Source organism: Lampetra fluviatilis, chromosome 56 (genome assembly GCF_964198595.1).
Source record: "Lampetra fluviatilis chromosome 56, kcLamFluv1.1, whole genome shotgun sequence".
NCBI lineage: Eukaryota > Metazoa > Chordata > Hyperoartia > Petromyzontiformes > Petromyzontidae > Lampetra > Lampetra fluviatilis.
The window spans coordinates 8,394,978-8,466,165 of NC_136330.1; the positions used below are offsets into that span (position 1 = coordinate 8,394,978).

At 51.2% G+C, this 71,188-nt stretch overlaps 2 protein-coding genes across 3 annotated transcripts in view; one reads left to right on the plus strand and one right to left on the minus strand.

The window, feature by feature from the left end:
• Positions 1-9,810: 9,810 nt before the first annotated feature.
• On the minus strand, positions 9,811-54,742 carry LOC144950173 (calpain-5-like). The gene is made up of 13 exons (XM_078880247.1): positions 54,524-54,742; positions 35,603-35,734; positions 34,997-35,205; positions 34,534-34,729; positions 33,318-33,511; positions 33,092-33,169; positions 23,323-23,373; positions 22,066-22,210; positions 19,171-19,296; positions 18,440-18,639; positions 17,265-17,371; positions 10,593-10,729; positions 9,811-10,154 (listed from the first exon to the last, which is right to left on the minus strand). The coding sequence occupies exons 1-13, from the start codon at positions 54,698-54,700 to the stop codon at positions 9,975-9,977; spliced, it is 1,932 nt and encodes a 643-aa protein (XP_078736373.1). The 5' UTR covers positions 54,701-54,742; the 3' UTR covers positions 9,811-9,974.
• A 2,036-nt stretch (positions 54,743-56,778) lies between these two features.
• Positions 56,779-71,188, plus strand: part of RAB6A (RAB6A, member RAS oncogene family) — an 18,074-nt gene continuing 3,664 nt past the window's right edge. Inside the window, exons 1-6 of one of the 2 annotated variants that reach the window (XM_078880241.1) lie at positions 56,779-56,895; positions 58,806-58,880; positions 61,365-61,423; positions 63,799-63,852; positions 65,786-65,891; positions 70,908-71,019. In XM_078880241.1, the coding sequence (XP_078736367.1) occupies positions 58,811-58,880; positions 61,365-61,423; positions 63,799-63,852; positions 65,786-65,891; positions 70,908-71,019 (401 nt within the window). In that variant the 5' untranslated portion in view covers positions 56,779-56,895; positions 58,806-58,810. Of the gene's footprint in view, positions 56,896-58,805; positions 58,881-61,364; positions 61,424-63,798; positions 63,853-65,785; positions 65,892-67,794; positions 67,901-70,907; positions 71,020-71,188 lie in introns of both variants that reach the window. The other variant, XM_078880240.1, reaches the window with a different exon arrangement.

The window sequence follows — 71,188 nt, forward strand, 5'->3', positions numbered from 1 at the left end:
ATCCTTCACCCACATTAATTGCCCTATCCAACGGATTATAAGACGCATTATATTCCTCGTAAAAGCGACACATATATACTGTCGACAGGGATGCGTCTTATAATCCGGTAGTTCATAACAAAATGGGGTTTACTGTTTTTGAAGTGTCATCTATTTGGGAGAATACGGTAACAGAGGTAAAACCTCCACGAATTGAATGTGAAAACCTCGCATCTGGCAAGGCGTCTAGAGGTGGGGGTGGGCCACACCCCCACGCCACTCTCTCTGGAGAGGGGCGGGGCTACACGTGGCCAGGTGCCTCCAGAGGAGATTCACTCCACAACACAAACACAGCAGCCCACGTGGTCTATTCACTGCTGGATGAAGGTAGCAACAGCACGTGGTCTATTCACTGCTGGATGAAGCAGCAGCCCACGTGGTCTATTCACTGCTGGATGAAGCAGCAGCCCACGTGGTCTATTCACTGTTGGATGAAGCAGCAGCACGTGGTCTATTCACTGCTGGATGAAGGCAGCAGTCCACGTGGTCTATTCACTGCTGGATGAAGCAGCAGCACGTGGTCTATTCACTGCTGGATGAAGCAGCAGCACGTGGTCTATTCACTGCTGGATGAAGCAGCACCACGTGGTCTATTCACTGCTGGATGAAGCAGCAGCACGTGGTCTATTCACTGCTGGATGAAGCAGCACCACGTGGTCTATTCACTGCTGGATGAAGCAGCAGCACGTGGTCTATTCACTGCTGGATGAAGCAGCAGCACGTGGTCTATTCACTGCTGGATGAAGCAGCACCACGTGGTCTATTCACTGCTGGATGAAGCAGCAGCACGTGGTCTATTCACTGCTGGATGAAGCAGCAGCACGTGGTCTATTCACTGCTGGATGAAGGCAGCAGTCCACGTGGTCTATTCACTGCTGGATGAAGCAGCACGTGGTCTATTCACTGCTGGATGAAGCAGCAGCACGTGGTCTATTCACTGTTGGATGAAGCAGCAGCACGTGGTCTATTCACTGTTGGATGAAGCAGCAGCACGTGGTCTATTCACTGTTGGATGAAGCAACAGCACGTGGTCTATTCACTGTTGGATGAAGCAGCAGCACGTGGTCTATTCACTGTTGGATGAAGCAGCAGCACGTGGTCTATTCACTGTTGGATGAAGCAACAGCACGTGGTCTATTCACTGCTGGATGAAGCAGCAGCACGTGGTCTATTCACTGTTGGATGAAGCAACAGCACGTGGTCTATTCACTGTTGGATGAAGCAGCAGCACGTGGTCTATTCACTGCTGGATGAAGGCAGCAGTCCACGTGGTCTATTCACTGCTGGATGAAGCAGCACGTGGTCTATTCACTGCTGGATGAAGCAGCAGCACGTGGTCTATTCACTGTTGGATGAAGCAGCAGCACGTGGTCTATTCACTGTTGGATGAAGCAACAGCACGTGGTCTATTCACTGTTGGATGAAGCAGCAGCACGTGGTCTATTCACTGCTGGATGAAGGCAGCAGTCCACGTGGTCTATTCACTGCTGGATGAAGCAGCACGTGGTCTATTCACTGCTGGATGAAGGCAGCAGCCCACGTGGTCTATTCACTGCTGGATGAAGCAGCAGCCCACGTGGTCTATTCACTGCTGGATGAAGCAGCCCACGTGGTCTATTCACTACTGGATGAAGCAGCCCACGTGGTCTATTCACTGCTGGATGAAGCAGCAGCCCACGTGGTCTATTCACTGCTGGATGAAGCAGCCCACGTGGTCTATTCACTGCTGGATGAAGCAGCAGCCCACGTGGTCTATTCACTGCTGGATGAAGCAGCACCACGTGGTCTATTCACTGCTGGATGGAGCAGCAGCCCACGTGGTCTATTCACTGCTGGATGAAGCAGCAGCCCACGTGGTCTATTCACTGCTGGATGAAGCAGCAGCACGTGGTCTATTCACTGCTGGATGAAGTAGCAGCACGTGGTCTATTCACTGCTGGATGAAGCAGCAGCCCACGTGGTCTATTCACTGCTGGATGAAGCAGCAGCCCACGTGGTCTATTCACTGCTGGATGAAGGCAGCAGCCCACGTGGTCTATTCACTGCTGGATGAAGCAGCAGCCCACGTGGTCTATTCACTGCTGGATGAAGCAGCAGCCCACGTGGTCTATTCACTGCTGGATGAAGTAGCAGCCCACGTGGTCTATTCACTGCTGGATGAAGTAGCAGCCCACGTGGTCTATTCACTGCTGGATGAAGCAGCAGCCCACGTGGTCTATTCACTGCTGGATGAAGCAGCAGCCCACGTGGTCTATTCACTGCTGGATGAAGCAGCAGCACGTGGTCTATTCACTGCTGGATGAAGCAGCAGCCCACGTGGTCTATTCACTGCTGGATGGAGCAGCAGCCCACGTGGTCTATTCACTGCTGGATGAAGCAGCAGCCCACGTGGTCTATTCACTGCTGGATGAAGCAGCAGCACGTGGTCTATTCACTGCTGGATGAAGTAGCAGCACGTGGTCTATTCACTGCTGGATGAAGCAGCAGCCCACGTGGTCTATTCACTGCTGGATGAAGCAGCAGCCCACGTGGTCTATTCACTGCTGGATGAAGGCAGCAGCCCACGTGGTCTATTCACTGCTGGATGAAGCAGCAGCCAAGCCGCCGACCCCTCTCACGATCTCACGATCCCACCCGGCGCCGGCAGATGAACAGATTTAATCGCTCCATCTCCTTCCTGGGCGTGCGACCTCTCAGACGCACGCCCAGGGTCTCGTCCCTTGGCTCCCGCTCCGTTAAGATGGCGAGATGTTAACTACCTCGCCTGGTGTGCAGGAGGTCGTGGGTTCCATCCCGACCCTGACGCCTGCTGCTGCTGTATATTTGGAGTTTGCGTCTCTCCCCGTGGTCGCGTGGATTTTTCTCCGGTCCCTCCCCCTCCACATTTAGAATCGACATCACCACGCGTTTAGAACATTTGCTGCCACAATGTCCTCACGATGATGAATCCACTCTCGTTGAGAGATCATTTGTGACGGGCAGGTCGCGTCTGACAATGAGTTACATGGCTCAGTTGGACCTTACCTCATAATAAGTCATATTTAAAAAAAAAACTAGTTTTAAATGTACCGTACTAGCAATGGAAGAAGTCCACGACTCCAGGAGGTGGCCCCGAAGCTTGCCATAACGTCAGTTGACCGTGGACAATTAGACCCAAGCCGAAACTTAACATATAAAAAATAATGTTTTAAAATGTTTATTTATTTTGATATAATATAGTATTGTCATCATTATGACATAAGTATAACAAGTTTGCAGTCGATACCACATTGGGAAGTGGGTAAAAATTAGTTAAGATTTGAGGATACAACGACAACAAAAGACAGTGAGTTAACAAAAAGCGTGTAATAATAAAATAAAATAATACAACAATATAGTTTTAGATGCGATTCCCATACAAATGTGCTCATCGTGCATGGAGCACTGCAGGAGGCGAACACCCAGAGACACACACCACGATCCAATTACCCTTTATTCAAGTTACACTCTTTCGAAGGTTTAGAAACAAAGTGAGATATTTTGAATACAATTTTTGCTTAAAATCGGATACAAAAAAAAGTTAAGCAGCCGGAAGTAAAAACCGATTAGCCGGTGGGCGACGTCGCGAGTTTAATGCGTGACGAAATAGAACTCAGAATAATACAACTCAGAATATGACCGAGAATAATGACTCAGAATAATGATTCAGAATAACACTGGTCAACAAACAAAAACATTTTTTCTGGCCTGGACTTTTGCAGCTGGTTTTAAACTAATTTCAGGGTGCCGATTCCAAATCTGATCTCAGATTTGCTCCATCACATCTCATTTTTATGCTATCGGCATACTCCATTTTCATTGATTTTACCCGAAATTAACTCTGTCACTTATGATTGCAAGTTGCGAGTCAGTGACTGCTTTAGTGTTAAAATATGGTGCTGTATTTTTAGGATAGTGTGTTTATAATATCATTTTATGTAGATATCCACATTTATTTAATATTTTTCTTCTGCAGTTTTTATTGAAAATGCTATATTTGAGATCTCAAAAACCTGATGTGATAGACAAAAACTGATGCCAGATTTGGAATTAGCACCCCAACATTACCTTAAAACCCTTGGAATACCTTATGCCAGAAAAAGTGTGTTGACCAGTGTAATTTAACTCAGAATAAAAGGGTTGTGTTTTGGGGGTTTAGATCGCAAGCGCAGTAGCCGCCAGTTGCACACTTTATCCTGAACAGCGGATTTAGAGTTCCATTCTACCGAGGGTCTGTGTTGCCTTATCTTGGGACTGTTTTTGCTGTTGCTTTACTGCCTTTCCCAAGCTTCGGAATTGACGATGCAATTTGAACTTGGATTATTTGAGGGACGCCACGGTGGTTGACATGTTATCTTCCTGGCCTGGAGGTCGGGGGTTCGATCCTGATCGACACCTTCTGCTGCTGCTGTATATTTGCAGTCTGCGTCTCTCTCATCAAGGTGGTGAGATGTTAACTACCTCGCCTGGTATACAGGAGGTCCGGGGTTCGATCCTGACACTGACGCCTGCTGCTGCTGTGTATTTGCAGTCTGCGTCTCTCTCATCAAGGTGGTGAGATGTTGACTACCTCGCCTGGTGTGCAGGAGGTCGTGGGTTCGATCCCGACCCTGACGCCTGCTGCTGCTGTATATTTGGAGTTGGCGTCTCTCTCTCCCCGTGGTCGCGTGGATGTTTCTTCCTGCGGGTCCTCCGGTTTCCCCTCGTAACACATTTAGAAACGTGCACGGAGATTATTTCGATGACTTTGCTGCTACAAATGTCCAAATGATGGTGTCACTTTTTTGAGCTGTCATTTGTGATTGCCAGGTCGCTTGTGAAAAATAAGTGAACACCTCATTGGTAGGATGGGGATAGTTTAGTTTGTATTTGTTTGTGTTTGTGTGATTTGTTGACCTTTCTTGAACTTTGTATTGTTGTTGTAACCTTCTTACCTGCCGCCCGTAGTGGACATCTGTGAAAAAGAGCTTTATAGCTCATCGGATTCCTCCAGGATAAATATTCTCAATTGGCACGTTTCTATTCTGACGTGACAAATCCTTGACAAAATTGGCTGCCGAGCGTTAGTGGCGAGTTTAACGGACACATGTTTATGTTTATGCGATCGAACCCCAACAACAACCCAACAACAACCCAACAACAACCCCAACGACAACCCCAACAAACAACCCAACAAACAACCCCAACGACAACCCCCTTTATTATGAAGGGGTCATGAAATTCCGCGACCTCCCGGATTCACGATCCAACACCGCGTGCCGCCCACAGCCCGCCGGACCAGGCCGATGGATTCCTGGGGGACACCAGCGGCTCGCGCTATCGGAAGGTCGAATCCTGGTTGGGGTGGAGGTGGTGGGGGGTGGGGTTTGGCTCAGCCCATCATCATCATCCCTCCCGGAATCGATTAAATAACTACTGGTTTGTAGGTAAAAGTTAAGTGGTTGTCACCAGGAGAGACGAGATTCTTCCCCCCAACCATATGGATGTGGGATTTCCTCCACTTGGCTCGGTGGCTGTAAACAAGAGATGAGCCTTGAGCAGCAGGCTGCTTTAAGACAAGTTGATGATGATGGTGATGGCACAGTGGCACCCAATCTGTGGTCTGCAGACCAGCGGCGTCCCGCAAGGCCACGTGGAGTGGTCCGCAGACCGGCGGTGTCCCACAATGGATATCAAGACCAAGCAGAGGTCACCGTGGCCCAAGCCACCGATGACATGGCGCGTGCTCGCCATCAACGGTCCCCACCTTCCGCAGCGCCCGCCCAGGGCACGTGCGGGGACCTCCCAGACCGGACCTCAGAGTCTCATCCCAGCAACTCTCCACTGAGACAGACTCACAGAGACACCTCCACAGACTCACAGAGTGCCCCACGGACTCAGAGACCCATAGACACATAGAGAACCACAGACAGAGATACATAGACTCACAGAGAGATCCACAGATTTACACAGAGAACCACGGATGTGCCCGAACAATCTCCCACCATCTCCTCTTAGATTCACAGAGAAACCTCGACAGACTTCGTACAGAGATTCACAGATATATAAAGACCAATAATCACACAGATACCCATACATTAGCCCTGACAGTATCCCCCTATCTCTTAGACACACAGAGACCCAGACTCGCACGTGGAGTCATAGACTCACAGAGAGATGCATAGACTCACAGCGACTCATAGACCCACAGACTCACACAGATATCCATAGACTCACAGGGAGGTCCACAGACTTGCACAGAGACTCAGAGACTCAGAGAGACCCACAGAGGTCTACGTTCACCCCGTTCCGTGTGGATTGTCTCCGGTTTCTCTGGGTTTCTCGCACACGAACAAACACTTTTCAATGATTGGCTAAAGGCATCTGGAACTGCACGCTACGCGATATAGTTTGTATAAATGACGCTAAATGCTAAAACTCAGTTCATCATGGTGGGCTACGTACGGCGCGAAAGAAGTTTAACATACGTACGACATATTAAGAAGCCAAACTCTCCTTGTTGGAACTGGCCAAACGACCAAATAATATGGCAGCGCCCTCCCTAAAACTGTCTTCGGACTGTTCAGTCTGGCTTCACTGGGTAAATAAGCAATTGTTATCAAGGCAAAATAATTCCATTTGTTTTAATATGAAGTGGGAAATTCCTCGTTTCGAATAAAACATTGCTTCTCCTGCCACTGCTCAGTGGCAATCCAGCGGCAGAGACCCACTCTGGTCCTCACCTCACCGATCCACACTCCATTCCTCACCGCACCGATCCACACTCCGTTCCTCACCGCACCGATCCACACTCCATTCCTCACCTCACCGATCCACACTCCGTTCCTCACCGCACCGATCCACACTCCGTTCCTCACCGCACCGATCCACACTCCATTCCTCACCTCACCGATCCACACTCCGTTCCTCACCGCACCGATCCACACTCCATTCCTCACCGCACCGATCCACACTCCGTTCCTCACCGCACCGATCCACACTCCATTCCTCACCTCACCGATCCACACTCCGTTCCTCACCGCACCGATCCACACTCCGTTCCTCACCGCACCGATCCACACTCCTTTCCTCACCGCACCGATCCACACTCCGATCCTCAGGGCCCCGATCCACACTCCGTTCCTCAGCGCACCTATCCACACTCCGTTCCTCACCGCACCGATCCACACTCCGTTCCTCACCGCACCGATCCACACTCCGTTCCTCACCGCACCGATCCACACTCCGTTCCTCACCGCACCGATCCACACTCCGTTCCTCACCGCACCGATCCACACTCCGTTCCTCACCGCACCGATCCACACTCCGTTCCTCACCGCACCGATCCACACTCCGTTCCTCAGCGCACCGATCCACACTCCGTTCCTCAGCGCACCGATCCACACTCCGTTCCTCAGGACACCGATCCACACTCACGTCATAACATGGTGCATGTGCCTGATGATTGGTAAACATGTCCCAAGGTGACGCAGAGGGAACTTAAAGTTGAATGAGTGCACAAAAAACAAACCAAAACAAAGATCCCCCGTGTAGCCTGAACAGACTGTAGAGGCAAGTGCTGTTAGCGAGCACCTATGAAGGCCGGAACGGCATACGAAGGAGTGGGTCACCGGCACCACGCCCGGCCGCCTTTGTCTCCCCAGTGGCGATGTTTACACACCGCACCGGGTACTCATTTGAGGCCGAGTCGACCTAGGGGGGAGGCCCAGGACTGATTTAGACATTCATCGCCGGTGGTGGCCGCAAGCGGGATCGAACTCGGGTCGCCAGGTTTCGTAGCGTAGCGCGCTAACCGCTGCGCCACCACTCCCCAAACATGTAAACAAAGACAAAGATTCCCCGTATAGCCTCAACAGACTGTTGAGGCAAGTGCTGTTAGCGAGCACCTATGAAGGCCGGCACGGCACACGAGGGGGTGGGTGGCCAACACCACGCCCGGCTGCCTTTGTCTCCCCAGTGGCGATGTTTACACACCGCATCAGGTACTCATTTGAGGCTGAGTCGACCTAGGGGAGGCCCACGACCGGTTCAAATAATCGTCACTGGGTGTTGGCCGTGAGCGGGAATCGAACTCGGGTCGCCAGGTTCGTAGCGCAGCGCTAACCACGACACTACCGCTCCCCACATTAACGTAAACAGGCACACGGACACACGCACACACGACATTGATCTCATTTTGATTACAGGGTAGGCTTGCATGCACCTACCTTGGAAAACGGCCACGCCACTTAGCTCGGAGGCACAGAGAGTAAAGGCCACGGTTAGATTCCCATACTGGGCCACATAGCGGACGCGTGCGGCTTCCACAGCGCACCTCGCGGAGCCGTGTTTGGCAAAGCTGAACGGAAGTGCAAAGTGAGCGAGTGCCCTCTTGCCGTGCCCAGTGGTGGACACGAGCTGCCACGCCACGCCGGGACGCCACGCCACACTGGCAAGCCACGCTACACCGGGACGGCACACCACACTGGCAAGCCACGCTACACCGGGACGCCACACCACACTGGCAAGCCACGCTACACCGGGACGGCACACCACAACGCCACAGTGATAGGCCACCAGGGCATGCCACGCCGGCACTTGTCACCACAGCATCCTCGCGTAGCGGGAACTCTGAGAGGGGTCCGAAAGAGGGGACGCGGTGGCGAGTGTCGGAGTGTGAGAGGAGTGTGAGCGAGAGTGTGAGCAAGCGGGTGAGAGTGTGATCGGAGTAAGTGTGAGTGAGAGTGTGAGAGTATGATCGGAGTGCGAGTGAGAGTGCGAGCGAGAGTGTGAGAGGTTGAGTGTGTCAGCCTGAGTGTCAGTGAACGTGTGAGAGTGTGAGAGTATCAAAGAGAATGTCAGTGAACATGGGCTGCTGCTGCTGCTGCAGGAGGAGGAACGGGTTCCACAGGGCCACCTCCACGTTCCCGTTCCCACCGCTGCTCATGCCAACTTCACCGCCATCGTGACCACACTCAAGCAAGAGGGGGGAAGAGTTCACGGTGGCTAGGAGATGTTAACTACCTCGCCTGGTATACAGGAGGTCGTGGGTTCGATCCCGCCCCTGACGCCTGCCTGCTGTATATTTGGAGCTTGCGCGTCTCTCTCCCCGTGGTCGCGTGGATTTTTCCTCCGGGACCTCCGGGTTCTCCCTCCACGTTGAGAGTTGACGTCGCGTATTTGGGCTGCTGCTGTAAATTTCCCACACGGCGAAAGATGCGCCGCTACGTTCGAGCAGCCATCATTTGCGACGGCCGCCTCGATTACGAAACAGTGAGCTGAGCGTAGCTCGCTGGAGCCTTACCAGATAGAATAAAAACGAGTTGGTCGTGACAACAAATCTAGCGGTAATGTAACAAACAAAAGAACTCGCAGGGGAAAGCCGCGGTGTTGACGATGCGGCCCAAAGAGGGCAGCGCGTCGGCCTTCCCCGCACGGACGCCGACCTCGGCGGCCCAACAACACGGCCGCTGCGGGCGACCGCGGCCGGCCAGGAAGGTGCCTCGCTGACACTCACCACTGGCGCGACGCCGAGCACGCTGGCACAGGCGACGCGCTGCCCCACAGCGAGGGCCTGTCGGGTACGGCCGGCGGGATGTTGTGGTAACAAGAAGAGAAGATGTAAAAAACATTACAAAAATATGCTGGAGGCTTTGTTCACACGGAGCACAAAACGAGGGGGGCGTCCGGCTCCCCTCGTTTGTGATTGGACATTGCGGGGAAGGGGGTGCAGGTGAGGAAGGGGGGCATGATGGGGAAGGGGGGGGGTGGTGGGGAAGGGGGGGGTGAGTAAGGGGGGCGGTGGGGAAGGGAAAGGGGGCGGTGGGAAAGGGGGAGGAATGGGGGCAGTTAGTGGTGGTGGTGGGGGGGGGACTCCCGTGTCTTGGGTGACAGTGGGGGGGGGGGGCTCTACGTGACCCTTCGTGACCCCACGCGGCTCAGATGGCCACGAGGTCGTCGCTGGAGTTGACGCTGATGAGGACGCTGCCGCGGTCGCTGCTGCCGCCGCCGTCGCTGCCCTGCAGCCTCATGCTGTGGCTGCTCTTGAGGTCGCCCAGCGTGGCCGGCACGGACACCTTGCCGATGAACTCGGAGCACACGCAGCTCTTGTTCCACAGCTGTGAGCACCCACACACAAGACAAACGTCCCCCGTGTAGCCTCAACAGGCTGTTGGGGCAAGTGCTGCGAGTGGCGGCGCCTACGAAGGCCGGCACCGCGCAACGAGGGGGCGGGTGGCCAGCACCACGCCCGGCCGCCTTTGTCTCCCCAGTGGCGATGTTTACACGCCGCACCGGGTACTCGTTCGAGGCCGAGTCGACCTATGGGAGTGGGCCCGAGGACCGGTTGAGAGAATCGTCACTGGCGTTGCCCGCGAGCGGAAATCGAACCCGGGTCGCCGGTGTCCATCGCGTGCGAAACCGCTACGCCGCCGCTCCCCACAAACAGCACCGCGATTCTCACGCTCGCGAGAGCCACCGACAGCGATTCTCACGGCGATTCTCACTCGCGAGAGCGACCGACGGCGATTCTCACGGCGATTCTCAGCCCGGCGCACCTCGATCACGATGGGCTGGTCGGGCTTGCGCCGGTAGAACAGCGCCTTGGTGTCCAGGGCGGGCTCCTGCGTGTCGGCGTGGGGCCGGCTCCGCACCTTGCTGCCTTCGCTCCGGATCACGGCGTAGGGGCTGGAGCCTGCGGCGAGGCGGAGGGGGCCGTGGCCCCGTGAGCGCGGCGGAGCAACCGCGGCCGCACGGTGAACGCTCGTGACGCGCGGCAACACAGGGCCCTGGATTTGTGTGCTTCCTCTCTCACCCACCCCCCCCCCGTTCTACAGTGAGTGGAGTTTATATCATCTCCCCCTGTACAAAAGAGTGTGTGAGTGGAGTTAATATGATCTCCCCCTGTTCTACAGAGTGAGAGTGAGTGAGTGGAGTTTGTATGACCTCCCCCTGTTCTAGAGTGAGAGAGTGGAGTTTGTATGATCTCCCCCTGTTCTACAGTGAGAGAGTGGAGTTTGTATGACTATCCCCCTGTTATACAGAGTGAGAGTGAGTGGAGTTTATATGATCTCCCCCTGTTCTACAGAGTGAGTGAGTGTAGTTTGTATGATCTCCCCCTGTTCTGCAGTGAGAGTGAGTGAGTAGAGTTTGTGTGATCTCCCGCTGTTCTAGAGTGAGAGTGAGTGGAGTTTGTATGATCTCCCCCTGTTCTGCAGAGTGAGTGAGTGGAGTTTGTATGATCTCCCCCTGTTCAGCAGTGAGTGAGTGTAGTTTGTATGATCTCCCCCTGTTCTGCAGAGTGAGTGAGTGGAGTTTGTATGATCTCCCCCTGTTCTGCAGAGTGAGTGAGTGGAGTTTGTATGATCTCCCCCTGTTCTGCAGAGTGAGTGAGTGGAGTTTGTATGATCTCCCCCTGTTCAGCAGTGAGTGAGTGTAGTTTGTATGATCTCCCCCTGTTCTGCAGAGTGAGTGAGTGGAGTTTGTATGATCTCCCCCTGTTCTGCAGAGTGAGTGAGTGGAGTTTGTATGATCTCCCCCTGTTCAGCAGTGAGTGAGTGTAGTTTGTATGATCTCCCCCTGTTCAGCAGTGAGAGTGAGTGAGTGGAGTTTGTATGATCTCCCCCTGTTCTGCAGTGAGTGAGTGTAGTTTGTATGATCTCCCCCTGTTCAGCAGTGAGAGTGAGTGAGTGGAGTTTGTATGATCTCCCCCTGTTCTGCAGAGTGAGTGGAGTTTGTATGATCTCCCCCTGTTCAGCAGTGAGAGTGAGTGAGTAGAGTTTGTATGATCTCCCCCTGTTCAGCAGTGAGTGAGTGTAGTTTGTGTGATCTCCCCCTGTTCTGCAGAGTGAGTGAGTGTAGTTTGTATGATCTCCCCCTGTTCTGCAGTGAGAGTGAGTGAGTGGAGTTTGTATGATCTCCCCCTGTTCTGCAGAGTGAGTGGAGTTTGTATGATCTCCCCCTGTTCAGCAGTGAGAGTGAGTGAGTAGAGTTTGTATGATCTCCCCCTGTTCAGCAGTGAGTGAGTGTAGTTTGTGTGATCTCCCCCTGTTCTGCAGAGTGAGTGAGTATAGTTTGTATGATCTCCCCTTGTTCTGCAGAGTGAGTGAGTGGAGTTTGTGTGATCTCCCCCTGTTCTGCAGAGTGAGTGAGTATAGTTTGTATGATCTCCCCTTGTTGTGCAGAGTGAGTGAGTATAGTTTGTATGATCTCCCCCTGTTCTAAAGAGTGAGTGAGTGGAGTTTGTGTGATCTCCCCCTGTTCTGCAGTGAGTGAGTAGAGTTTGTATGATCTCCCCCTGTTCTGCAGAGTGAGTGAGTAGAGTTTGTATGATCTCCCCCTGTTCTGCAGTGAGTGAGTAGAGTTTGTATGATCTCCCCCTGTTCTGCAGTGAGTGAGTAGAGTTTGTATGATCTCCCCCTGTTCTGCAGTGAGTGAGTAGAGTTTGTATGATCTCCCCCTGTTCTGCAGTGAGTGAGTGTAGTTTGTATGATCCCCCCCTGTTCTGCAGTGAGAGTGAGTGAGTGTAGTTTGTATGATCTCCCCCTGTTCTGCAGTGAGTGAGTGTAGTTTGTATGATCCCCCCCTGTTCTGCAGTGAGAGTGAGTGAGTGTAGTTTGTGTGATCTCCCCCTGTTCTGCAGTGAGTGAGTGTAGTTTGTATGATCTCCCCCTGTTCTGCAGTGAGTGAGTGTAGTTTGTATGATCTCCCCCTGTTCTGCAGTGAGAGTGAGTGAGTGTAGTTTGTATGATCTCCCCCTGTTCTGCAGTGAGTGAGTGTAGTTTGTATGATCTCCCCCTGTTCTGCAGTGAGTGAGTAGAGTTTGTGTGATCTCCCCCTGTTCTGCAGTGAGTGAGTGTAGTTTGTATGATCTCCCCCTGTTCTACAGAGTGAGTGAGTGAGTAGAGTTTGTGTGATCTCCCCCTGTTCTGCAGTGAGTGAGTGTAGTTTGTATGATCTCCCCCTGTTCTGCAGTGAGTGAGTGTAGTTTGTGTGATCTCCCCCTGTTCTGCAGAGTGAGTGAGTAGAGTTTGTATGATCTCCCCCTGTTCTGCAGTGAGTGAGTAGAGTTTGTGTGATCTCCCCCTGTTCAGCAGTGAGTGAGTGTAGTTTGTATGATCTCCCCCTGTTCTACAGAGTGAGTGAGTGTAGTTTGTGTGATCTCCCCCTGTTCTGCAGAGTGAGTGAGTAGAGTTTGTATGATCTCCCCCTGTTCTGCAGTGAGTGAGTGTAGTTTGTATGATCTCCCCCTGTTCTGCAGTGAGTGAGTAGAGTTTGTATGATCTCCCCCTGTTCTGCAGTGAGTGAGTAGAGTTTGTATGATCTCCCCCTGTTCAGCAGTGAGTGAGTGTAGTTTGTATGATCTCCCCCTGTTCTGCAGTGAGAGTGAGTGAGTGGAGTTTGTGTGATCTCCCCCTGTTCAGCAGTGAGTGAGTGTAGTTTGTATGATCTCCCCCTGTTCTGCAGTGAGAGTGAGTGAGTGGAGTTTGTGTGATCTCCCCCTGTTCAGCAGTGAGTGAGTGTAGTTTGTATGATCTCCCCCTGTTCTGCAGAGTGAGTGAGTGGAGTTTGTATGATCTCCCCCTGTTCAGCAGTGAGAGTGAGTGAGTAGAGTTTGTATGATCTCCCCCTGTTCAGCAGTGAGTGAGTATAGTTTGTATGATCTCCCCTTGTTCTGCAGAGTGAGTGAGTGGAGTTTGTGTGATCTCCCGCTGTTCTGCAGAGTGAGTGAGTATAGTTTGTATGATCTCCCCTTGTTGTGCAGAGTGAGTGAGTATAGTTTGTATGATCTCCCCCTGTTCTAAAGAGTGAGTGAGTGGAGTTTGTGTGATCTCCCCCTGTTCTGCAGAGTGAGAGAGTAGAGTTTGTATGATCTCCCCCTGTTCTGCAGTGAGTGAGTAGAGTTTGTATGATCTCCCCCTGTTCTGCAGAGTGAGTGAGTAGAGTTTGTATGATCTCCCCCTGTTCTGCAGTGAGTGAGTAGAGTTTGTATGATCTCCCCCTGTTCTGCAGTGAGTGAGTAGAGTTTGTATGATCTCCCCCTGTTCTGCAGTGAGTGAGTAGAGTTTGTATGATCTCCCCCTGTTCTGCAGTGAGTGAGTAGAGTTTGTATGATCTCCCCCTGTTCTGCAGTGAGTGAGTGTAGTTTGTATGATCTCCCCCTGTTCTGCAGTGAGTGAGTGTAGTTTGTGTGATCTCCCCCTGTTCTGCAGTGAGTGAGTGTAGTTTGTATGATCTCCCCCTGTTCTGCAGTGAGAGTGAGTGAGTGTAGTTTGTATGATCTCCCCCTGTTCTGCAGTGAGTGAGTGTAGTTTGTATGATCTCCCCCTGTTCTGCAGTGAGAGTGAGTGAGTGTAGTTTGTATGATCTCCCCCTGTTCTGCAGTGAGTGAGTGTAGTTTGTATGATCTCCCCCTGTTCTGCAGTGAGTGAGTAGAGTTTGTGTGATCTCCCCCTGTTCTGCAGTGAGTGAGTGTAGTTTGTATGATCTCCCCCTGTTCTGCAGTGAGTGAGTAGAGTTTGTGTGATCTCCCCCTGTCGTGCAGTGAGTGAGTGTAGTTTGTATGATCTCCCCCTGTACTACAGTGAGTGAGTAGAGTTTGTGTGATCTCCCCCTGTCGTGCAGTGAGTGAGTGTAGTTTGTATGATCTCCCCCTGTTCTGCAGAGTGAGTGAGTGGAGTTTGTATGATCTCCCCCTATTCTGCAATGAGTGAGTAGAGTTTGTATGATCTCCCCCTGTTCTACAGTGAGTGAGTGTAGTTTGTGTGATCTCCCCCTGTTCTGCAGTGAGTGAGTGTAGTTTGTGTGATCTCCCCCGGTTCTGCAGTGAGTGAGTGTAGTTTGTATGATCTCCCCCTGTTCTGCAGTGAGTGAGTAGAGTTTGTATGATCTCCCCCTGTTCTGCAGTGAGTGAGTGTAGTTTGTATGATCTCCCCCTGTTCTGCAGTGAGTGAGTGTAGTTTGTGTGATCTCCCCCTGTTCTGCAGTGAGTGAGTGTAGTTTGTATGATCTCCCCCTGTTCTGCAGTGAGTGAGTAGAGTTTGTATGATCTCCCCCTGTTCTGCAGTGAGTGAGTGTAGTTTGTATGATCTCCCCCTGTTCTGCAGTGAGTGAGTGTAGTTTGTGTGATCTCCCCCTGTTCTGCAGTGAGTGAGTATAGTTTGTGTGATCTCCCCCTGTTCTGCAGTGAGTGAGTGTAGTTTGTATGATCTCCCCCTGTTCTGCAGTGAGTGAGTAGAGTTTGTATGATCTCCCCCTGTTCTGCAGTGAGTGAGTGTAGTTTGTATGATCTCCCCCTGTTCTGCAGTGAGTGAGTGTAGTTTGTGTGATCTCCCCCTGTTCTGCAGTGAGTGAGTGTAGTTTGTATGATCTCCCCCTGTTCTGCAGTGAGTGAGTAGAGTTTGTATGATCTCCCCCTGTTCTGCAGTGAGTGAGTGTAGTTTGTATGATCTCCCCCTGTTCTGCAGTGAGTGAGTGTAGTTTGTGTGATCTCCCCCTGTTCTGCAGTGAGTGAGTGTAGTTTGTATGATCTCTCCCTGTTCTGCAGTGAGTGAGTAGAGTTTGTATGATCTCCCCCTGTTCTGCAGTGAGTGAGTGTAGTTTGTATGATCTCCCCCTGTTCTGCAGTGAGTGAGTGTAGTTTGTGTGATCTCCCCCTGTTCTGCAGTGAGTGAGTGTAGTTTGTATGATCTCCCCCTGTTCTGCAGTGAGTGAGTAGAGTTTGTATGATCTCCCCCTGTTCTGCAGTGAGTGAGTGTAGTTTGTATGATCTCCCCCTGTTCTGCAGTGAGTGAGTGTAGTTTGTGTGATCTCCCCCTGTTCTGCAGTGAGTGAGTGTAGTTTGTGTGATCTCCCCCTGTGGTGCGTGGGGTTTGCTCCACACACACGATGCCGAGAGTGCTGGCCAAGCAGCACGAGGCCTCTCCACTCACTCAGGTTGTTCCTGGCCAGGAGGACCCGTAACACTTCACATGCAGACCCACAGAGAACCACCAATTCGCATTGCGTCACTTTCTTATCTATGAGCCCAAAACATCCCTGACGTTGATAAATTAACCCCGCAAATTACTCCATTGGGATCACATGCAGCAGTAGCTGCAGCAATAGCAGCAGTAGCAGCAAGCAACAGCAGTTGCAGCAGTAGTAGCAGCAGCAGCAGTAGCAGCAGTAAGCAGCAGCAGCAGTAAGCAGTAGCGACAGCCGCAGTAGCAGCAGCTAGCAGCAGCAAGCAGCTAGCAGCAGCAGTAGCAATCAGGAGATAGCAGCAGCAGCTAGAATCAGCAGCTAGCAGTGGCAAGCAGCAGTAGCAGCAGCAAGCAGCAGCAAGCAACAGTAGCTAGCAGTAGCTAGCAGTAGCTAGCAGCAGCTAGCAGCAGCAAGCAACAGCAGTTGCAGCAGTATTGGCAGCAGCAGCTAGCAGCAGCTAGTAGCAACAGCAGCAGTAGCAGCAACAATAGCAGCAGTAGCAACAGCAGCAGCAAGCAGCAGCAGCAAGTAGCAACAGCAAGTAGCAACAGCAAGTAGCAGCAGCTAGTAGCAACAGCAGCAGTAGCAGCAACAATAGCAGCAGTAGCAATAGCAGCAGTAGCAACAGCAGCAGCAAGCAGCAGCAGCAAGTAGCAACAGCAAGTAGCAACAGCAGCAGTAGCAATAGCAGCAGTAGCAACAGCAGCAGCAAGCAGCAGCAGCAAGTAGCAACAGCAGCAGTAGCAATAGCAGCAGTAGCAACAGCAGCAGCAAGCAGCAGTAGCAGCAACAGCAGCTGGCAGTAGCTAGCAGCAGCAATAGCAGCAGCAAGCAGCAGATAGCAACAGTACTTAGCAGTAGCTAGCAGCAGCAAGCAGCAGATAGCAACAACAGCAGCAGTAGCTAGCAGCAGCTAGCAGCAGCAAGCAGCAGATAGCAACAATAGCTAGCAGTAGCTAGCAGCAGCTAGCAGCAGCAAGCAGCAGCTAGCAGCAGCAAGCAGCAGCAGAAGATGTTAACTACTTCGCCTGGTGGGTTCGATCCCCACCCTGAAGCCTGTTGTATATTTGCAATCAACGTCACGCGTTTAGAGTGATATTGGTTTGGCAGCGATACATTTCCACGTGATGGCCAGGTTGCTCCTGGAAAAGAGCTAGCGATGAGCTCCGTGGGCTTTATCTGGTAAAATACAAAATCGTGTAACAAGGTCACGACGGGGGCGGGGTCACGAAGGGGGTCACTACAGGGGAGGGGGGTCGTCGCACCTGGGGGCAGCCCGGAGGCGCTGACCAGGTGCAGGCTGGTGACGAGGCTGGGGTAGCCCACGATGCCGCTCCAGCACGTGTGCGCTGGCACGTCCACCACCAGCTCCCTGGGGGGGGGGGGGGGGGCAATCAGCGCTAACGACAGCACGGCAGCGAGGACGAGACGCGGGGCACTGAACACTCGCACACAAAGACAAAGATCCCCTCCCCCCCGTGTAGCCTTAACAGACTGCTGGGGCAAGTGCTGTTAGCGAGTAGCACCGATGAAGGCCGGCACGTCGCACGAGAGGGTGGGTGGCCAGCACCACGCCTGGCGGCCTTTGTCTCCCCAGTGACGATGTTTACACACCGCACCAGGCGACGACCTAGGGTAGGCCCAGGACCGGTATTATCCTTTATTTATTCTTGAGAGGCGTATTTCACGAAGGTCGTGATGCTGCTGCTGCTGCTGCTGCTCCATTGCGTGTTTATTCATTAAGATGTTTTCGGCCCCGATTACTGACGAGTCGTGTTTATTGCATCGTCTCGGAGGAAGAAAACAGAGCACCCGGAGAGGGGGCAACACTCTACCCCCCATGTACAGATATGGCACAGATGGAGATTATTCCACACTTTACTGCACTGCCTCCTCCTGGTGAACCAGGAGTACGGCCTCCACAGCGCTGGATGATTACAGGGGCAGCAGCAGACCCGCAATCACCGCCAATACTGCCACCGCCAAATAAAGATCCCCACCACCACCGCCACCATCATCGCCACCATCACCACCACCAAACAAAGATCCCCCATCACCGCCACCACCACCATCATCGCCACCATCACCACCAAACACAGATCCCCCACTGCCACTACCGCCATCACTGCCACCATCACCACCACCATCGCCACCATCGCCACCATCACCACCACCGCCACCATCACAACCACCGCCACCACCAAACAAAGATCCCCCACTGCAACCACCACCATCACTGCCACCATCACCATCACCGCCACCACCAAACAAAGATCCCCCACTGCAACCACCACCATCACTGCCACCATCACCACCACCGCCATCACCAAACAAAGATCCCCCGTCAGCGCCATCACCACCGCCACCACCAAAGCCACAACAACAAGAGAAAACCACCGTTTCTCGCAGGGCATTGGTCGCGCTGCGTGCGTGCGGGCACCTGCAACGCGACGCGACGTCGGTGAAGACGCGCAGCAGCAGGCGGCCCTGCTGGCGCGGCTCGAAGGTGGTGGCCACGGCGACGTAGCGGCCCATCGCCAGCTCCTGGCGCAGCACCACGCTGCGCGAGTTGATGTACACGGAGCTCGCCACCTTCTCCTGCTGCAACGCGTGCATGCGGAACTCACGATTGCGCTCCACCTGTTGCACGCAGCCAGCGAGGGGGGGGGGGATGGGGGGGGGGGTGAGCCGTGGTGGCGTTGGGTGAATATGAGCTCCTGCAGTCTACATACATAGTCTCATTCTGCTCCGCCTCTTTCTGTTTAGGCCCGGCCCCCCTCCCCAGAAACGTGGGCTGAGGCTGGCTTGGGTGGTGGGCGAGTCTCAGTGAACCCATGGCACGTGGGTCTGTCACCTGACCGCCTCCTGCACCTAGCCTGTCACAGCATTCAACCCACGCCACCACCTGCTGGGTCTGTCCCACGACCTTCCTCGTCAGCGAGCCTTCGACACTTCACGTGGCCTCAAACTCCACCTGGCCTGGCACAGGCGGCGTGGTGACGTCACCACCACTTCGTGGTGATTGACGAGCGTTGGTATTGGGGGATTAAACCAGGCGCTCCCCCCCGCGCTCCCCCCCGCGCTCCCCCCCCGCTCCCCCCGGCTCCCCCGCGCTCCCCCTACTCCTCCCTGCTCCCCCTACTCCCCCGTGCTCCCCCGCGCTAGCGTCACCCTGTAGATGTCAAAGCCGATGGCGAGGTTCTCTCCGCTGCGCCCGGACGTGCGCTGCTCGCGCCGGTCCTCCTGCTGCAGGCACACGAGCACCATGTCCTCCGCCTTGCACACGTCAAACACAAACTACGCCACACACAGAACACACATCACACACACGTCAAACACAAACTACGCCACACACAGAACACGCATCACACACACGTCAAACACAAACTACGCCACACACAGAACACGCATCACACACACGTCAAACACAAACTACGCCACACACAGAACACGCATCACACACACGTCAAACACAAACTACGCCAACACGCACCAACACGCGGCACACACAGAACACACATCACACACACGTCAAACACAAACTACGCCAACACGCACCAACACGCGGCACACACAGAACACACATCACACACACGTCAAACACAAACTACGCCACACACAGAACACGCATCACACACACGTCAAACACAAACTACGCCAACACGCACCAACACACGGCACACACAGAACACGCATCACACACACGTCAAACACAAACTACGCCACACACAGAACACGCATCACACACACGTCAAACACAAACTACGCCACACACAGAACACGCATCACACACACGTCAAACACAAACTACGCCACACACAGAACACGCGTCACACACACGTCAAACACAAACTACGCCACACACAGAACATGCATCACACACACGTCAAACACAAACTACGCCACACACAGAACACGCATCACACACACATCAAACACAAACTACGCCACACACAGAACATGCATCACACACACGTCAAACACAAACTACGCCACACACAGAACATGCATCACACACACGTCAAACACAAACTACGCCACACACAGAACATGCATCACACACACGTCAAACACAAACTACGCCACACACAGAACACGCATCACACACACATCAAACACAAACTACGCCACACACAGAACATGCATCACACACACGTCAAACACAAACTACGCCACACACAGAACACGCGTCACACACACGTCAAACACAAACTACGCCACACACAGAACACGCATCACACACACGTCAAACACAAACTACGCCACACACAGAACACGCATCACACACACGTCAAACACAAACTACGCCACACACAGAACACGCATCACACACACGTCAAACACAAACTACGCCACACACAGAACACGCGTCACACACACGTCAAACACAAACTACGCCACACACAGAACATGCATCACACACACGTCAAACACAAACTACGCCACACACAGAACACGCGTCACACACACGTCAAACACAAACTACGCCACACACAGAACATGCATCACACACACGTCAAACACAAACTACGCCACACACAGAACACGCGTCACACACACGTCAAACACAAACTACGCCACACACAGAACACGCATCACACACACGTCAAACACAAACTACGCCACACACAGAACATGCATCACACACACGTCAAACACAAACTACGCCACACACAGAACACGCATCACACACACGTCAAACACAAACTACGCCACACACAGAACACGCATCACACACACGTCAAACACAAACTACGCCACACACAGAACACGCGTCACACACACGTCAAACACAAACTACGCCACACACAGAACACGCATCACACACACGTCAAACACAAACTACGCCACACACAGAACACGCATCACACACACGTCAAACACAAACTACGCCACACACAGAACACGCATCACACACACGTCAAACACAAACTACGCCACACACAGAACACGCATCACACACACGTCAAACACAAACTACGCCACACACAGAACACGCGTCACACACACGTCAAACACAAACTACGCCACACACAGAACACGCATCACACACACGTCAAACACAAACTACGCCACACACAGAACACACATCACACACACGTCAAACACAAACTACGCCACACACAGAACACGCGTCACACACACGTCAAACACAAACTACGCCACACACAGAACACGCATCACACACACGTCAAACACAAACTACGCCAACACGCACCAACACGCGTTACACATAGAACACGCATCACACACACGTCAAACACAAACTGTACCACGCCAACACGCACCAACACGCGTTACACATAGAACATGCATCACACACACGTCAAACACAAACTGCACCACGCCAACACGTGGCACACACACAAACACGCGTCACACACGCCAACACGCACCAACACGCGTTACACACAGAACACGCATCACACACACGTTTCGCACACACCAACACGCGTCACATGCATCCCACACATCACAGCATCACCCACACAACCGCACACCCCCCACAATATAGTTTTGGGGGGTGTGCGGTTGTGTGGGTGGATGTGCGGTTATATGTATGGGGGGGGGAGGGTATGCAGTTGTGTGTGGATGTGCGGTTGTGTGTGTGGGAGGTATGTGCGGTTGTGTGGGGTGTATGCGGTTATGTGGGTGGGTGGGTGTGCAGTTGTGTGTGGGGGGGTGGGGGTGTGTAGGTGTGCGGTTGTGTCTGTGTGGAATGTGTGTGGTTGTGTGTGTATGCGGTTTTGTGTGTGGGTGCGTTTGTGTCTGTGTGGGGGGGGGTGTGGTTGTGTGTGTGTGCAGTTGTGTGTGTGGGGTGTGTGCGGTTGTGTGTCTGGGGTATGTGCGGTTGTGTGTGTGGGGTGTATGCGGTTGTGTGTGTGGGGTGTGTGTGGTTGTGTGTGGTTGTGTGTGGGGTGTGTGTGGTTGTGTGTGTGTGGGGTGTGTGCGGTTGTGTCTGTGTGTGTGCGGTTGTGTGTGTGTGGGGTGTGTGCGGTTGTGTCTGTGTGTGTGCGGTTATGTGTGTGGGGTGTAGCGGTTGTGTGTGTGGGTGTGCGGTTGTGCCTGTGGGTTCTGCAGCGCCGTGCTGCGGTTGTTGATGCAGCCCCCGGCACGGTTCTTGAGCGGGTTCTCATCGGTCACCCAGGCCGACTTGAGCATCACCTCCTCCCAGGTCTTGTGCAAGGTGAAATACGACGTGTTGATGATCCTGCAGGGACAGGCGTTCCAGTGCGTGGGGGGGTCGGGGCTGCGTTGGCCGGGTCCCCAGCTGCACAAGCAGCTTCTTTTTGGCCACATAAAGTTGGGCTAGAGAAGAGATGGAGCTGATGCAGTAAGGGAGGATGTGGAGTGGACTCATCGATGTCTGGTGCCACCGGTGTTGAGCTCAGGCCACAGAGTAATGTATCTCTTGGAGTGGCCCAATATCACTCACCCTCACCCTACACTCACCCGCACCCTACACTCACACTACACTCACCCTCACCTCACCCAGACCCTACACTCACCCGCACCATACACTCACCCTCACGCTACACTCACCCTACTTGCAGCTTACCCTCACCATAACTCTGTAGTGACACAGCGCTGACTGCTGTACAGCAACTGCAGGTGGACACTTAGCGCACACGCCGTTGAGCACACACACGGTGTGTGTGTGCCGGCAGGGCGGAGGAACTGCGGCAAGGGTCACGGTAGACCTCGTGGGGAGGCCCCTGGAACCCTCTGGAGGGTTCAAGAAGGTGGCCAGGGCGGAGCCAAGAGTGGCGAGGGCGGAGCCAATCGTGGCCAGGGCGGAGCCAAGCGTGGCCAGGGCGGAGCCAAGAGTGGCGAGGGCGGAGCCAAGCGTGGCCAGGGCGGAGCCAAGCGTGGCCAGGGAGGAGCCAAGCGTGGCCAGGGCGGAGCCAAGCGTGGCCAGGGAGGAGCCAAGCCGTGCCGAGGGGAATAAAAGCAGCGGAGAATGAGAGCTCCGGGCTGCCGGTTCTGGGAGTGGACTCGTCTCGGTCGACGCTGTCGGCGCAACGCGAGCAGGGTCGTGACTGGGCCGTACGGCAGCGTAGTCGTGAGAGAGGGGGGAGTTGGTGGTGTGAACCTAATAAAGACGGTGCCTCCTGCGACTGCCTCGTCTCGGACTGAGTGTGTGCGCTGCACGCCACCCGCACACGCCGAGAAGAAGGGAGAGAAGAAGAAGAGACCTACGACACTGCACCTCCACCAACACCCTACCCCTCACCCGCACTCAGCCAGTCAAATACATTCACCTGCCCCCTACAACTCACCCTACCCTCACGCGCAGTGCATTCACTCGCATCAGGAACTCACCTGCACACCACCACGTCTGTAAAGTACTTGCACCAGTCTTCAAACGTCATCCTGAAACCACAGGAAACCACGATCACCACCAAAGACAAAGATTACCCGTATAGCCTTAACAGAATGTTGGGGCAAGTCCTGTTAGCGAGCACCTATGAAGGCTGGTACGGCACAAGAGGGGTGGGTGGCCCACACCACGCCCGGCCGCCTTTGTCTCCCCAGTGGCTTTGTTTACACACCACACCAAGTACTCATTGAGGCTGAGTCGACCTAGAGGAGGCGCAGGGCCAGTTCAGATAATCGTCACTGTTGGTGTTGGTTGTGAGCGGGAATCGAACTTGGGTCGCTGGGTTCGTAGCGCAGCAGCGTGTTAACTGCTACACTACTGCTCCCCACACCATCACCACCACAACCGCTACCAACAACAACCACCGCCATTCGCCACTAAGTGGCGGTGACGTCACCACGGCGCTTGTGCCAGGCCATGTGCACGTTAAGGCCACGTGAAGTGTCGAACGCCCGCTGGCAGGTTATGGGGCAGACCCAGGTGCCATGAGTCGATTGACCGAGATGACTGGCTGATACACCACCTGTGCGCCCAACTGTGCCAACTTGCTGTGCTTTAGCCACCCTGCGCTCCGCCCTTTGTTGTGAGCATCACTGCTCTGCCCTCCGTTGTTGTGGAGGGCGACTGCCTCCAACTGCCCAGTTGCGTCCTTCACGAGCCTCCTCCACAGAGGCCGATCTTGACACCGCTGGTACCAGTCATCAGCAAGTCCACTCAGCCCCACATCCTCTTGTACCACATCACTCCATCTCTTCTCTAGCCCGTGCCGCGCCCGTTTAGACCCTCTATCCGGCCGAACAAAAGCTGTTTAGGCATGCGGTGGCTGGACATACGAGCTACATGATCCAGCCAACGCAGCCTCGCCTGCCGGAGGAGCTCACCGATGGGACTTTGTCCAGATCTTTCAAGGATTTGTGAGCTCTTCACACAATCCAGCTTGATTAAACCCAGGATGGATTGTAGGCAGGCCAACCTAAATGTTTCTAACTGGCGAAGATGTTCCATTAGGGGGGGTCAACGTTTTGCAAGCGTAGAGAAGGGAGGGAATGACTGTAGCCGAGAAGACCTGAAGCTTCCTGTGGAGCGACAGACCAGGTAGCTTCCACACAGCGTTACGCAACCGATGAAAATACAATGCCGCTCGACTGATTCGGAGTGAGAGTTTAATTTCTGCTCTCTGCTAACACCAGTGACGATTATCTGAACCGTTCCTTGGCCTCCCCTAGAGCGAATAGACCTCCAATAAGTACCTGGTGCAGTGTGTAAACATTGTCACTGGGAAGACAAAGGCTGCCGGGCGTGGTGCTGGCCACCCACTCTCATGTGCCGTGCTGGCCTTCATATGTGCTCGCTAAAAGCACTTGCCCCAACAGTCTATTCATGCTCTACTGGGGATCGTCGTTTTTTTACAAGCAAAAACAACCCCCATAGTCTCCGTGGTTGCCGGTTGGTAATGCTGCGGTGGTGGCGGTGGGCAATGACATTGGGGGGTGGTGGGGTGAGGCCGATACCAATCAGCTCGCAGTCGCTGCAGTGACCAACAGGGGCTCTGGAACAGTGCGAGGGGCTGGTGATCCCTCCACCAAATCACTAAATAACCACGCAGAAAAGATGAAACTAAGCTCGTGCCAAACTAACCTTGTCCCTTGCAGCACTACACCCATCAACATCCTGAAGGGAGAGAAGGGTTATCCGGTCTCGGATGCCCAGGAACAGGTCTGCTGGTTTGCAGAGCCTTTCTGCGAGGTCTTGGGGGGAGGATACATCCCTCAGTCCAGACATCATCATGGGGCAAGGTGGTGGGGATATGACCCTGCTGGGGCTGCCGTGCCTCAAATACTGGAAGACGTAGCCACCCCGTTAGTATTATTTGGGTCTTTCGGTAGGAGGAATCGGATGAGCTATGAAGCTCTTTCTCACAAATGTCCAGTAGGGGTCAGCGAGTCACAACAACAAACGACACAGCACTTCACGTGACCTCAACGTGCACCTAGCCACAAGCTCTGTGGTGACATCACCGTCACTTAGTGGCAAATGGCGGCTGTTGTTGTTGTGTGCTATAGGGGAGATCTTTGTCTTGTGTGTGCGTGTATGGTATGTGCTAGCAGTGGCGGCTCCTGCAAAATCTCTCAGGGGGGGCAAATGTCTGGATGATTGATAAGGATAAGGTCCACCCATGCAATGGATAAATTAACAGCTTAAGCATGTAAAGGCAACTTCACTTCTTTAATATTAATGAAAAATAAAGTGACTCTTACAATACATCTTGTTTGTTTCTATACTCACTATTAAAACAAACCACTCAAGTTTATTTTATTAAAGATTCCACTAGGTGGCGACAAATAATTTTGTTGGATGAAACGTGCTTACGTATGATGACGTAAGCACGTATGATGACGTAAGCACGTTAGGGCGAGCCCTCCCGGAAGCCATAGAGAATGCATTGCAGCGCCCCCGTTCGAAAAAAAACATCTTTGAATGTAAGTCTATGGGACCACTCGGGGCGATTCCCAGCTGGAGGGAAATCGCCAAAAAAGAGGCGGTACTCCACAGAACGTAGCATGACGCTGATTGGACTATATCCAGAGGCAGTGACGGCTAGCGTGACTCTGTGGTTGAATGACATTGGTGGTGCGTCGCCCAATCGCCCTAATGAAGAAACCGCCCCTGTGTGCTAGTATGGTGTTTCAGTGCGTGCGGGTTGTTGTTGTGTGTGGTATGTGACCGCTAACAGCACTTGCCACAACAGTCTGTTCAGGCTATAGGGGTGATCGTTTTCTTTGTGTGGTATGTGTGTAGCAGTAGTACGTGAGGAGTGGAAACGTAACGGTGATCTCATTGCGCTATGAATCCAATGAACCGAGTTAGATTCCCGCTCATGGCCAACACTGGTGACGATTTTTCCTAATCAATTCTGGGCCTCTCCTAGGTCGTCTCAGCCTTAAATTAATGTCTTGTGCAATGTGTAAACATCGTCACTTTGGAGACAAAGGTGGCTGGGTAAGGTGCTCGCCAACAGCAATATCTGTGTGTGTGTGCTGTGTGTTATGTGCACGTGTGTGTGTGTGTGTGTTATGTGCACGTGTGTGTGTGTGTGTGCTGTGTGTTATGTGCACGTGTGTGTGCTGTGTGTTATGTGCACGTGTGTGTGTGTGTGCTGTGTGTTATGTGCACGTGTGTGTGTGCTGTGTGTTATGTGCACGTGTGTGTGTGTGTGCTGTGTGTTATGTGCACGTGTGTGTGTGTGTGTGTGTTATGTGCACGTGTGTGTGTGTGTGCTGTGTGTTATGTGCACGTGTGTGTGTGTGTGCTGTGTGTTATGTGCACGTGTGTGTGTGTGTGTGTGTGTGTTATGTGCACGTGTGTGTGTGTGTGTGCTGTGTGTTATGTGCACGTGTGTGTGTGTGTGTGTTATGTGCACGTGTGTGTGTGTGTGTGCTGTGTGTTATGTGCACGTGTGTGTGTGTGTGCTGTGTGTTATGTGCACGTGTGTGTGTGTGTGTGTTATGTGCACGTGTGTGTGTGTGTGCTGTGTGTTATGTGCACGTGTGTGTGTGTGCTGTGTGTTATGTGCACGTGTGTGTGTGTGTGTGTGTGTTATGTGCACGTGTGTGTGTGTGTGTGTGTTATGTGCACGTGTGTGTGTGTGTGTGTGTGTGTTATGTGCACGTGTGTGTGTGTGTGCTGTGTGTTATGTGCACGTGTGTGTGCTGTGTGTTATGTGCACGTGTGTGTGTGTGTGTGTGTGTTATGTGCACGTGTGTGTGTGTGTGCTGTGTGTTATGTGCACGTGTGTGTGTGTGTGTGTGTGTTATGTGCACGTGTGTGTGTGTGTGTGTGTTATGTGCACGTGTGTGTGTGTGTGCTGTGTGTTATGTGCACGTGTGTGTGTGTGTGTGTGTGTTATGTGCACGTGTGTGTGTGCTGTGTGTTATGTGCACGTGTGTGTGTGTGTGTGTGTGTTATGTGCACGTGTGTGTGTGTGTGTGTGTTATGTGCACGTGTGTGTGTGCTGTGTGTTATGTGCACGTGTGTGTGTGTGTGTGTGTGTTATGTGCACGTGTGTGTGTGTGTGTGTGTTATGTGCACGTGTGTGTGTGTGTGTGTGTGTTATGTGCACGTGTGTGTGTGTGTGTGTGTTATGTGCACGTGTGTGTGTGTGTGCTGTGTGTTGTGTGCACGTGTGTGTGCTGTGTGTTATGTGCACGTGTGTGTGTGTGTGCTGTGTGTTATGTGCACGTGTGTGTGTGTGTGCTGTGTGTTATGTGCACGTGTGTGTGTGTGTGCTGTGTGTTATGTGCACGTGTGTGTGTGTGTGCTATGTGTTATGTGCACGTGTGTGTGTGTGTGTGTTATGTGCACGTGTGTGTGTGTGTGCTGTGTGTTATGTGCACGTGTGTGTGTGTGTGCTGTGTGTTATGTGCACGTGTGTGTGTGTGTGTGTGTTATGTGCACGTGTGTGTGTGTGTGCTGTGTGTTATGTGCACGTGTGTGTGTGTGTGCTATGTGTTATGTGCACGTGTGTGTGTGCTGTGTGTTATGTGCACGTGTGTGTGTGCTGTGTGTTATGTGCACGTGTGTGTGTGTGTGTGTGCTGTGTGTTATGTGCACGTGTGTGTGCTGTGTGTTATGTGCACGTGTGTGTGTGTGTGCTGTGTGTTATGTGCACGTGTGTGTGTGTGTGCTATGTGTTATGTGCACGTGTGTGTGTGCTGTGTGTTATGTGCACGTGTGTGTGTGCTGTGTGTTATGTGCACGTGTGTGTGTGTGTGTGTGCTGTGTGTTATGTGCACGTGTGTGTGTGTGTGTTATGTGCACGTGTGTGTGTGCTGTGTGTTATGTGCACGTGTGTGTGTGTGTGCTGTGTGTTATGTGCACGTGTGTGTGTGTGTTATGTGCACGTGTGTGTGTGTGTGTGTGTGTTATGTGCACGTGTGTGTGTGTGTGTGTGCTGTGTGTTATGTGCACGTGTGTGTGTGTGTGTTATGTGCACGTGTGTGTGTGCTGTGTGTTATGTGCACGTGTGTGTGTGTGTGTGTTATGTGCACGTGTGTGTGTGTGTGTGTGTTATGTGCACGTGTGTGTGCTGTGTGTTATGTGCACGTGTGTGTGTGTGTGCTGTGTGTTATGTGCACGTGTGTGTGTGTGTGTGTTATGTGCACGTGTGTGTGTGTGTGTGTTGTGTGCACGTGTGTGTGCTGTGTGTTATGTGCACGTGTGTGTGTGTGTGTTATGTGCACGTGTGTGTGTGTGTGTTATGTGCACGTGTGTGTGTGTGTGCTGTGTGTTATGTGCACGTGTGTGTGTGTGTGTGTTATGTGCACGTGTGTGTGTGTGTGCTGTGTGTTATGTGCACGTGTGTGTGTGTGTGCTGTGTGTTATGTGCACGTGTGTGTGTGTGTGCTGTGTGTTATGTGCACGTGTGTGTGTGTGTGTGTGTGTTATGTGCACGTGTGTGTGTGTGTGTGTGTGTTATGTGCACGTGTGTGTGTGCTGTGTGTTATGTGCACGTGTGTGTGTGTGTGTGTTATGTGCACGTGTGTGTGTGTGTGCTGTGTGTTATGTGCACGTGTGTCTGTGTGTGCTGTGTGTTATGTGCACGTGTGTGTGTGTGTTATGTGCACGTGTGTGTGTGTGTGTGTGCTGTGTGTTATGTGCACGTGTGTGTGTGTGTGTGTGCTGTGTGTTATGTGCACGTGTGTGTGTGTGTTATGTGCACGTGTGTGTGTGTGTGTGTGCTGTGTGTTATGTGCACGTGTGTGTGTGTGTGTGTGTGTTATGTGCACGTGTGTGTGTGTGTGTGTGTTATGTGCACGTGTGTGTGTGCTGTGTGTTATGTGCACGTGTGTGTGTGTGTGTTATGTGCACGTGTGTGTGTGTGTGTGTGTTATGTGCACGTGTGTGTGTGTGTGCTGTGTGTTATGTGCACGTGTGTGTGTGTGTTATGTGCACGTGTGTGTGTGCTGTGTGTTATGTTCACGTGTGTGTGTGTGTGCTGTGTGTTATGTGCACGTGTGTGTGTGTGTGCTGTGTGTTATGTGCACGTGTGTGTGTGTGTGTGTTATGTGCACGTGTGTGTGTGTGTGCTGTGTGTTATGTGCACGTGTGTGTGTGTGTGCTATGTGTTATGTGCACGTGTGTGTGTGTGTGTGTTATGTGCACGTGTGTGTGTGTGTGCTGTGTGTTATGTGCACGTGTGTGTGTGTGTGCTGTGTGTTATGTGCACGTGTGTGTGTGTGTGTGTGTGTTATGTGCACGTGTGTGTGTGTGTGCTGTGTGTTATGTGCACGTGTGTGTGTGTGTGCTATGTGTTATGTGCACGTGTGTGTGTGCTGTGTGTTATGTGCACGTGTGTGTGTGCTGTGTGTTATGTGCACGTGTGTGTGTGTGTGTGTGTGTTATGTGCACGTGTGTGTGTGTGTGCTGTGTGTTATGTGCACGTGTGTGTGTGTGTGCTGTGTGTTATGTGCACGTGTGTGTGCTGTGTGTTATGTGCACGTGTGTGTGTGTGTGCTGTGTGTTATGTGCACGTGTGTGTGTGTGTGCTGTGTGTTATGTGCACGTGTGTGTGTGTGTTATGTGCACGTGTGTGTGTGTGTGTGTGTGTGCACGTGTGTGTGTGTGTGTTATGTGCACGTGTGTGTGTGTGTGTGTGTGTGTTATGTGCACGTGTGTGTGTGCTGTGTGTTATGTGCACGTGTGTGTGTGCTGTGTGTTATGTGCACGTGTGTGTGTGTGTGCTGTGTGTTATGTGCACGTGTGTGTGTGTGTGCTGTGTGTTATGTGCACGTGTGTGTGTGTGTGCTGTGTGTTATGTGCACGTGTGTGTGTGCTGTGTGTTATGTGCACGTGTGTGTGCTGTGTGTTATGTGCACGTGTGTGTGTGTGTGCTGTGTGTTATGTGCACGTGTGTGTGTGTGTGCTGTGTGTTATGTGCACGTGTGTGTGTGTGTGTTATGTGCACGTGTGTGTGTGTGTGTGTGTGTTATGTGCACGTGTGTGTGTGTGTGCTGTGTGTTATGTGCACGTGTGTGTGTGTGTGTTATGTGCACGTGTGTGTGTGCTGTGTGTTATGTGCACGTGTGTGTGTGTGTGTGTGTGTTATGTGCACGTGTGTGTGTGTGTGTGTGTTATGTGCACGTGTGTGTGCTGTGTGTTATGTGCACGTGTGTGTGTGTGTGCTGTGTGTTATGTGCACGTGTGTGTGTGTGTGTGTTATGTGCACGTGTGTGTGTGTGTGTGTTGTGTGCACGTGTGTGTGCTGTGTGTTATGTGCACGTGTGTGTGTGTGTGTTATGTGCACGTGTGTGTGTGTGTGTGTGTTATGTGCACGTGTGTGTGTGTGTGTGTGTGTGTGTTATGTGCACGTGTGTGTGTGTGTGTGTTATGTGCACGTGTGTGTGTGTGTGCTGTGTGTTATGTGCACGTGTGTGTGTGTGTGCTGTGTGTTATGTGCACGTGTGTGTGTGTGTGTGTGTGTTATGTGCACGTGTGTGTGTGTGTGTGTGTGTTATGTGCACGTGTGTGTGTGCTGTGTGTTATGTGCACGTGTGTGTGTGTGTGTGTTATGTGCACGTGTGTGTGTGTGTGCTGTGTGTTATGTGCACGTGTGTGTGTGTGTGCTGTGTGTTATGTGCACGTGTGTGTGTGTGTTATGTGCACGTGTGTGTGTGTGTGTGTGCTGTGTGTTATGTGCACGTGTGTGTGTGTGTGTGCTGTGTGTTATGTGCACGTGTGTGTGTGTGTTATGTGCACGTGTGTGTGTGTGTGTGTGCTGTGTGTTATGTGCACGTGTGTGTGTGTGTGTTATGTGCACGTGTGTGTGTGTGTGTGTGTGTTATGTGCACGTGTGTGTGTGTGTGCTGTGTGTTATGTTCACGTGTGTGTGTGTGTGTGTTATGTGCACGTGTGTGTGTGTGTGTGTTATGTGCACGTGTGTGTGTGTGTGTTATGTGCACGTGTGTGTGTGTGTGTTATGTGCACGTGTGTGTGTGTGTGTGCTGTGTGTTATGTGCACGTGTGTGTGTGTGTGCTGTGTGTTATGTGCACGTGTGTGTGTGTGTGTTGTGTGTTATGTGCACGTGTGTGTGTGTGTGCTGTGTGTTATGTGCACGTGTGTGTGTGTGTGTGTTATGTGCACGTGTGTGTGTGTGTGCTGTGTGTTATGTGCACGTGTGTGTGTGTGTGTGTGTGTTATGTGCACGTGTGTGTGTGTGTGCTGTGTGTTATGTGCACGTGTGTGTGTGTGTGCTGTGTGTTATGTGCACGTGTGTGTGTGTGTGTGCTGTGTGTTATGTGCACGTGTGTGTGTGTGTGCTATGTGTTATGTGCACGTGTGTGTGTGTGTGCTGTGTGTTATGTGCACGTGTGTGTGTGTGTGCTGTGTGTTATGTGCACGTGTGTGTGTGTGTGTGCTGTGTGTTATGTGCACGTGTGTGTGTGTGCTGTGTGTTATGTGCACGTGTGTGTGTGTGTGGGGGGAGCAGCAGCACGTGGTTAGCACTAAGCTGCACTACGAACTCGGCGACCAGAGTTCGATTCCCGCTCACGGCCAACACCAGTGACGATTATCTGAACCGGTCCTGGGCCTCCCTTAGGTCGACTCAGCCTCAAAACGAGTACCTGGTGTGGTGTGTAAACCACGTCACTAGGTAGACAAAGGTGGTCGGGCATGGTGCTGACCACCCACCCCTTCGCCGTGCCGGCCTTCATAGGGGCAATTCACTAACAGCACTTGCCTCAAAAGTCTGTTCAGGTTATATAGGGGATCTTTGTCTTTTGTGTGTGTCTGAGTGTTGATAGTGAGTGCATGTGTACGTGCATAGTAGAGGTTTTCATCTCAGTCAAGTGAGATTACGTTGGCTGGGTCACGTAGCCCGCATGCCCAGCCACTGCATTCCTAAGCAGAAGAGATGGACCGATGCGGTACAGGAGGATGTGAGGCTGACTGTATTTGCCGATGACCAGTAGCAGCAGTGTCAAGATCGGCTTCTATGGAGGAGGATCGTGGAAGACGCTACTGGGCAGTTGGAGGCAGTTGCCCTCCAACAACAACAGTGGGCAGAGGAGCGACGCTCACAACAACGAGCAGGGCACCTGGTGGCTAAAATAATGCGAAGTGGTACAGTAAGGGGCACACAGGTGGTGCATATGCCAATCATCTCAGTCAGTCAACCCATGGCACCCGGGTCTGTCCCGTGACCCCTGTCAGCGAGCCTTTGGCACTTCACGTGCACCTAGCATGGTACACGTGCCTTGGTGATGTCACCGCCACTTCGTGGTGAACGGCAGCTCTTTGTTGTTTTCATGTAGGGTTGCCGCGGTGGCTAGGAGATGTTAACTACCTCGCCTGGTATACAGGAGGCTGTGGGTTCAATCCCAACCCTGACGCCTGCTGCTGTATATTTGGAGTTTGCATGCCTCTCTTTCTCTCCCTGTGGTCGCATGGATTTTTCTCCGGGCGCTCCGGTTTTCCCCTCCACATTTAGAATCAACATCATGCGTTTAGAGTGTATGGCCGCGACTATAAACTTGCACATGATCACGATATCAGCCACTTCGTTGAGCTTTCATTTGTGATTGCCAGGTTGCTTCTGAAAAAGAGCTACGTAGCTCAGCAGGCCTTACACCGGGTAAAATACAAATAGTTTATAGTCCAGTCTGTGGGGTGTGCGTGCGAGTCGGGGGGGGTCTGTGTTGAGTGGCGCTCACCAGAACTCCCCATCGTCTGCTACGGTGACGCCCATGTCTTCACGCTCCCCCTTGCTCACCTTCTTCCACTCCTCGGAGCTGCAAACACGAGCAAACAGGCGAGCGTCTGGATGGGCGAGCGTCTCTACCGGCGAGTGTCTGGACGGGTGTCTGTACAGACGAGGATCTGGACATGACGGTCTTGATACAGGTCAGTGTCTGGACAGGTGAGTGTTGGCATGCTCACCCGTCGCTCCAGGCCCCGTTCCACTCCTTCTGTCCCCAGGGGTTGCGCATGCGGATCATGTTGAGGCGCTCCGCGCGGAAGAACGCGACCAGGCCTTGGCCTAGCCGCACGCGGCGCACGTCCGTCACCGAGTACGCGTGGCCCTTCACCAGGCCGCAGCCCAGGCGCGCCTCCATCTCCGCCGAGCCCACGGCCTATAGTTACACCACGGTTACCACGGTAACACCACGGTTACCACTGTAACACCACTGTTACCACGGGAACCCAAGGTGACATTGTTAACCTGGCTCTTGACCAAGCCGCAGCCCAGGTGCGCCTCCATCTCCGCCGAGCCCACTATCTACGGTAACACCAGGGTTACCACGGTAACACCACGGTTACCATGGTAATACCAAGGTGACACTTAATCAAGCCCTTCGCTAGGCCGCAGCCCAGGCATGCCTCCATCTCTGTGGAACCCAGAGCCTACGGTAGCACGATGGTTATTATGGTAGCACCAAGGTTACACTGTTAATGTGGCCCTACATCCAGGCTGCGGTCGTCATCGTAACAACACGGGGAACGGTTATGGTGGGTGTGTAGTTGTGGTGGGTGTGGTGGGTGTGGTGTGTGTGGTGTGTGTTGAGACTGTGTATGCGTGTACGGAGCGGTGCGGTAGTGCTGCGCTATGAATCGGCCGACCCGAGTTTGATTCGCGCTCATGACCAATTACAGTGGAGGATATCTGAACCAGTCCTGGGCCTCCCCTAGGTCGGCTCAGCCTTACACGAGTACTTGGTGCCACGTGTAAACATTGGCATTGGGAAAACAAAGGTGGCCGGACGTGGTGCTGGCCAAACCACCCCCTTGTGTGCCGTGCCGGGCTTCATTGGCGTTACTCGCTAACAGCACTTGCCACAACAGGTAACACAGGGAGATCGTTGTCTGTGTACGAACTGTGGTGGTGGTGGTGGAGGTGGCGGTCGTGATGGCGGTGGTAGCGGTGGCGGCGTTCATGGTGGTGATGGTAGCAGTGGTGGTGGTGATGATGGCGATGATGGTAGTGATGGAGGTATTGGTGGGGATGGTGGCGGTGATGGCGTTCGTGGTGGTGATGGTAGCAGTGGTGGTGATGATGGCGGTGGTGGTGGCGGCGGTGGTGGTGATGATGGTAGTGGTGGTGGCGGTGATGATGGTAGTGATGGTGGTATTGGTGGCGATGGTGGCGGTGGCTGACCCGTATGGATCCGCTGAGCAGCGCCCCGCGGCTGTATGCCTTGAGCAGCATGTTGAAGAACTTGTCCCTCTCGTCGTCGTCTTGCTGCGAGAAGGCCCCTTCCAGCAGGTCCACCGACTCCGAGACGCCCCCCGTGAAGTCCATGAGCGCGTCGCCCGTGTTGCCCCCGTCCAGAGCCTCGTAGCAGCCACACAGCCTGCACACAGACACACAGCACACACACACAGCCTGTACACACACACAGCACACACACACAGCCCACACACCCACCCATCCACTCACCCATCCACTCACCCACCCACTCACACACCCACCCACGCATCCAGCCTCTCGCTCTTGCAAGTGAGACTGCCCCCCCCCACCCCGTGGCCCCTTTCGAGGTCTCACCGCGGCCGCGCGCCACGCGGACTCGCGGCAGGCCCAGAGCGGCGCGCCGCGCGGCACGCGGCACGCGTCCACTCACTTGGCGAAGGCCTTCTCGAGCAGCGCCGACCAGAACTCGTTGGACGAGTTTGAGTGGCAGTAGAGCAGCTGCCCGTCCAGCGTGGGCAGCGAGTCGTCCACCACCACGTCCACCCACTCGCCAAACCGCCAGAAGCAGAAGTGGAAGATCCCCGCGTACTTCTCGGGGTGCGCTGGGTCCCACTCCTGGTCCTCGTGGTCGGGGATCACCTGGGGGGGTGGGGGATGGAGGGGGGGGCACGGGAGGGGGGGATTGAGGAGAGGTTGGAGGTGACACGAGGCATCGTTTCTAACCGACGAGGCAGGATAGCGGTCGATCCGAGCCTGCGAACAAACAGAGACGTCCACCAGCAACTCCACCAACACCGCCACCACCAACACCGCCACCACCAACACCGCCACCACCAACACCGCCACCACCAACACCGCCACCACCAACACCGCCACCACCAACACCGCCACCACCAACACCGCCACCACCAGCATCGCCTCCCACCCGCTCAGACTCGAGGGAACCTCTCTGGGCCCATCGCTCAGTGCACCTGCAGATTCACCACACTCACGACAGAGAGAGAGTGGTAGAGGAGTGGTAGAGGAGGAGTGTTACCGTAGTCCACAGGTTCTTCCTGTGTGTGAGGCAGGAGCAGGCCGCCACGAACCAGCAGTTCCCCAGGGAGCCCTGGTGCAGGTCGTGGGCGCTGATGCCATCGACGAAGAGACGCGGGTCATCGCACAGCTCCTATACGCACATCGCCATCAGCATCATCACCATCAGCATCATCACCATCAGCATCAGCATTATCAGCATTACCAGCAGATCAGCAGCAGCATGATCATCAACATTACAGTCATCATTACCACGAAGAGACACAGGTCCTCACACAGCTTATGTGCACAAGTCATCAGCATCGTCAGCAGCATTACTAACAGACCAGCATCATCATCAGCAGCAGCAGCAGGTGCATCATCATCAGCATGATCAGCAGATCAGCAGAATCATCAACGCCACACTCATCATCATGGGGAAGGTTAATTGCTAAGAGCGATTGCCTGGGCAGCAGCAGCAGGACCTGCTAATCGTAGGTCCTGGTTGGACGACATACTCTACAATAAACACAGAAGCATCACATACCTGTCAACCCATATGGTTTACCCGTATTCTTGTACAGGGAAATTGAGTTTTCAGGTCCAAAATGAGTTTTTGTCTATTTGTTTGTGTTTCTCTCTTGTGATAGGACTTTGTAGGATAAACATTTAGATTTATAAGGGCACGGAGTGACCAATAAAGTCTGAATTGGTCTGTAATAAGGTAGGCCCTGATCAGGGGTTGACAATATGCCATCACAAACATCGCCGTGGAGAATGCAACAGAAGAAACATCTTCTGGCGTTGCTGCGACGATCACACGATGCGCGATTGCGATTCCGTTTAGCAAAAGGTAACGCCACGTGATAAGCGATGGGTCGTATCGCTGTTCTGAAACGTCCGACTTCCTGAAGAAATATTTCGTGAAAGTTTCAAGGTTGATTGTGTGACCATCTGAGAACTCGGGAGACCAGGATGGAAGTCTTATTCGCACAACTTACCTGGGTCACCAATATGGCATAGAGATTCATAGAAACAGAGACCCATAGAGATGCATAGAGATGTAGAGAGACAGATAGAGACACAGATTTATATAGAAATATGCATAGAGAAATGCATATGGATACAGAGATACGCATACAAACACAGAAATACAGGTTCATAGATATACAGAGACCCGTAGAAATAGTTTCCCAATGTCAAATTAATTTTGTTTTAAGCAGCTGACATCTGCAGAGATAAGGATAGAGCCTCATTTGCAAGTGACTTGCTGCTGTGTGGTCTCGCCTAGGGGCACCCCCTGTGGCAGCTGTCACAGTGCATTCGACTTCTGACAGTAGGGGCGATGATGGCTGCTTTGCGTGCATCATCCCAGTTGAGTTGTTCATGTAACGTTACGCAACACGGAACAACAATAGAGGAATCTAATAACAGCAGTGACAGCGCATTCACCGCAGGTGCAGCGTCCTGGCATCATGCACGCACGCGGGTGTTAGATTACCGCTCGCAGCCATGACTCATTGCGTCGGTTTCATTGATAACTATCGCTGTTTTAATCTGTGCTACTCTGTCGTTTTATTCGGGTTGATATGCACGATTGTTTCATGCAGTTTACCAGGTAAACGCACACCAAGCTGTGTGGCTTTTTTGCCGAAGCGACCTGGCGATCAAAAAATTATCATCACCGCGTGGACATTTTAGCAGTAGCCAAACACTCTGAACGTGTGATGTTGATTCAAAAAGTGGTGGGAAAAGCCGGAGGACCCGGACACAAATCCATGCAACCACGGGGAGAGAAACATGCACACTCCAAATATACAACAGGCATCAGGGTCGGGATCGAACCCACGATCTCCTGTATACCACGCGAGGTAGTCACATCTAAAATTTCCACGCGATGATAAGTTACTTTGGGGCCGTCCATAAATGACGTCACGCGATTTGACGATTTTTGACCCCCCCCCCCTTCGTCACACGGCGTCACAAAAAGCCACACCCCCTCCCCCCTCAAATATGACGTAACAAAGCTCTGCCCCCCCCCCCCAAAATTTTTTAAACATGCTTCAAATCGCTTTAAACTATTGTCATTGTAGTGCGTACTTAATGTGGCGCTGCACTCTGATGTTGTAGGAGAAAACATTTATTAAAAAGTCTATTTAATTAAGTAGAACGTGTTGTCTATCTTTATTTGAAGTTGCGCATTTTGATGTGACGTCACATTTCTCAAACCCCCCCGCCCTCGTCACACATCGTCACAAATGTCCGACCCCTCCCCCCCCCAGGTGCGTGACGTCATTTATGGACGGCCCCTTTGTTGAGCTATCACAGGGGTTGGCAAACCTGCGGCTCCGGATTGGAATGCGGCTCTTTGAGGACCACTTCGAGACGTTGTCCATGAAGGAGCACCACCGTGCCGCTTCCGTCACGTACACTGCAGCTCTTGAAATGTTGAGTTTGTTACCGAATTCGAGAAAACAATCCTCGCTGTTATTTTGGCTGCAGACCCCCTGAGCTTTCATTTGTGATCGCCAGGTCGCTTCTAAAAAACATGTCAGCAACAAACCTCAGTGGACCTTACCTGGTTAATATAAAAACTCGTGTTTGTTTTATATCTTTGGGTTGGACACCTGTCCAGAAGAGCTACAGAGCTCATTGGGTTAACCGAGATTCCGTCAAATTGTCCGTCTCTGTAACTTCACCACGACTGTCGTTGTTCTTCCAGTGCAGGGGTCGGCCGCCAAGAAGAGCCAACAAGTGGCTCTTCTGGTTATGCACTGTGGTGAATGCGAGACGTTCCGTGGACTTCGATTTCTGCCACCTTATTCGAGCTCCTGCGGAGGGGGGCTTCTCGGCGCTTTGCGCTTGGCCAGTCGCCCCCCCCCCCCCCCACTGATGTCCTCTTCCCCCCCCCCTCCCCCCCAGTGTGTGCAGATACTACTTCTAAAAACAAAAGAGAGCAACAAACCTCAGTGGGCCTATATGCCTACATACCCTACATACAATAGTCAGTAGATACTACTATAGAGTCAGTAGATACTCAGTACTACTGACTCTTGTATGTAGGATGTGTAGGCATATATGCCTAGATACTACAATAGCGTTAGTAGTATCTACGGTCTCTATTGTATGGATGGTGTGTAGGCATATATGCCTAGGATACTACACCACCGCTCTTGATGACGACGCCCTGGCGGCGTTTCTCACCATCCCGCCGTCGGAGAAGGCCACGCTGACTCAAGCATTTGACCAAATGGCGGCAATTTAGGAGCCGCCGTCGAACGTGCACCATAAAGATAAAACAATAAATTAAATTAAATAATAGAATACGACGTTTCGATTGCAACACAAGCAATCATCATCAGGTATAATGAAATAGCGACATAAAATCTAACCAGAAAACTATAGACAGACATATTAGCAGACAGATATCACCAAGATACATAGCGAGAGCAACACAGGTAACAGAGAGGGGTGATCGTCTCTGTGTGGTGGCCTTAAATAGACAGAGGGGGGGGGCGGAGGCAGAGAGAGGGAGGAGGGTTAGAGAAAAAATTAGCATATCAATGAGTGGTCAACAGACGTGGTGCTGCGAATGCGATGGCACGGCAAGCAAGCCTGAAAATCAGGAGAAGGACACACTAAAATTAAATAACCTAGTAAAATATCGAAATGTAATGTAATACAACACAGAGGGTCGGTCAACACACAATTAACGCATAGCCTGGTTGATTACGTATTTCAAAGATTGCTAAGTTAGAATTTAAGTGTGAACAATCTAAAGAGAGGACACAGGCAGAGAAAACAAGTCGCCAGAGAGAGAGAAAAAGATAAGCTTAAAACTTCCCCGTAGAAGTGGTTCAATCTTAATTTTAGAACTTTCGTGACTGCAGGAATTATTATTTGTTTCTTTCGGTTAAGTCACGTCTAAAGATAAAACAATAAATTAAATTAAATAATAGAATACGACGTTTCGATTGCAACACAAGCAATCATCATCAGGTATAATGAAATAGCGACATAAAATCTAACCAGAAAACTATAGACAGACATATTAGCAGACAGATATCACCAAGATACATAGCGAGAGCAACACAGGTAACAGAGAGGGGTGATCGTCTCTGTGTGGTGGCCTTAAATAGACAGAGGGGGGGGGGGCGGAGGCAGAGAGAGGGAGGAGGGTTAGAGAAAAAATTAGCATATCAATGAGTGGTCAACAGACGTGGTGCTGCGAATGCGATGGCACGGCAAGCAAGCCTGAAAATCAGGAGGACACACTAAAATTAAATAACCTAGTAAAATATCGAAATGTAATGTAATACAACACAGAGGGTCGGTCAACACACAATTAACGCATAGCCTGGTTGATTACGTATTTCAAAGATTGCTAAGTTAGAATTTAAGTGTGAACAATCTAAAGAGAGGACACAGGCAGAGAAAACAAGTCGCCAGAGAGAGAGAAAAAGATAAGCTTAAAACTTCCCCGTAGAAGTGGTTCAATCTTAATTTTAGAACTTTCGTGACTGCAGGAATTATTATTTGTTTCTTTCGGTTAAGTCACGTCTAAAGATAAAACAATAAATTAAATTAAATAATAGAATACGACGTTTCGATTGCAACACAAGCAATCATCATCAGGTATAATGAAATAGCGACATAAAATCTAACCAGAAAACTATAGACAGACATATTAGCAGACAGATATCACCAAGATACATAGCGAGAGCAACACAGGTAACAGAGAGGGGTGATCGTCTCTGTGTGGTGGCCTTAAATAGACAGAGGGGGGGGGGGGCGGAGGCAGAGAGAGGGAGGAGGGTTAGAGAAAAAATTAGCATATCAATGAGTGGTCAACAGACGTGGTGCTGCGAATGCGATGGCACGGCAAGCAAGCCTGAAAATCAGGAGAAGGACACACTAAAATTAAATAACCTAGTAAAATATCGAAATGTAATGTAATACAACACAGAGGGTCGGTCAACACACAATTAACGCATAGCCTGGTTGATTACGTATTTCAAAGATTGCTAAGTTAGAATTTAAGTGTGAACAATCTAAAGAGAGGACACAGGCAGAGAAAACAAGTCGCCAGAGAGAGAGAAAAAGATAAGCTTAAAACTTCCCCGTAGAAGTGGTTCAATCTTAATTTTAGAACTTTCGTGACTGCAGGAATTATTATTTGTTTCTTTCGGTTAAGTCACGTCTAAAGATAAAACAATAAATTAAATTAAATAATAGAATACGACGTTTCGATTGCAACACAAGCAATCATCATCAGGTATAATGAAATAGCGACATAAAATCTAACCAGAAAACTATAGACAGACATATTAGCAGACAGATATCACCAAGATACATAGCGAGAGCAACACAGGTAACAGAGAGGGGTGATCGTCTCTGTGTGGTGGCCTTAAATAGACAGAGGGGGGGCGGAGGCAGAGAGAGGGAGGAGGGTTAGAGAAAAAATTAGCATATCAATGAGTGGTCAACAGACGTGGTGCTGCGAATGCGATGGCACGGCAAGCAAGCCTGAAAATCAGGAGAAGGACACACTAAAATTAAATAACCTAGTAAAATATCGAAATGTAATGTAATACAACACAGAGGGTCGGTCAACACACAATTAACGCATAGCCTGGTTGATTACGTATTTCAAAGATTGCTAAGTTAGAATTTAAGTGTGAACAATCTAAAGAGAGGACACAGGCAGAGAAAACAAGTCGCCAGAGAGAGAGAAAAAGATAAGCTTAAAACTTCCCCGTAGAAGTGGTTCAATCTTAATTTTAGAACTTTCGTGACTGCAGGAATTATTATTTGTTTCTTTCGGTTAAGTCACGTCTAAAGATAAAACAATAAATTAAATTAAATAATAGAATACGACGTTTCGATTGCAACACAAGCAATCATCATCAGGTATAATGAAATAGCGACATAAAATCTAACCAGAAAACTATAGACAGACATATTAGCAGACAGATATCACCAAGATACATAGCGAGAGCAACACAGGTAACAGAGAGGGGTGATCGTCTCTGTGTGGTGGCCTTAAATAGACAGAGGGGGGGGGCGGAGGCAGAGAGAGGGATTAAGATTGAACCACTTCTACGGGGAAGTTTTAAGCTTATCTTTTTCTCTCTCTCTGGCGACTTGTTTTCTCTGCCTGTGTCCTCTCTTTAGATTGTTCACACTTAAATTCTAACTTAGCAATCTTTGAAATACGTAATCAACCAGGCTATGCGTTAATTGTGTGTTGACCGACCCTCTGTGTTGTATTACATTACATTTCGATATTTTACTAGGTTATTTAATTTTAGTGTGTCCTTCTCCTGATTTTCAGGCTTGCTTGCCGTGCCATCGCATTCGCAGCACCACGTCTGTTGACCACTCATTGATATGCTAATTTTTTCTCTAACCCTCCTCCCTCTCTCTGCCTCCGCCCCCCCTCTGTCTATTTAAGGCCACCACACAGAGACGATCACCCCTCTCTGTTACCTGTGTTGCTCTCGCTATGTATCTTGGTGATATCTGTCTGCTAATATGTCTGTCTATAGTTTTCTGGTTAGATTTTATGTCGCTATTTCATTATACCTGATGATGATTGCTTGTGTTGCAATCGAAACGTCGTATTCTATTATTTAATTTAATTTATTGTTTTATCTTTAGACGTGACTTAACCGAAAGAAACAAATAATAATTCCTGCAGTCACGAAAGTTCTAAAATTAAGATTGAACCACTTCTACGGGGAAGTTTTAAGCTTATCTTTTTCTCTCTCTCTGGCGACTTGTTTTCTCTGCCTGTGTCCTCTCTTTAGATTGTTCACACTTAAATTCTAACTTAGCAATCTTTGAAATACGTAATCAACCAGGCTATGCGTTAATTGTGTGTTGACCGACCCTCTGTGTTGTATTACATTACATTTCGATATTTTACTAGGTTATTTAATTTTAGTGTGTCCTTCTCCTGATTTTCAGGCTTGCTTGCCGTGCCATCGCATTCGCAGCACCACGTCTGTTGACCACTCATTGATATGCTAATTTTTTCTCTAACCCTCCTCCCTCTCTCTGCCTCCGCCCCCTCTGTCTATTTAAGGCCACCACACAGAGACGATCACCCCTCTCTGTTACCTGTGTTGCTCTCGCTATGTATCTTGGTGATATCTGTCTGCTAATATGTCTGTCTATAGTTTTCTGGTTAGATTTTATGTCGCTATTTCATTATACCTGATGATGATTGCTTGTGTTGCAATCGAAACGTCGTATTCTATTATTTAATTTAATTTATTGTTTTATCTTTAGACGTGACTTAACCGAAAGAAACAAATAATAATTCCTGCAGTCACGAAAGTTCTAAAATTAAGATTGAACCACTTCTACGGGGAAGTTTTAAGCTTATCTTTTTCTCTCTCTCTGGCGACTTGTTTTCTCTGCCTGTGTCCTCTCTTTAGATTGTTCACACTTAAATTCTAACTTAGCAATCTTTGAAATACGTAATCAACCAGGCTATGCGTTAATTGTGTGTTGACCGACCCTCTGTGTTGTATTACATTACATTTCGATATTTTACTAGGTTATTTAATTTTAGTGTGTCCTTCTCCTGATTTTCAGGCTTGCTTGCCGTGCCATCGCATTCGCAGCACCACGTCTGTTGACCACTCATTGATATGCTAATTTTTTCTCTAACCCTCCTCCCTCTCTCTGCCTCCGCCCCCTCTGTCTATTTAAGGCCACCACACAGAGACGATCACCCCTCTCTGTTACCTGTGTTGCTCTCGCTATGTATCTTGGTGATATCTGTCTGCTAATATGTCTGTCTATAGTTTTCTGGTTAGATTTTATGTCGCTATTTCATTATACCTGATGATGATTGCTTGTGTTGCAATCGAAACGTCGTATTCTATTATTTAATTTAATTTATTGTTTTATCTTTAGACGTGACTTAACCGAAAGAAACAAATAATAATTCCTGCAGTCACGAAAGTTCTAAAATTAAGATTGAACCACTTCTACGGGGAAGTTTTAAGCTTATCTTTTTCTCTCTCTCTGGCGACTTGTTTTCTCTGCCTGTGTCCTCTCTTTAGATTGTTCACACTTAAATTCTAACTTAGCAATCTTTGAAATACGTAATCAACCAGGCTATGCGTTAATTGTGTGTTGACCGACCCTCTGTGTTGTATTACATTACATTTCGATATTTTACTAGGTTATTTAATTTTAGTGTGTCCTTCTCCTGATTTTCAGGCTTGCTTGCCGTGCCATCGCATTCGCAGCACCACGTCTGTTGACCACTCATTGATATGCTAATTTTTTCTCTAACCCTCCTCCCTCTCTCTGCCTCCGCCCCCCCTCTGTCTATTTAAGGCCACCACACAGAGACGATCACCCCTCTCTGTTACCTGTGTTGCTCTCGCTATGTATCTTGGTGATATCTGTCTGCTAATATGTCTGTCTATAGTTTTCTGGTTAGATTTTATGTCGCTATTTCATTATACCTGATGATGATTGCTTGTGTTGCAATCGAAACGTCGTATTCTATTATTTAATTTAATTTATTGTTTTATCTTTAGACGTGACTTAACCGAAAGAAACAAATAATAATTCCTGCAGTCACGAAAGTTCTAAAATTAAGATTGAACCACTTCTACGGGGAAGTTTTAAGCTTATCTTTTTCTCTCTCTCTGGCGACTTGTTTTCTCTGCCTGTGTCCTCTCTTTAGATTGTTCACACTTAAATTCTAACTTAGCAATCTTTGAAATACGTAATCAACCAGGCTATGCGTTAATTGTGTGTTGACCGACCCTCTGTGTTGTATTACATTACATTTCGATATTTTACTAGGTTATTTAATTTTAGTGTGTCCTTCTCCTGATTTTCAGGCTTGCTTGCCGTGCCATCGCATTCGCAGCACCACGTCTGTTGACCACTCATTGATATGCTAATTTTTTCTCTAACCCTCCTCCCTCTCTCTGCCTCCGCCCCCCCCCCCCTCTGTCTATTTAAGGCCACCACACAGAGACGATCACCCCTCTCTGTTACCTGTGTTGCTCTCGCTATGTATCTTGGTGATATCTGTCTGCTAATATGTCTGTCTATAGTTTTCTGGTTAGATTTTATGTCGCTATTTCATTATACCTGATGATGATTGCTTGTGTTGCAATCGAAACGTCGTATTCTATTATTTAATTTAATTTATTGTTTTATCTTTAGACGTGACTTAACCGAAAGAAACAAATAATAATTCCTGCAGTCACGAAAGTTCTAAAATTAAGATTGAACCACTTCTACGGGGAAGTTTTAAGCTTATCTTTTTCTCTCTCTCTGGCGACTTGTTTTCTCTGCCTGTGTCCTCTCTTTAGATTGTTCACACTTAAATTCTAACTTAGCAATCTTTGAAATACGTAATCAACCAGGCTATGCGTTAATTGTGTGTTGACCGACCCTCTGTGTTGTATTACATTACATTTCGATATTTTACTAGGTTATTTAATTTTAGTGTGTCCTTCTCCTGATTTTCAGGCTTGCTTGCCGTGCCATCGCATTCGCAGCACCACGTCTGTTGACCACTCATTGATATGCTAATTTTTTCTCTAACCCTCCTCCCTCTCTCTGCCTCCGCCCCCCCCCTCTGTCTATTTAAGGCCACCACACAGAGACGATCACCCCTCTCTGTTACCTGTGTTGCTCTCGCTATGTATCTTGGTGATATCTGTCTGCTAATATGTCTGTCTATAGTTTTCTGGTTAGATTTTATGTCGCTATTTCATTATACCTGATGATGATTGCTTGTGTTGCAATCGAAACGTCGTATTCTATTATTTAATTTAATTTATTGTTTTATCTTTAGACGTGACTTAACCGAAAGAAACAAATAATAATTCCTGCAGTCACGAAAGTTCTAAAATTAAGATTGAACCACTTCTATGGGGAAGTTTTAAGCTTATCTTTTTCTCTCTCTCTGGCGACTTGTTTTCTCTGCCTGTGTCCTCTCTTTAGATTGTTCACACTTAAATTCTAACTTAGCAATCTTTGAAATACGTAATCAACCAGGCTATGCGTTAATTGTGTGTTGACCGACCCTCTGTGTTGTATTACATTACATTTCGATATTTTACTAGGTTATTTAATTTTAGTGTGTCCTTCTCCTGATTTTCAGGCTTGCTTGCCGTGCCATCGCATTCGCAGCACCACGTCTGTTGACCACTCATTGATATGCTAATTTTTTCTCTAACCCTCCTCCCTCTCTCTGCCTCCGCCCCCCCCCCCCCTCTGTCTATTTAAGGCCACCACACAGAGACGATCACCCCTCTCTGTTACCTGTGTTGCTCTCGCTATGTATCTTGGTGATATCTGTCTGCTAATATGTCTGTCTATAGTTTTCTGGTTAGATTTTATGTCGCTATTTCATTATACCTGATGATGATTGCTTGTGTTGCAATCGAAACGTCGTATTCTATTATTTAATTTAATTTATTGTTTTATCTTTAGACGTGACTTAACCGAAAGAAACAAATAATAATTCCTGCAGTCACGAAAGTTCTAAAATTAAGATTGAACCACTTCTACGGGGAAGTTTTAAGCTTATCTTTTTCTCTCTCTCTGGCGACTTGTTTTCTCTGCCTGTGTCCTCTCTTTAGATTGTTCACACTTAAATTCTAACTTAGCAATCTTTGAAATACGTAATCAACCAGGCTATGCGTTAATTGTGTGTTGACCGACCCTCTGTGTTGTATTACATTACATTTCGATATTTTACTAGGTTATTTAATTTTAGTGTGTCCTTCTCCTGATTTTCAGGCTTGCTTGCCGTGCCATCGCATTCGCAGCACCACGTCTGTTGACCACTCATTGATATGCTAATTTTTTCTCTAACCCTCCTCCCTCTCTCTGCCTCCGCCCCCCCTCTGTCTATTTAAGGCTACCACACAGAGACGATCACCCCTCTCTGTTACCTGTGTTGCTCTCGCTATGTATCTTGGTGATATCTGTCTGCTAATATGTCTGTCTATAGTTTTCTGGTTAGATTTTATGTCGCTATTTCATTATACCTGATGATGATTGCTTGTGTTGCAATCGAAACGTCGTATTCTATTATTTAATTTAATTTATTGTTTTATCTTTAGACGTGACTTAACCGAAAGAAACAAATAATAATTCCTGCAGTCACGAAAGTTCTAAAATTAAGATCGTGCACCATAAGTTCGCTACGCGAAGGAGAGGGGAAGCCGAGACGCCCCTCACCTTCCGTAGTGCACTTTTGGCGCGAGCGAAGGCTGCCTTTCTGAGGATGGACCACGACGGAGTCGACTCGCTGGTCCTTGAGAGATTGCTGGCTTTGGCTAAGGACCTCAACATCATCCTGCCGGCCGTAGATGACGACCTTTCGTCGATCAAGGTTGCAAGATGCATCCAGGCTCAACAGCTCTTGCAACGGCACAAGGGGTTGGCGGCGTGTACCACACCCCGTGAGGGGACGGATACACCTGAAGACGTGGAACCCGTCCCAGCCTGCACGTCGACCCAGAGCGGAGGCGAGTGATGGGACGGCAGGGTGCGACGGGCGGACGGCCAATGACGGCAGAAGACATCTCCTCGTCCTGGGAGCGGGCTCGTTGTGTGCTGCAACTGCGGCCTGCCGGGACATGTCTCGTCAGTTTGCCGCGTGCCGCGACGACGCCTCCCCGGACCACCGCCGTCATCCGCCCGACCGTCTTCCACGTCACTACAACCAGAGGCGAGTCGTGACACATCACACACTCGGCCCCTGAATCCACTCACCCATCTCGTCCATTCGGTTTCCGTTTCGGTCGTGCGTCGGTGCGGGTGGGTTCGGACTTTGATCGGGCCGACCGGCCCAATCAGCGACCATCATCTCAGAGTTGATTTATAACATCTTACCCCATAAATGTCGTATCTTATGTCCTGTCGAAGCTCCGTGCTTTGCCGCAAATGGCGGCTCATTGGGCATCATTTGGAGAATAACAGCGGAGGTGTGCATTGCGGATATCAGATTGACGGGGCCGGTTCTTGTGTCAACATCCCTTGCTATTCCGTGCTTGCTCGGGACCGACTTTTTGGGAAGAATGCCCCTGAAAATTTGTATTTACAAGGGGTGCCTGGAATTACCATCTGGCTGTCGAATGGCATTTTTACCTTCTTCCACTCGCTTGTGCACAGCTAACGCGACCGTGCAAGCACTTGCACGTAGGACGTGAAGATTCCCCCCGGCGCGCACATATTGGTCCCCCTGCGATTGCGGAAACCGCTAGACCTTCTAATGAAGCCAGTCGTGGATTGACGTGAGTAGGGGCCCAGACGTTGGTATCCAACGGTCAGGAAACCCTTCATTCAGGTTCTTAAAGCAGGGTTAGACACGTCGGTCATCCAAGAAAGTACCATGCTGGCTCATGCGTCGCCAGCGCGTCATTAGGGAAGCATCGTTGGCAGTGTGGGTGCTGCGTTGAATATGCGGCTGCACCAGAGTCCTGATGAGGGGTGGATGGATATGCTTTGTCCAGAGAATGCAGAATTGTCCGAGGTTCAGAGGGGAAAATTGAGGGAGCTTTTGCGCAAATTTTCGGACATTTTTAGCGAAGGGAAATTTGACATCGGCCGCACTACGTTTTTGAGTTATCACATTGATACGGGTGACGCCGCTCCCATCTGGTAGAATCCCTACCGGCGGAGCCCTACGGAAAAATAACACGCTCGGCTGACGGTTGACGAAATGTTAGCCGCGGATATTATTTCACCGTCCACCAGCCCATGGGGAGCCCTAATTGTACTTGTTAAAAAGCACGATGGTAGCTGATGCGTACCCTCTACCCCGAATGGACGACTCACTGGATGCTCTAGCAGGGGCGCGGTTATTTTCAACTCTTGATCTCCTATCCGGGTTTTGGCAGTTGCCGCTAGACGAAGACTCCAAGCCCAAAAGAGCCTTTCGTACACCACAAGGCTTGTTCGAATTCAATCAGCTTCCGACGGGTCTTCATTCCACGCCAGCGATGAATGGAACTGGTTCTGGCTGGTCTCCAGTGGGAGTCGTGCTTGATATATCTCGACGATGTCTTCGTTTTCAGCCGTACGTTTGATGAACACCTGGAACGGCTACGCGCTGTCTTTCTCAAAATGCGTGCGGCCAACCTGAAATTTAAACCACAGACGTGTCACCTTCACAAGAAATCGGTTCGGTATCTTGGCCACGTAGTAAGTGAATCGGGTATTGCGACCGACCCAGACAAAACCGCATGTGTTCGTACTTGGCCGACCCCCAAGTCGGTGGGGGAGGTGCGCAATTTCATAGGATTCGCGTCCTATTACCGCCGTTTTGTCGCCAAGTTCGCTACCATCGCTAAACCTCTCCACGCCTTGACGGCAAAGAGTCATAAATTCCATTGGGGGAGAGGAGGCCGCATTTGTTGCGCTCCGGGTTGGCTTGGTGAATGCCCCTCCCCTCTGCTACCCCGACTTTTCCTTGCCGTTCTTCCTTGATACAGACACTAGTAACACCGGAATTGGAGCTGTTCTGTCTCAAGTTGTCAATGGCGTCGAGAATGTTGTCGCATACAGAAGCAGAGTGCTGTCTCCGGCTGAACAACGGTATTGTGTCACACACCAAGAACTATTTGTATGGTATTTGTATGGTAGACGCTTTGAGGTGCGCTCAGACCATGCAGCGCTACAGTTCGCGCTGCGTGTTGAACAGCCGTCTGGCCAACTTTCACGTTGGAGGTCCTCCAGGACTACACTTTAATGTTACCTATCGCAAAGGCTCCCGACACACGAATGCTGACGCCCTGTCGCGATTACCAACGAGCGGCGGGGGCGCGTGTTTTTCGGGCTCCGGGCGCTGTAAGCCACCCAACGAGCACTCGCCCCCTCCCCTTGCGGTGTCGGCCGAGGTTGTAACATCTGAGGTGGCCGAGGGTCCGATGGCACGTGATGCCGTCATTGGGTTGGACCACGAAGAATGGGGCGCCTCCAGGTTGAGGCTTCCCTGCTTAAATTGCGACGCCGTGTCAGGGAGGCTGATGGGGGCGGGGATCGACGGGGTGTCGCCTCTGTCATCCTCAGAGGCGGATTGCTCGTGCATTGGGACGGAGGGTTGCGCCGTTATAACATTGTGGTGCCCACTGCCCTGCGGGGTAAGGTCATTTGGGCGGTAAACGAGCGCCTGTTGCACCTGGGTGTGCATAAGACGTTGGCCACACTTAAGCTGGACTTCTTCTTGTCCGCTATGGCTAAGGATGTCGCTAATTTGTTGAAAGGGTGTGCGCAGTGCGTGCGGCGGAAACCCCCACATCTTTGGGGGAGGGGGTTCCATTTTCTCTAACTTTTTGATTCAGGCCTTCTGATCGGCTCTCATAATTTAGTTGACGGACAAGCGGAACACCAGGCTTTTATAATAGAAGCGATATGATCCATCGATAATCACGTGGCGTTACTTTTGCCGAGACAGAATTACAATCACGAATCGCATGATTGTCTCATCGGGGTAACGGCACCGCTGGAAGAAGTTTCTTCTGTTAACGTTTCTCCACAGCGATGCTCGTGACGATTCCGTGCTCATTCTAGAGTTGGGCGTCGAACCAAGACCCACGTCCAATACGGAAAGAGGACGTCCTGCCTTGAACATCTGGCACAGGGGTCGGCGAACCGAAATAACAAGTGCCATCTTTATTCAAATTCGGTAATATAAAAATTCAATATGACCAGAACGACCGGCAATGGACTCTGCTGTGAATATAAGACAGTGGTCCTTAATCAAGTCACCAAGCGATCTGTAAAGGGCCGTCCCACGCGGCTCCAAAGCCACAGGTTAGCGAGCCCTGGCCCGAGTAGAGCGCGTACGGCCAGGATGGCTTACGCGGAGTGAACTACGGTTGAATGTTTTTTTTCTGCAATGATCTGCATTCGCAGTGCCTTACAACAGCAACCAAAAAATAGTCCACTCTCTCTCTGGCCAATGTGCTGGTGAGTATGGCCATTGCCCGAAACGTCACCTCTGTTTGTTGTTTTCATTTTAAGGTCCCGTGCGGTGTCCGTTTTTGCCTATTCTCATATTTTGGTACTGGCAAAGGAGGTCCCATGATGTAGCTGCTCACCCCGAGCTCTCAGTACTCTGATATTGCTTGTCTTTGTGCTGTACGCCTTTTGGCGTCCTCTGGTCTAACACCGTTTGAGACGAGGCTCAAAAGAAAGCTGTCTCTGGTGTGGACCAATCAGTCTCAAAGACAATGCATTTATTATCAGAGCATGTTTTTGTTGCATTCTGACCACAAGTAGTGTCGTTAATGTAGACATGATTCCTTGTAAAAGGTTTCAGTTTGGTGTTTTAACATGTTAACTCCTGTTTTGTTGCCATAAAAAAGGGGAAAACCTATTCTCATGGGGGTCATGGTTTAGCAGGGGGTGAGGGTTTAGTATGGGGGACGGTTTAGCAGCAGAGTGAGGGTTTAGCAAGGGGTGAGGGTTTCATAATAAAGGTTTTTGGGATAGATCGCGTTATTTATAAACGTGTCGCAACCCGCCACCACCCAACACGGCCAATCAGTAAAAAATGTGTCACGTTGACAAAAGACAAATAGTTCACTACTTTAGCCCACCGCTGTGTGGAAGAGTGTATCCACAACATTTACAATCTGAGTAGTACGACGTTTCGCTGAAAACTACATCCAGCATCTTCGGGCGATTTGCCAGAATAGTGAAGCCATCCACCTGCTTCCGTCTTAAAGAGTGCATGATGATGTCATCGTTGCTAAACCGAATCAGGATTCGAGATCAGAGGCGGAGGTGGGGGTGTATACAATTATGTAATAGATCAGTAATCAGCCACTTGGCATGTGACTCACCAGTAAGGAATTGCAATATGTGTTGTGTATTACTTAATAATACGCTTCCATCTTGATTTTAAGCTTTCGTGACTGCAGGAATCTTTGGTTCTTTCGGTAAAGTCACGTAGTTGAAATAAATTAATATGCTTTCAGGCTGCGCTGAGTCTATAGCTATCACAGCCATTAAATTATTTGAATTCTTCTCAATTTCAAATAATTCTCTAATCTTGGCCGATAATAATTAGTTCTGCATAACACTTCAAACGGTATCAAAATCAATTGAATGTCTTTGTTGGCAAGCATGCTCTGTCACTGCTGACAGCTGTGTTTGTGAGAATGTAATGTTCCTTTGGTGTTCTTTTAGTCTTACGCTAATGTTACATCCCGTCTGTCCAATATAACACTTACCGCATACGCAATTCATCCGATATACACCTTCTGTTGATAACTTCGGTAATTCATCTTTAGTACAAGAGACTAGTTGTTGAATTTTGTGTACCGTACCAAATCTCACTTTAAAATTTTGCTTTTACAAAACACGGGCTAATTTGTCAGTAACTCCCAAGATATATGGTATTTGAATTGTTTTGATAATCTGATCACTTTCAGCAGTATTGTTGTTCGATCTTGATTTGGCATTCAATGCTCTGTTAATTTGAGCATTATTGTAGCCATTCAGTCTTAGTGCTTCTTTAACATGTTTAATCTCTTTCTCTAAACTTTCGCTATCTGACACTGTCTTTGCCCAATGTATGAGCGTCTTGATGAGAGGATATCTGTGCTGGGTGATGATGCAAATCTGCATTCAGATAGGCCTCTGTGTGCGTTCCCTCTCTGTAGACGCTGTGTGTTATTTTGTCATTTTGACCGCGTCCAAGCAAAATATCCAGGAATGGGAGTGTGTTTCGTTTTAAAGCTTTCGTGACTGCATGGATTCATATTCTTGGTTCTTTCGGTAAAGTCACGTAGAAGGGAAACAATAAAATAATAAAACTTAAATAAAACATTCTTATTTTATTATTTCCCTTCTATGTGACTTTACCGAAAGAACCAAGAATATGGGAGTGTGTTTTTCACCTGCATTTCTATGGTGAACTGAATGGCTGGGTTTTGCGCATGAAGATTATTTTAAAATTCAATAAGTGCATCTTTACCATGTGGCCAGACAACCAAAGTGTCATCGACATATCTAAACCAAAAAGGAAGGTTTTAACGTACTCGAGGCAAGTGCTCTTGTTTCAAAGTTTTCAATGTACGGATTTGCTATAGCAGGAGACAAAGGAGAACCGATTGCTGCTCCTTGCTTGTTTAAAGAAGCCACCTCTCCACAAGAAATCAGTATCATTTAGACAATGGTCAGATAGTTTTGGAATGTCTTCTGGTAAACCTGGCTTCTTTACCAGTGTATCAATTAATTGAAGTGACTCGTCAACTGGAACCTTAGTGAACAGATACATTACATCAAAACTTACCAGAATATCATTAGGGTTTACGTTTAATATCCTTAATCACATTCACACAAGATGTTCTGAATTTATTATGAATGAAGCTGTCCTTCCGTTGTAGGGCTGTATTTGTTTACTTACATATTTAGCTAATTTATGTGGCAGAGCCTATTGTACTTACATGGGATACCGATTTTATGATTTTTTTGTAGCCAAAACACTCTTGGTAGTTTTGAGGCCTGTGGCTTAATTTGGTATTGCTCAGTCTTGGGGATTAATGAATTCGCAATGATTGCAGAAGTCTTGCGTAAAACGTATTGGTTGTATCTCGTTTCATTTTAATATAGGTATCTTCCTCCAGTAAATCTTACATTTACTATCATAATATGATCGGGACATCATTACAGTAGTGGCCTTTATCAGCTGCCAGAATTTGAATTTATTTTATTAATCTACGCTCTCTTAGGGCTTTTGCTTCACCAAAGCTTAGCAGGGGGTGAGAGTTTAGCAGGGATGGTGAGGGGTTTAGCAGAAATGGTGAGGGATGGTGAGGGATGGTGAGAGATGGTGATGGTTTAGCATGGATGGTGATGGTTTAGCATGGATGGTGAGGGTTTACAGGGATGGTGAGGGATGGTGAGGGTTTACAGGGATGGTGAGGGATGGTGAGGGATGGTGAGGGTTTAGCATGGATGGTGAGGGTTTGCAGGGATGGTGAGGGTTTAGCAGGGATGGTGATGGTTTAGCATGGATGGTGATGGTTTAGCATGGATGGTGAGGGTTTAGCATGGATGGTGAGGGTTTGCAGGGATGGTGAAGGATGGTGAGGGATGGTGAGGGTTTAGCAGGGATGGTGATGGTTTAGCATGGATGGTGAGGGTTTGCAGGGATGGTGAGGGATGGTGAGGGATGGTGAGGGATGGTGAGGGTTTGCAGGGATGGTGAAGGATGGTGAGGGATGGTGAGGGATGGTGAGGGTTTGCAGGGATGGTGAAGGATGGTGAGGGATGGTGAGGGTTTAGCAGGGATGGTGATGGTTTAGCATGGATGGTGAGGGTTTGCAGGGATGGTGAGGGTTTGCAGGGATGGCGAGGGATGGTGAGGGATGGTGATGGTTTAGCATGGATGGTGATGGTTTAGCATGGATGGTGAGGGTTTGCAGGGATGGTGAGGGTTTGCAGGGATGGCGAGGGATGGTGAGGGATGGTGATGGTTTAGCATGGATGGTGAGGGTTCAGCAGAGATGGTGAGGGTTTGCAGGGATGGCGAGGGATGGTGAGGGATGGTGATGGTTTAGCATGGATGGTGAGGGTTCAGCAGGGATGGTGAGGGTTTGCAGGGATGGCGAGGGATGGTGAGGGATGGTGATGGTTTAGCATGGATGGTGAGGGTTCAGCAGGGATGGTGAGGGTTTGCAGGGATGGCGAGGGATGGCGAGGGATGGTGAGGGTTTAGCAGGGATGGTGAGGGATGGTGAGGGATGGTGAGGGGTTCAGCAGGGATGGTGAGGGATGGTGAGGGATGGTGAGGGGTTCAGCAGGGATGGTGAGGGATGGTGAGGGGTTCAGCAGGGATGGTGAGGGATGGTGAGGGATGGTGAGGGGTTGTGAGGGGTGGCGAGAGATGGTGAGGGGGTGGTGAGGGGTGGTGAGGGGTGGTGAGGGGGTTCACCTTTGGACGCTTCCACTGAACGCGCCCCGAGGGCGCCCGCCCGCCGGCGCTCCCCGCGGGCGACAGCGCCGTCTCCCCGGCGGGGAAGAGCTCGTCTCGGAAGAGCTCCCCGCGGGACGCGCACGCGCGCCGCAGACGCGCGTAGTCCTGGCCCTTGTAGGGCTTCGCGTGCACCATGGCGCCGTGGGGAGACACGGGGGGGGGGGGAGACACGGGGGGGGGGAGACGCGGGGGGGGAGATACGGTGGTGGAGACACACGGGGGGACACGAGGGGAGACACGGGGGTGGAGGGAGACACACGGGGGGGGGAGGACACGGGGCGAGACACGGGGGTGGTGGGGGGAGACACGGGGGTAGGGGGGGGACACAGAGACACGGGGTGGGGGGGGAGACACGGGGGGGGGGGACACGGAGGACACACACAGAGACACGGGGTGGGGGGGGGGAGACACGGGGGGGGGGACACGGAGGACACACACAGAGACACGGGAGGCAAGTGGTGTACGCACGTGGGGCACGGAGACAGATCGTGAGGAGACCAACTCACGGGGACAGCAGTGCAACACAGAGACAGACAGGGAGACACACGGAGACACGGGCCACGCCCTCGCAGCCTCTACCCGATGCCGCCCACGCAAAAGATAAACAGCCGTGATGACGTCGCGACTGATAGCAACTTTAATTTTTATATGACGTCACGACTGATTGGCAGTCTAGATGACGTCGCGGCCGATCGGCACTGAATATGACGTCACGTCTGATTGGAACTTTGGATGTGACGTCACGATTCGAAGCCGTTTTTGGCTAAAACGTCACGTCTGAAACGCTCTTTGGATTTACGTCACGACTGGTAGGCACTGTGGATGACGTCATGACTGGCAGGTACTGTGGATTGCGTCACGACTGGCAGTTCCTGTGCATGACGTCACGACTGGCAGGTAATGTGGATGACGTCACGACCAGCACACATTGTAGATGACGTCGCGACTGGCAGGTAATGTGGATGACGTCACGACCAGCACACATTGTGGATGACGTCGCAACTGGCAGGCACTGAGGGGACGTCACAACTGGTAGGCACTGTGGATGACGTCACAAATGGCAGGCACTGTGGATGACGTCACAACTGACAGGTACTGTCGAAAACGTCACGACTGGCAGATCCTGTGTATGACGTCACGACTGGCAGTTACTGTGAATGGCGTCACGACTGACAGGCACTGTGGATGACGTCACGACTGACAGGCACTGCCGATAACGTCACGACTGGCAGATCCTGTGTATGACGTCACGACTGGCAGTTACTGTGATTGGCGTCACGACTGACAGGCACTGTGGATGACGTCACGACTGGGAGCAACTGTGAATCTCCCCTCTCGAGTCAGCGGCGTTCTTCTCTCCTCCGGCTGATGTCAGGCTCAGGATCATCTTGATTGAGACTGCAGGAGGAGGAATCCGATGAGCTGTGAAGCTCTTTCACACAGATGTCCAGTAGGGGGCACGGGGTCAACAAGAGACGCTACAAAGACGCGATAGCAGTGCAGCGTAGAGGGAACGGAAAGCAAGCCACTAATTTTACGTTCATAATAAACACGTGAGTTATATAAGCTCGATGTATCAATGTCGATGCAGAGCAACGACATTCACAATCAGAATATGTATTTATACTGGAGGAGGAATCCGATTAGCCACAAAGGGGCCGTCCATAAATGACGTCACGCGATTTTGGACGTTTTTTGACCCCCCCCCCTCGTCACACGGCGTCACAAAAAGTCAGACCCCACCTCAAATATGACGTCACAAAGCTTAGCCCCCCTTCCCCCCCCAAAAAAATTACATTTTGAAAATAAAACATGCTTCAAATCGCTTTAAACTATTGTCATTGTAGTGCGTATTTAATGTGGCGCTGTACTCTGATGTTGTAGGAGAAAACATTTATTAAAACGTTTATTTCATTAAGTAGAACGTGTTTTCTATATTTATTTAAAGTTGCGCAATTTTGATGTGACGTCACATTTCTCAAACCCCCCCACGTCACACATCGTCACAAATGTCTGACCCCCCCCCCCCCCCAGGTGCGTGACGTCATTTATGGACGGCCCCTCACCGGATTCCTCCTGCGGTCTCAATAAACATTCTCCTTCTGACGTACCCATCAGCACACACGGGGGGGGAGGGGCGGTAAACACGCGGTGACGTCATCTATGCGGCGCGAGGCGGCGGGCAAACTCGCGCGGGCAGCGATGACGCAATGTCTCGGCGCGGCTGCGCGGTGACGTCACGCGGCGGGGCGGGCGCGCATGCGCAGTGTGCGGCTGGACGTGGCGGCGCAGCGGCAGCTCCATCGAGACTCAAGGCCAACTCCCCCGAGGTGATCGGGAGCGATCGGGAGTGATCGATAGTGATCTATATTGATCGAGAGTGATCGACAGGCATCCGCAGTGATGAGCAGGGATCTCGAGTGATTGATGGGCGTCCAGAGTGATCAGCATTGATCTCGAGTGATCAGCAGGGATCTCGAGTGATCGATAGGCGTACGGAGTGATCAGCAGTGATCTCGAGTGATCAGCAGGGATCTAGAGTGATCGATAGGCGTACGGAGTGATCAGCAGTGATCTCGAGTGATCGGCAGAGATCTCGAGTGATCGATAGGCGTACGGAGTGATCAGCAGGGATCTAGAATGTTCTATAGAGATCTAGAGTGATCGATAGGCGTCCAGAGTGATCGATAGGCGTCCAGAGTGATCGATCGAGCTCAAGAGTGATCGATAAAGATATAGAGTGATCGATAGAGATCTAAAGTGATCGATAGAGATCTAGAGTGATCAGCAGAGATTGAGTGACCAGGAATATATAGTGATCGATAGAGGTTTAGAGTGATCAGTAACTATCTAGAGTGATCGATAATTGATATAGGGTGACCAGTAGTGGTCTAGAATGGTCGATATACATCTACTGGAGTGATTGATAGGAGCGTCTTCGTGTCGAGTCCAACTCGATTTGTAGAGATCTCGAGTGATCGATACAGGTCTATAGTGATCGATAGAGGTCTAGAGTGATCGGTAGAGATCTCGGGATCAATATCATTACGATAGACACTTGAGTGTAGCGTACACGTACACTGGTGTACAGAGTAGAACCTACTCATCAATATAGCTCTATAGTGATCAATACATATAGTGATCAATACATAGTGATCAGTAGCCACCTAATAGAGCACTACTTGTATATAGTACAACCTTAGTGGTTAATACAGCTCTCGTGATCAATATATGTCTATAGTGGTTAATAGAGCTTTATTGTGAGTGTGTGGTGCAGCTGTGTGAGTGTGTGGTGCAGGTGTGTGAGTGTGTGGTGCAGCTGTGTGTGTGTGGTGCAGCTGTGTGAGTGTGGTGCAGCTGTGTGAGTGTGTGGTGCAGGTGTGTGAGTGTGTGGTGCAGCTGTGTGAGTGTGTGGTGCAGCTGTGTGAGTGTGTGGTGCAGCTGTGTGGTTGTGTGGTGCAGCTGTGTGAGTGTGTGGTGCAGCTGTGTGAGTATGTTGTGCAGCTGTGTGAGTATGTTGTGCAGCTGTGTGAGTATGTTGTGCAGCTGTGTGTGTGTGGTGCAGCTGTGTGAGTGTGTGGTGCAGCTGTGTGAGTGTGGTGCAGCTGTGTGAGTGTGTGGTGCAGCTCTGTGAGTGTGTGGTGCAGCTGTGTGTGTGTGGTGCAGCTGTGTGAGTGTGGTGCAGCTGTGTGAGTGTGTGGTGCAGCTCTGTGAGTGTGTGGTGCAGCTGTGTGGGTGTGTGGTGCAGCTGTGTGAGTGTGTGGTGCAGCTCTGTGAGTGTGTGGTGCAGCTGTGTGGGTGTGTGGTGCAGCTGTGTGGGTGTGTGGTGCAGCTGTGTGGGTGTGTGGTGCAGCTGTGTGGGTGTGTGGTGCAGCTGTGTGGGTGTGTGGTGCAGCTGTGTGAGTGTGTGGTGCAGCTGTGTGAGTGTGTGGTGCAGCTGTGTGAGTGTGTGGTGCAGCTCTGTGAGTGTGTGGTGCAGCTGTGTGGGTGTGTGGTGCAGCTGTGTGAGTGTGTGGTGCAGCTGTGTGGGTGTGTGGTGCAGCTGTGTGGGTGTGTGGTGCAGCTGTGTGGGTGTGTGGTGCAGCTGTGTGAGTGTGTGGTGCAGCTGTGTGAGTGTGTGGTGCAGCTGTGTGTGTGTGTGGTGCAGCTGTGTGAGTGTGTGGTGCAGCTGTGTGAGTGTGTGGTGCAGCTCTGTGAGTGTGTGCTGCAGCTGTGTGAGTGACCGTGTCTCTGTCCCCAGGTGCCATGGCTGGCGGCAGTGACTTCGGGAATCCCTTGAGGAAGTTCAAGCTCGTGTTCCTGGGCGAGCAGAGCGGTGAGGTCCACAGCCCTGCCTTGGGCCTAGTGCCCAGCCATATTTGTAGCATTACCCCTTCGCCCAGTAGCCCAGCAAAGTCCAATACCTCTGCCTCGGCCTATAGCATAGTCCTGTAGCTCAGGCCTATAGCCTGCCTCGCCAAGTCCTGTAGCCTAGTCCCGTAGCCCTGCCTAGCCCCCATTAGCCGAGTCCTATAGCCTCGTCCCGTAGCCCTGCCTAGCCCCCATTAGCTGAGTCCTATAGCCTCGTCCCGTAGCCCTGCCTAGCCCCCATTAGCCGAGTCCTATAGCCTAGTCCCATAGCCCTGCCTAGCCCCCATTAGCCGAGTCCTATAGCCTCGTCCCGTAGCCCTGCCTAGTCCCCATTAGCCGAGTCCTATAGCCTCGTCCCGTAGCCCTGCCTAGGCCCCATTAGCCGAGTTCTATAGCCTCGTCCCGTAGCCCTGCCTAGCCTCCATTAGCATAGTCACAGGTGTCGGCAACCCAAAATATATCAGGAAGAGGCATTTATTTTTCGAATTCGGTAAAAACAACTCAGTATTTGAAGAGCCGCCGCAATGCACACGTGACGAATACGAGAGGGTGGTGGTCCTCAATAAGCAACGCCACGAGGCAGGACCTGGAAGAGCCGGCATCCAGCCGCGGAGCCGCAGGTTGCCGACCCCTGCCCTCGTCCTATAGCCCAGTCCCATATCCCTGCCTAGCCCAGCCTAGCCCAGTCCCGTAGTCTATCCCTGTGGTTGTCAAGAATGTGGCTCCCCGCGCCACCGGTGGTCCGCGATGCTCCTGCACGGGGACCTCGGCCGTCGCTGCGATGTGAACGCGGCTCGATCCGGACAAGAATCACAACAGCGTCCAGACCTCTTGTTTCGGACATTAATTAATATTTTACTTCGGATATTAAATGTAATAATGAAGTTGGGTAAACTACCCTGATTAAACTTCCCCAACCATCAGATCTGAATGCCATCCCAAAAGAAAACCAACCCTTATAGCTGCATTTAAAAATTCATGTTTTTATGTTCCGGAATATGAATTGTGTTGTATTAGTGGTACAGGGATTGCTCTACTTATGAACGAGTTCCTTTCCAGAGGTCTGCTCTTTCGTCCAACTTTACTCCTGTCGATTCCAAACATGTTTTACGGCGTGCACACTAAACGGGGTAATGGCTTTAAACGTTGTAAGATCTGTAGATGCCTACTGGTTCTTCACATTCTGCAGATGTACATGCCACCACCGCAATCTATTGCGTGGCGGTTAAACTTGCGACTCTCGCTCGAATGCTTGTAAGTAGAGGAGTCTCTCTATTGAGAGAAGCGAATGTGTTTTGTCAACAGGGGAGGATAGTGGGGGGGGGGGCACTGGGTGGTGGTCCGCCAGAAGTGTTCGCATCGGCTGAGCCGTCCGCGGGGCCACACAAGTTTGAGAAAATCAGCGCGCGAGTCCCAATAGCCCTGCAGCCCAGTCCCATAGCTCGGTCTCATAGCCCGGCCTACCCCAGTACCCCAGACTCGCCAAGCCCTCGAGCTTGGCTCTGTATGTGAGCCCTACAGAGCTGTTCATAGCCCAGTACCATAGTCCAACCCCACCCGCAGCCCAGATTGATATCCCATCACTATAGCGATGTAGCCCAGCCTGATGGCCCAGTCTCTAGTCCAATTCTGTAGCCGTGGCTGGTTATCCAGCCAGCCACATAGCCCAGCCCTATAGACCAGGGCTATAGCCCAGCCCTATAGACCAGGGCTATAAGCAAACCCTATAGACCAGGGCAAAAGGCAAACCCTATTGACCAGGGCTATAGGCAAACCCTATAGACCAGGGCTATAGGCAAACCCTATAGACCAGGGCTATAGGCAAACCCTATAGACCAGGGCTATAGGCAAACCCTATAGACCAGGGCTATAGGCAAACCCTATAGACCAGGGCAATAGGCAAACCCTATTGACCAGGGCTATAGGCAAACCCTATAGACCAGGGCAAAAGGCAAACCCTATTGACCAGGGCTATAGGCAAACCCTATAGACCAGGGCTATAGGCAAACCCTATAGACCAGGGCTATAGGCAAACCCTATTGACCAGGGCTATAGGCAAACCCTATAGACCAGGGCAAAAGGCAAACCCTATTGACCAGGGCTATAGGCAAACCCTATAGACCAGGGCTATAGGCAAACCCTATAGACCAGGGCTATAGGCAAACCCTATTGACCAGGGCTATAGGCAAACCCTATAGACCAGGGCAAAAGGCAAACCCTATTGACCAGGGCTATAGGCAAACCCTATAGACCAGGGCTATAGGCAAACCCTATAGACCATGGCTATAGGCAAACCCTATAGACCAGGGCTATAGGCAAACCCTATAGACCAGGGCTATAGGCAAACCCTATAGACCAGGGCTATAGGCAAACCCTATAGACCAGGGCGAATAGTCCAGCGCCATAGCCTAACCCCGTGTGTGTGCGTATCTTTGTTTTTGTTCTGCAGTTGGCAAGACCTCACTCATCACGAGGTTCATGTACGACAGCTTTGACAACACGTACCAGGTGGGTGCCACGGTGGCTTGGAGATGTTAACTACCTCGCCCGGTATACAGAAGGTCGTGGGATCGATCTCGACCCTGACGCCTGCTGCTGTATATTTGGAGTCTGCGTGTCTCTCTCTCTCATCATCATCACGGTGGCTTGGAGATGTTAACTACCTCGCCCGGTATACAGAAGGTCGTGGGATCGATCCCGACCCTGACGCCTGCTGCTGTATATTTGGAGTGTGCGAGTTTTCCCCGTGGTCGTGTGGCTTTTCCCTCCACATTTACAAGCATGCGTTTCGAGTGTTTATTTGGCTGCTCTACATTTCCACGCGATAAGCCACTTCGTTGGCTTAGCGATGGAGCTCGGTGGGCCTTACCTGTAAAAATTAAAAAGAGTTTAGTTTAGAGAGGGAGGCTGCTACCGTGGTGTAGTCGTTGGCACACTGGACTTGCAATTCACAGTCGCCGATTCAACTCCATCTCCTGGTGCGGCTGTTGATACAAGGAAGCAAGTTAATGGAATCCGCCGTGTGAATGGACGCAGCGTCACGGTCAGTTGGACCGGCGGTGGCATGTGTGGTTGAGGGAGTTTCGTGCGGGTACTTCCGCTTTCAGAATCAGAATATTTATTTAGGCTGCAGGAGGAATCTGATGAGCTATGAAGCTCTTTTCCACAGATGTGCACTAGGGGCACGGAGTCAGAACGTTACAACAACAAACAGGACACAAAAACACGATAGGAGTAGTGCCAAGTATAGGAAAGGTAAACGAATCATTTTAAAAATATAGACAAACGAAACTATGTTTATCTTACCAGGTAACGCCCACCGAGCTATTAGCTTAGTTTCCTATTGGTGACTACTTGTAAATGTTGTGGGTTCACTCTCCAACACACAACCGGTGTGCTGAAACAAGAAACTGATTGTAACGTTCTGTTTAAGGGACAAACCCTTAACTCGTTGGCTGTGTCGGGCGGCGGCGGCGGCGGCGGGTTAAACGACCACAACATTTATAGTCACGCGATCTAACACCCACAAAAACAACCTCTTATTGTGGATACTCAATTGGGATCACAGAGCAGCAGCAGCAACATCGCCCCCTACCGCGAGAACCATGGCAAGGACTCTTGAAAAAGAGTCTTGAGGCTCACTGAAGCTGCAACTTAGAATAACGAAGAGGGCCCTTGATGTCTCTCTCCCGTGCGTCTCTCCCCCCCCCCCGCCCGCCTCCGTGCGGCGCTCGTCAATTATTGAGGCCCCCCGCGGCGCTGCGTTGGCAGCGGCCTCCATTGGCAGCGGCCTCCATTATTCACGAAGCCGGCCCCTCGGGGGGTCCGGCTCGCCTTCCGCTGGGCTCCGTTGTCAAACGAGCGCTTGTCAAACGGCGCGCTCCGCTAGGGAGGGTCCTGGCGGTTAGGGTCCCACCTGTGAGGGCCTCGCCAAACCTCGGTACAAATGACTTGCTGCCACCCCAAACACAGAGGCCAATCTCGATTTGAGGTTTTCGTGACTGCAGGGATCCATACTCTTTGGTTCTTTCGGTAAAGTCACGTGGGTAGAAAATAAAATAAAATCACGACGTTTCGATTGCTACACAAGCAACCATCATCAGGCGGGAAAACCACGGCAATAAAATGTTGCTGAAGTGGGAGAGAGAGTTGCCGTGGTAAGAGGTTATATCGGTAAGAAAGGGGGAGGAGCAAAATTGTCTTGCTGTGGTTTTCCCACCTGATAATGATTGCTTGTGTTGCAATCGAAACGTCGTGATTGATTTTATTTTATTTTATACCTACGTGACTTTACCGAAAGAACCAAACAATACAGATTATGCCAATGCCGGGACTGGTGGCAACTGTGACTCTGCTAAGCCTAGAGAGGCTCTGTGTGGTGGAGACACGGGGAGGCCGTGTTGCGTTTAACACACGAATCTTGCGTTTAACACACGAATCTTGCGTTTAACACACGAATATTGCGTTTAACACAAGATTCGTGAGAGGTAAAGAGTGCAGCACGCTTCTTGGATCAAGCGCGGCCATCGTTGTTGCACGAGCTTGGGGGGGGAGAGAGATGATCGGAGGAAATTCCAAAGTGGAGCGGTGCGAGGGAAGATGCACAGGATTGGGAATTGTATCCGTTGAAAGTATTTCACCCAGAAAATCCCTCGGAATGGGACGGCTCGTTCAGCGAAGCTCAGGGCCCCGGGCGTCGCTAGACACACGCTCCATGCTCGTAGTGACGCACGCACGCGGATTCGTAGTGACACGCGCACGCAGGCTTGTAGCGACGCAGGCACGTGCACTCGTAGTGGCCGTGCGTACGTCGCGACGTGAGCGATCGCGGCCCCCCCGTGGATCGACTTGTCTCCGCTGCTTCTCTCTCCCTCGGCCTGCAGGCGACCATCGGCATCGACTTCCTGTCCAAGACGATGTACCTGGAGGACCGCACAGTGAGTGGCCTCCTCCTGCTCCCCTTCTTAAGTGTTCTCTCTGCTCATGTCTCCTCTTTCCTTCTGCCCCCCCCCCCTCACAACTACTGCGTGGAGTGGACGTCGCGTGAAGGGGTCTCAGAGGTAGTTCTGCGGTGTGTGCATCCGCAGGCCCCGTCCCCTGAGACGGGGCGCCCACGAGTGGCATGCTTGGAATACAAATTAATTGTGGGATCGTTGATGTAAATTTACGCGCTGTGTTTGTGTGCGAGTGCTAAGTAAGGCTGGCTAGGTCGGCTCGGCCTCAAATGAGTACCTTGTGCGGTGTGTAGTCAACATCACCGTGAAGGAGACGTGGTGCTGGCCACCCACCCCCTCATGTACCGTGCCGGCCTTTGTAGATGTTACTCGCTAACAGCACTTGCCCCAATCATCCGTACCGTGTCGTCGTACTGTGTGAGTGCCGTGCGTGTACTGTGTTGTACTGCGCGTGTACCGTGTGTGGTACTGCACGTGTACCGTGTTCCCGTACTGCATGTGTTGTGGTACTGCGTGTGTACCGTGTTGTGGTAGTGCACGTGTACCGTGTTGTGGTAGTGCACGTGTACCGTGTTGTGGTAGTGCACGTGTACCGTGTTGTGGTAGTGTGTGTGTACCGTGTCTAGTACTGCACGTGTACCGTGTTGCCGTACTGCGCATGTACCGTGTTGGTGGACTGCACGTGTACCGTGTTGTGGTAGTGCACGTGTACTGTGTTGTGGTAGTGCACGTGTACCGTGTTGTGGTACTGCACGTGTACCGTGTTGTGGTACTGCGCATGTACCGTGTTGGTGGACTGCACGTGTACCGTGTTGTGGTACTGCACGTGTACCGTGTTGTGGTAGTGCACGTGTACTGTGTTGTGGTAGTGCACGTGTACCGTGTTGTGGTACTGCACGTGTACCGTGTTGCCGTACTGCGCATGTACCGTGTTGGTGGACTGCACGTGTACCGTGTTGGTGGACTGCACGTGTACCGTGTTGTGGTACTGCACGTGTACCGTGTTGTGGTACTGCACATGTACCGTGTTGTGGTACTGCACGTGTACCGTGTTGTGGTACTGCACGTGTACCGTGTTGTGGTAGTGCACGTGTACCGTGTTGCCGTACTCCGCGTGTACCATGTTTTGTTACTGCACGTGTACCGTGTTTTGTTACTGCACGTGTACCGTGTTGCCGTACTGCGCGTGTACCGTGTTGTGGTACTGCGCGTGTACCGTGTTGCCGTACTGCGCGTGTACCGTGTTGTGGTACTGCACGTGTACCGTGTTGTGGTACTGTGTGTGTACTGTGTTGTGGTACTGCACGTGTACCGTGTTGTGGTACTGCGCGTGTACCGTGTTGTTGTACTGCACGTGTACCGTGTTGTGGTACTGCACGTGTACCGTGTTGTTGTACTGCGCGTGTACCGTGTTGTTGTACTGCACGTGTACCGTGTTGTGGTACTGTGTGTGTACCGTGTTGGTGGACTGCACGTGTACCGTGTTGTGGTACTGCGCGTGTACCGTGTTGTTGTACTGCGCGTGTACCGTGTTGTTGTACTGCACGTGTACCGAGTTGTGGTACTGTGTGTGTACCGTGTTGGTGGACTGCACGTGTACCGTGTTGTGGTACTGCGCGTGTACCGTGTTGCCGTACTGCGCGTGTACCGTGTTGTTGTACTGCACGTGTACCGAGTTGTGGTACTGTGTGTGTACCGTGTTGGTGGACTGCGCGTGTACCGTGTTGCCGTACTGCGCGTGTACCGTGTTGTGGTACTGCACGTGTACCGTGTTGTGGTACTGCGCGTGTACCGTGTTGTGGTACTGCACGTGTACCGTGTTGTGGTACTGTGTGTGTACTGTGTTGTGGTACTGCACGTGTACTGCACGTGTTGTTGTACTGCACGTGTACCGAGTTGTGGTGCTGCACTCTAGATCAGGCTGCAGCTGTGGGACACGGCGGGCCAGGAGCGCTTCCGCAGCCTCATCCCGAGCTACATCCGCGACTCGGCGGCCGCCGTGGTGGTCTACGACATCACGAGTACGCCCGCCCATACACTGACAGCCGCTTCTCTTCCTCTTCCTCCTCCTCCTTCCCTGTACTCACCTACTCCTGTTTGCTCCGTCTGTGTGTGTGTCTGTGTGTGGGTGTGTGTCTGTGTGTGTCTGTGTGTGTGTCTGTCTGTGTGGGTGTCTGTGTGGGTGTGTGCACGCTCTGGGTGTGTGTCTGTGTGTGTCTGTGTGGGTGTGTGTGTCTGTGTGTGTCTGTGTGGGTGTGTGTGTCTGTGTGTGTCTGTGTGGGTGTGTGTGCGCTCTGGGTGTGTGTCTGTGTGGGTGTGTGTGTCTGTGTGTGTCTGTGTGTGTCTGTGTGGGTGTGTGTGTCTGTGTGTGTCTGTGTGGGTGTGTGTGCGCTCTGGGTGTGTGTGCTGTGTCACTTCCCGGCTATGTGTTGCCTCTGCCCGTGTGTGCGTTCTGTGTGGCGTCATCTCACCCACCATACACCTCACCCGCTCCGCGTCTCACTCGCTTCGCGTCTCACTCACTCCACCTCTCACTCACTCCAACATCTCACTCACTCTGCACCTCACCCCACATCTCATCCGCTCCGCTGTCCTGTGTGTGCGCGTGTGTCTGTGTGCCTGTGTGCGCGTGTGTCTGTGTGCCTGTGTGTGCGTGTGTGCGTGTGTCTGTGTGCCTGTGTGTGCGCGTGTGTCTGTGTGTCTGTGTGTCTGTGTGCCTGTGTGCCTGTGTGCGCGTGTATCTGTGTGTCTGTGTGCCTGTGTGTGCGTGTGTGCGTGTGTCTGTGTGCCTGTGTGTGCGCGTGTATCTGTGTGTCTCTGTGTCTGTGTGTCTGTGTGCCTGTGTGCCTGTGTGCCTGTGTGCCTGTGTGTCTGTGTATCTGTGTGTCTGTGTGTCTGTGTGTCTGTGTGCCTGTGTGCCTGTGTGCCTGTGTGCCTGTGTGCGCGTGTGTCTGTGTGTCTGTGTGTCTGTGTGTCTGTGTGCCTGTGTGCCTGTATGCGCGTGTGTCTGTGTGTCTGTGTGCCTGTGTGCCTGTGTGCCTGTGTGTGCGCGTGTATCTGTGTGTCTGTGTGCCTGTGTGCCTGTGTGCCTGTGTGCCTGTGTGTCTGTGTGCCTGTGTGCCTGTGTGCCTGTGTGTCTGTGTATCTGTGTGTCTGTGTGTCTGTGTGCCTGTGTGCCTGTGTGTCTGTGTGTCTGTGTGTCTGTGTGCCTGTGTGCCTGTGTGTCTGTGTGTCTGTTTGTGTGTGTGTGTGTGTCTGTGTGTCTGTGTGTCTGTGTGCCTGTGTGTCTGTGTGCCTGTGTGTCTGTGTGCCTGTGTGTCTGTGTGTCTGTGTGCCTGTGTGTCTGTGTGCCTGTGTGTCTGTGTTTCTGTGTGTCTGTGTGTGTCTCTGTGCCTGTGTGCCTGTGTGTCTGTGTGCCTGTGTGCCTGTGTGTCTGTCTGTGTGTGTCTGTGTGTCTGTGTGCCTGTGTGCCTGTGTGCCTGTGTGTCTGTGTGCCTGTGTGTCTGTGTGCCTGTGTGTCTGTGTGTGTCTGTGTGTCTGTGTGCCTGTGTGTGTGTCTGTGTGTCTGTGTGTCTGTCTGTGTCTGTGTGCCTGTGTGCCTGTGTGTCTGTGTGTCTGTCTGTGTGTCTGTGTGTCTGTCTGTGTGTCTGTGTGTCTGTGTGCCTGCGTGCGTGTGTGTGCGTGCGTGTCCGTGCGCGTGGCCCTGTTTGGCCGAGCGTTCTGCCTCTCGTCTCTCTGCCGCCCGCCGCCGCTCCCGTCGCCCCCCCCCCCCCCGGGGAAGCCACCGCTGCCCCCTCCCCCACCATCGCCCCCCTCACCCCCCTCACCCCCACCGCTCCTAGGGCCTCTCCCCTCCTGCCCCCTCCTCCTCCCGCGCCTCCTCCCCCCCATCCTCCCCCACCATCGCCTCCTTCCCCTGGCCAGGTGCGCCTACAGCTGTGGGACACGGCTGGGCAGGAGAGGTTCCGTAGTCTCATCCCCAGCTACATCCGCGACTCCACTGTGGCGGTCGTAGTCTACGACGTCACCAGTGAGTAACGCGCCCCCCCCTCTCTCTCTTTCGCGGGGGGTGGGGGGGGGGGGTGCCCTGGGGGGGTGGGGGCCGTAGGGGGCCGTCGGAACCTGCAGCAAGCAGCACCCCCCCCCCCACTACTATCACCTGAGCATGAACACACGAGGCTGGCTCCCCCAGCAGACGTCCGTGCAAGTCAGGGTCTCTTCACCCCGTGTGCTTGTGTGTGTTGTGTGCGTGTTGTGTCTGTGTGTGTTGTGTGTGTGTTGTGTCTGTGTGTGTTGTGTGTGTGTTGTGTGTGTGTTGTGTCTGTGTGTGTTGTGTCTGTGTGTGTTGTGTGTGTTGTGAGTGTTGTGTCTGTGTGTGTTGTGTCTCTGTGTGTGTTGTGTGTGTGTGTGCTGTGTGTGTGTGTTGTGTGTGTGTGTTGTGTGTGTTGAATCTGTGTGTGTTGTGTGTGTTGGGTCTGTGTGTGTTCTGTGTGTGTGTGTTGTGTGTGTGTGTATGTTGTGTGTTTTATCTGTGTGTGGTGTCTGTGTTGTGTGTGTTGTGTGTGTGTCGTGTATGTGTGCGTTGTGTGTGTTGTGTTGTGTGTGTGTGTTGTGTCTGTGTGTGTGTTGTGTCTGTGTGTGTTATATCTGTGTGTGTTGTGTGTGTGTGTTGTGTCTGTGTGTGTTGTATCTGTGTGTGTGGTATATCTAGCTTTGTGTGTGTGTGTTTGTTGTGCGTGTTTTCTATCTTTGTGATTGTGTGTTAGATCTGAGTTTGTTGTGTGTATATGCTGTGTGTGTTACTATCTGTGTGTGTCGTGTATGTGTATGTTGTGTATGTGTGTGGTGTGCAGTGTGTTGTGTGCCGTGTGTTGTGTGTGTGCAATGTTGTGTGTTATATTTGTGTGTTGTGTGTGCTGTGTGTGTGTTATATATGTGTGTGTGTGTTGTGTGTCCAATGTGTATGTTATATCTATGTTTTGTGTGTTATATCTGTGTGTGTGATATACCTCTGTGTGTGTTGTATGTGTGTTTTTCTGTGTGTAGTGTGTGTGTTATATATTTGTGGGTTGTGTGTGTGTAGAGTAGCGGGCAGAGACAATCTCCCAAGATAAATGCAGAGGGGGGGTGACGTTTGTGCGCAGACTGCCCGACATGACATCTTAACTACAGTCTGGACCACTGGTCGGGTTCCGCAGGATTAAAAGGATGCCCTGCTGGTCCCTCTCTTTAAGAAAGGGGACCGCACAGACTGTAACAACTACAGGGGCATCTCACTCCTCAGTGTGCCTGGGAATGGTCCTGGCAAGGATTATTCGACATCGCCTTGTTAGGCACGCTGGGGAGAGGCTTGCGGAGCCCCAATGTGGTTTCCGGAAAGGGCGGTCCTGCACATAAGCCATATTTTCTGTCCGTTTGCTACAGCAGAGGTGTAGGGAATTCCAACAAGACCTACATCTCTGCTTTATTGACCTGGTCAAGGCCTATGCTACCATCAGTAGGCCTGGGCTCTGGGTTGTTCTTCGTGCTTTCAGAGTCCCTGACTCTCTGCTCACGATCATTAAGGACCTTCATGATGGTGAGCAGGCCTGGGTAAAACGACGTGGCCAGGAGTTGGAGCCTTTCCCTGTTCACCTTGGGGTGCGACAGGGATGTCCTCTGGCTCCCACATTATTTAACATCTATTTCGACCACGTAGTTCATGAAGCCTTCGATGGCTGTACCAGAGTAATTTCCATCTAGTACAGATACAATGGGAGGCTGATCGATGCCCGGGTGCAGTCAAGGGATGGCTCCCTGTTGGTGAACCACGTTATGTATGCCGATGATTTGGTAATAGCTGCTCATTCAGAGGAGGAGTTGGAGATGCTGCTGCTGCTGAGACTGGAGCATGCCACTAAGAGGTGGGGCCTTGCCATCAGCCCCACCAAAACTAAGCACCTGCCTGGGTATTTTGTACCATCGGACACTCCACCACCACAACTCCCAATCGGTGATGGGGCGGTAGTGGAGAGAGTGGAGAGTTTCCCATACCTGGGCAGTGTGCTTATGACCGGCAGTTTAACAGCAGAGGTCTCGCTCCGAATCAGTCGAGCGGCAATATCTTTTCATCGGTTGCGTAACGCTGTGTGGAAGCTACCTGGTCTGTCGCTCCGCACGAAGCTTCAGGTCTTTTCGGCCACAGTCATTCCCTCCCTTCTCTACGCTTGCGAAACGTGGACCCCCCTAATGGAGCATCTTCGCCGGTTGGAAACATTTAGGCTGGCCTGCCTACGATCCATCCTGGGTTTAACCAGGCTGGATTGTGTGAGGAGCTCACAAATCCTTGAAAGATCTGGGCAAAGTCCCATCGGTGAGCTTCTCCGGCAGGCAAAGCTGCGTTGTTTGGGTCATGTAGCCCGCATGCCCAGCCACCGCATGCCTAAACAGCTTTTGTTCGGCTGGATCGAGGTGGCTAAACGGGCACAGCACGGGCTAGAGAAGAGATGGAGTGATGTGGTACGGTAGGATATGGAGCTGAGTGTACTTGCCGATGACTGGTACCAGCAGTGTCAAGATCGGCCTCTGTGGAGGAGGCTCGTGAAGGATGTTACTTGGCAGTTGGAGGCAGTCGCCCTCCAGCAACAACGGAGGGCAGAGAAGCGATGCTCACAACAACGAGCGGAGCGCCGGGCGGCTAAACCACATCAAGTTGGCACAGTAGCGGGCACAGGTGATGCATCGGCCAGTCATCTGAGTAGGTTGACTCATGGCACCTGGGTCTGCCAGCGGGTGTTCGACACTTCACGTGGCCTTAACGTGCACATATCCTGGCACAAGCGCCATGGTGACGTCACCGACAAATGGCGGTTGTATTTGTGTGTGTTATATCTGTTTGTGTTGTGTGTGTAGTGTGTGTGTTACCCACCCACCCTCCTTCACAGACCGTTCCCGGCCTTCTTAGATGCTGCTCGTGAAAAGAACACTTGCCCCAATAGCCCGTTAAGGCTATGCGGGGGATCTTTGTTGTGCGTACGTGCGTGCGTGCGTACGCGCAGACGTCAACTCATTCCAGCAGACGTCCAAGTGGATTGACGACGTGCGGACCGAGCGAGGCAGCGACGTCATCATCATGCTGGTGGGGAACAAGACCGACTTGGCGGACAAGAGGTTGGCACCGACGCCCACGCCCGCCCACGCCCGCACACGCGACACCGGCCGGCAAACGCCCCGCCGAGACCCCTAGGACTCTGGCCCGGCTCCGTGCCGGTCACGGTCGGCGAGAGCGGAGGAGCCGGAGAGCGGCCGCGGCGGCCACTCTCGAGGGGGTCGATGACCC

Coding starts and splice junctions, on each gene's coding strand:
- LOC144950173 (XM_078880247.1), bottom strand. CDS start 54,700: ATGGTGCACGCGAAGCCCTACAAGGGCCAGGACTACGCGCGTCTGCGG. Junction 17,372..18,439: donor GACGTCGCGTCGCGTTGCAG/GTGCCCGCACGC, acceptor CCCCCCCCCCAG/GGAGCTGGTGGTGGACGTGC. Junction 10,155..10,592: donor ACCAGCCCATCGTGATCGAG/GTGCGCCGGGCT, acceptor GGGTGCTCACAG/CTGTGGAACAAGAGCTGCGT.